The sequence below is a fragment of the Epinephelus fuscoguttatus genome, linkage group LG4 (assembly GCF_011397635.1).
Source record: "Epinephelus fuscoguttatus linkage group LG4, E.fuscoguttatus.final_Chr_v1".
Lineage (NCBI taxonomy): Eukaryota > Metazoa > Chordata > Actinopteri > Perciformes > Serranidae > Epinephelus > Epinephelus fuscoguttatus.
In genome coordinates this window covers 24,765,598-24,837,267 of record NC_064755.1, presented here as the reverse complement: position 1 = coordinate 24,837,267, position 71,670 = coordinate 24,765,598, and the positions used below count along the sequence as shown (strand labels likewise).

The window sequence follows — 71,670 nt, the reverse complement described above, 5'->3', positions numbered from 1 at the left end:
TAGCTAATGTTTTTAGCACAAACCTATGGCATTTTACATTGGATAAATTAGCCTAGCTGCTAGCGGCTAACGTTACAAAGGTAATGTTACAAAATTCGGCTCCATTACAGCTCAGTAGATTCACTGACAAAACAACTGTCTTATAGTAAACAAGTTTTCCAAACAAATACAACATGCTAACGTTATTAGCAAGTCTATGGCATTATACATTGTATAAATTAGCCCAGCAAATAGCGGAACTTTCCTCTGCTCATAAGAAGCCAGAATAACTTTAAATGGTATGTGGAGGCTTAACTGTCTTCACAATTTATTGTTTCTTATTTGTGAAATTAAAGAAAATTAAAGCTTTGTTTCCACTGAGGGAAATGGTTTCAGGCTATGGCGTAGGTTCTACATCAACACAGAGCTTATACCATAGGTACGACATCAATTGGACGCAAAGTAGAAATCCCGCTTTAACCAGGGGGAACCCAGCATCCTGATATCAGAGATAACCACCTTACAAACACAGTGCAGAGTAGTGACGATTAGCTAACCAGTGAGATACCCACACGGGACTTACCTGCACTAACATCCACATACAGCTGGACCATCTTTCATGACAACAAATGACAACAAAAGCTTGAATAACAACACACAGAGAGGTAGCGTGACCTCATTCTCTGCTCAGGATACCATTACTCCACTATATCTTTGTATATCAGATAGTGTTTTGCTGTTATATTAATGTTCTGAATGTCACATACAGCTTCTTTTAAATTTATCCCTGAATTTATTCGGAGGTGGACATGAATGTCTGACGCTGGCATGGCTCAAAACAAACAATTTGTGCTTTTATGGCGAGTTACATGCTTTGACCATTTCTCAATTAATCAGCAGCCAGGTGTAGTCCTCTCATCTAACCCTCTGCAAGAAAGCAAATTGGCACATTTCCCAAAATGTCAAGCTATTCCTTTAATTGGAGTTTGTTCTTCAGAGTGTGATCACTGTGGCCAGGTGCTCATCCTCAGCTCCTGAGCTTTGATTCTGACACCGATTTACTGCCACCATTTCTGAAAATCATTTATGAAGGGATCGTTATGCCATACACTTGAATAATGTGCAAAATACTGCTTACTTGTAGCTCCAGACTATGTTATTTAGATATTGTTGTTGTTGACATGCCGGTGCAGTGCCTCAGGAATAGCACAGATAATAAGAAACGCTGTTAAACTGTGGTTGAACAGGACTTGTGTATTTTGTTAATACTAAATAGTTGTGTTGATTTATTTTTGAGCTGGTCAGGGATGCTTTTTTAAGAATGCTTTTTTTGCAGATCTGTCAAATACAGCCTCCTCTGCCTTCAGGCTGTTATAAAATCCCTCTGTGCAATTTTTGTTGCTGTCCTCACTTCTCTTTCATCACAAGCAGACTCTGCTCGGGATCTTTCCCGCTTTGTTAAAAGCTTAACAGCCACTGCTGGTCAGTGACCAAATTATGCCATTTTTTATGCCCCAGCTAACACTCAGTATTGCGAAGGGGAAGAACTGGGCCATTATTTTTGTAGTTTACAGTCTGTTTGATCAGTGTTTTATGAGGGAAAATAATTCGGCTGAAGTCTTCTTAGGGTTGAATCGCATGTCTTTGTCCTTTTTATGGTGGCATCTGATAAATGCTCCCCCTGACCTTGTCTTTCTCAGTGCGACTGAACTTTAGATCCCCATCACGTGCGACAGAGGACAGAGGATCTGCTCATATTCACTCCAACGTAACGCCATATCGGACAATTTCACTGATAATTAGCCCGTCTCCTGTGCTTGTTAAAATGCAGATCACCTGCTGTAGTGTTTGGTTGGATTGTAAACCTGCCCTGTGGAGTTTGCCCTTCATGGCACATGAACTGCTTTAAATAGTACAACCTCTGCATCTCAACACGACCTTCCACGCTAACCACAGAGTGCAGAGCGCCGTAGGAGGCAGCAGTAGCCTCGAGGCAGGAGAAACAAGCGAGTGACTGGAAAGGAAAATGAAGTCGAGGTGAGCGAACATCCGACCACCTGCCCCCTGAAGCTGCTCCTGAGGGCAGCATGTGGCGTCTCACTGTCACAGGAGCAACTTAAGTAGAGGAATGCAATTGTGCAGTGTAGCGCCGGTGTGTGTTTAACATGCTGTAAAACATATCCACCTGAACAAGTAATTAAAGCAACATTCAGTCTAAAAGATTTATTTTTCCCAAAGAAACATAGAGTAAAAGCTCTGCCTGTCTGGAGAGTAGACAAATAGAAATTATTTGTTTCCTGTGCAGATGGCTGCACTAGATTCAAGATTTTTGAGCCAGGAAATGTGAGGAATAATCTTGTTTTCCTGTGTTTCGAATAGGGCTGTGAGAAACCATTCTTTTTATCGTCAATCTATAAAAATGCAATTTCCCAGAGCCTAAAATGACATAAAGAAATTGCTTATTTTGCCCAATCAACACTGCAAAACCCAAAGATATACACTGAGCGATGATATAAAAGACAGAAAAGCAGCAAATATGAACATATCAGAGGCTGGAGCCAGTAAATGTTTGATGTTTTGCTTGTTAAATGATTTAAACTATATATTTTCTATAAAAAAAATGACCCGCTGCCAAGCATCTGCAGATATATGGACTACCAGAGTAAATAACTTGTTAAGAGGAAGATGTTCTGCAGTGTATCCACTGAACAAATAGAAGAAGAGATGAAAAGGTCACTTATTGATTATCTGTGAGCAGAGAGTCCTTGAATGAGCGGCGTGGTGGTCTGCAGCAGAGAAACATATCCGGCAAGCTCTAAATTTTTTACTGGTGTGACTTGTTAGAATTCAGCTCCACTCTGTGTGCTTCGACATACTGTATATCTGGATTAATATCAAAACCCAGAGGGGAAGAAGGTCTTACTGAAGGAGGTAAGTGTAGCGAACACTGACTTAAGTGTGCTCCCTAGAAAAGAGCTCTGGAAACCTTGAACATATTCTTCCTTTTACTGTGTATTTCTCAGTGACACTTGTCGATTCATTGGCTGCAGCGTATCACATACTTGTCTTTGTCAACAGGTACTGGCTGACCAACAATGTCCACATCAAGCGTCCGACCACAGGGCTCCTCATGTACACGCTGGCCACCCGCTTCTGTGAGGAGATCCACCTTTACGGCTTCTGGCCCTTCCCACTCGACCCACAGGGCAAACCGGTCAAATACCACTACTACGATACTCTAAAGTACGAGTACACGTCCAGCTCCAGCCCTCACACCATGCCTTTGGAGTTCAGGACCCTGAGCGCGTTGCACAGACTGGGGGCACTCCGGCTCCACACCGGGGCCTGCGCTGCGGAGAGGAGACCGCAGAAGGAGCTCAAAAGCAAATAGCTTAAAATGAGCATCTCCATGGAAACCACTTTGAGACTGTGGACGAACATTTTTCTTGTTAACGTACTTTTATGAAACTTGAATTAACTTATTTTCAGTAATTGGAATGAACTTTTTCTATTTCAGGCTCTTGTAGTGACTTCTTTCACTGGCGTGTTTTACCTTTAATGAGATTTCTATGGCAACCTTTAAAATAATGAGACCCTTTTTCTGCTCTTCATGAAGGCCCTGTCATGTCCATCTGTCGGCCCCTTTGTTTTCTTAAAGAGACCATTTTAAAAGTCTGTCCGGGTTTCTAGTACAGTTGTAAGTTACAAATGAAGGTTTCAGAACACCTATTTGTGTTTTCAAAATTGGTCATTAGACGCCACAAATTAATATTCCCAGTTTATGATGTGATAGGGCTCCATTAAAGGTGTTTTGTTATTTACCCAGCACGTCAACATCACAAAGAGCTGCTGAATTAACGGCCCCTGTGAGTCACTATATGGGCCACAAGATGGAAACACTTAATAATCAGGGAGGATGTTGATGAGAGGAAAAAGATGTCGGTCAACTGTTTAAACTTTTGTTTTTATTTTTTTAGTGTGATAAACCAACACGTGAAAACACATTTTCCTCTGACAGAGAACATTTTAAACTTTTTTACCTTCTTATAAAGAACCGTCATTGGTGTTCACAGTCCAACATTTCAAAAGTCCACCCACCCAGAGCTGCCATGTGATAACGTCAGGTTACCTTGAGAGCCAAATAATGAAACGGAAGCACGTTGAATTGTATTCAGCTTCTGTGAGGATAAAGAGGGAGTGTACCAGCTGCTCACATAAGAATGTTTACACAGACTTAGCCAGTGGTAAACTCACTTCTGTTAACTCAAAGAACACCAGCCCTGTCTCTGCACTGGAAATGTAAGTATTGAGGTCAGACTGTAGTGGTGTAGTAGTAAGAGGAGCTTATTTTAAATGAATGTATTGGTGATACTCTTACAAAGGTTGTAAGAAATGAGCCCCATAATGTGCTTTAAATAAATTCCTGGTCACAGTTAGCAACAGCTTAAGTGCACTGAGAGGAGGACGACCTGATAACTTATATGCCTTCATTCATTTTAATAACATGAGTTATACCTATTTAGTGTGTTTGGGTAAACCAATATAGGTTGGTACAGATATTTTTAGATATTGATTGACGTTGCCAGTATTTTGTGCCTGTAATCTATAAATTTGACCATTTAAATGTGGACCATTCACATGCCCAGAAAGAAAGGGTTATTCTTCACAGCAGTGGTTCCCAACTGGTGGAGCATGTAAAAAATACACTTTATTTTGTAGTACAGTGAATTTCCAGTATATAGCTTTTATTTTGAAGTGTCATATCCTGCTGTAGAGTTATTGACTAATGGACAGCTACTTGACAGAGACAGCAAACTAGCTCGACCAAACGTTAGTGTGACGCTGAATATATTAAACAGTGTGGACCTGAAACTAAAGGCTCGAGAAATGTGGACCTCGTTGCTGGACCAGTTGGGAACCACTGTTTTACAGGATGGGAAATATAGAAAAAGTGTTTCAATAGTTTCATTTACTTCTGAAACCCAGATATGAATAAACATGAAAAAAAAACAAGTAAATTTGATGGAGATTTAATAAAGGAACAGTGTGTAAGATTATAGGGGATTTAGTGGCATCTGGTGGTGAGGATTGCACATTACAATCAGCTGAAACTTCTCCTGGTTAGAAATCCTAAAGCGTTCATTGTTCAGGAGGTTTTTATTACGAGCCGAATTATCTGCAGAGATCCCATCCTCTCCAAACCAAACTGACCATCTGATTAAAACCAGTAAAAACACTGAATAAAGCAGTTTCACATTATAAATCAGTGATTCTCTGATGCTGTTTGGTTTATCACAGACGAGCTGTGAGCCCAGCGCCTGCATCTGTGAGCTCACCTTTTTTCTCTGATAACTTAAGAGCCAGACATTCAGGAGGTTTTTTACCAGGATCCAAATTATCTGCAGGGGTCTCTTCCTCTCCAGAACAAATAAACTGCGTGACTAAAACCAGTAAAATCACTGAATACTGAAGTTTCTTGTCACAGTGGGGCTGCCAAATACAGTGGCTGATGTGAAAACCCAAATGGCCCTATCAAGAGCCAGTGTATGGTTTCTCCATTATGGGCTACTGTAGAAACATGGCAGTGCAACACGGCAATATCTGTGGATGAGGATCAGCTCCCTATGTAGATATAAATGGCTCATCCTGAGGAAACAAATTCGATCACCTCATACAGTTGCGTAGTGGCCACTCTCTGGTTCCCCACTGGTTAACACATTTAGCTCTGTCAGCACTGTTGCTGTTGTTAGCAGTAATTATGAAGTTAGCTCTGTTAGCTGTTAGCCTCTGGCTCAGCTGAAAACTGTGTCCAGACTATTCATAGTCTCTGAATTTCTAAATAAAGGATGCTCCTTAATCACCATACAGACAGACAGCAAGCCCTTTTGCCCTTTTAACATTTCAGGTAATTATACTAAAGAAAACATACTTATTATGTTATATTCCATTTGCATCAATATATCCCCCGAAATCCTACACGCTGTACCTTCATGGTAAAGGAAGAAACTTAAATTCTGTGTTCATTTTAAGGGTAGTATCAGACAGATTTGACAAACTCAGTTGGGTTTTATTTCTGTACTTTCAAGTACAAAAATCAGTTAAAGTCTTGAAGTTCAGCATTTGCTATGAGGTGTCTTGATACTGGGCTTTCTGCCAAACGCTTTGGGTATTTTTGTGCAACAAAAATGCCTCCTTTAATAAATATTAAGAGAAGTATTCAAATTATTCCAAGAGCTCCGCTTCAAAAACAAGAGGCCTCTCATGCGCTTCCAGCCATGTGATTTATCCATAATAGTGTTGTTTTGACAGGATGCGCCTGTTGACTTGCATGATGGCCAACGCCGCCAGTTAAGTTAAGAATAGACACGAAAGTTGTACCAGCGACGTGAGCAGTCTGAAGCAATGAAAGGTTTATTTGTGAGAGCTTGTCTGAGCTCGGCATAAATAGAAACGTTCTGTGACCAACACAATTAAGTTAATTAACCCAGAATCTGGAATTTGTCATAGTTACTAGAGATGTGGAGTCTGAGCGGAAAAACTGAGGGGACTGTGCTGTATAGTTTTATCTTCCTTTCTGTCATGTATACTGTATGTTAACGTCTGTTAGATGTTAAAATTTTGCATGTTTGGTCTTGTCTTAAACAACACGAGAGCTTGTCCGAGTATATTTGATTTTTTTTTTTTTTACCTTTGGAAATACTCAGTACGACTCAAGGACAGATAAATTGTGCAGTTATGACAAAGTGAATGTATTTTTCTGTGTCACAAAACACAAAAGATCAGACTGGGGAAAAAAATAACACTTCAAGCCTCTCCCTTAAAACGATTTAACACTTCAAAGGAAGCAATTTTATTTCAGCAGTGTTTCAAAGAAATGGAAACTGGGAAAACAAGATGTGGGTACACACGGGGACTTGTTTTCAATAAACTTTCAAAACAGTTTGTTTAAATGAGGGATTAGGGAAATTAGCTACAGTCTTCAAATAGCTACCACAATGACTTTGATTCATTTTACAACAGGAACTGTCTGTAGCAGATGATTCAATCCTAATAAAAAGTCCAGAATTAGCATCTTTAGATGAGCAGGGTTTTTCCACAATTTCACGCACAACTAAAGACAAAATGAGAGACGCTGCCAGCATGGGAGAGGATAACTGTACACGGGTGACACACTTGCCTGAGACAAACTTAGCAGAGGCACAAAAATGGATCTGCTGTGAAAGACTCTAATAAAACATGACACAATACTGAAATCAAGTGGTCACACAGTCTGATGGAAAAACACAGGGAACAGCCCGCAGTCTGCTCGAGGACATCATATCAAAAATATGGGTGATTCACATGATTCCATTCAAACACACTCCATATTGCTTGTATATCTAACAGTGACAGTAAACGTATCCTGCCTACTCTGAATGTTTCCAACAAAGAAAAATACAGAATGTTCTTTTCTCCTGGAGAGAAAATGTTGAACAAGTTGGGCACATTGCAGTCTTTTCTGTTAACTAGGGATGGAGGTCATTCAGAAGCAGCTGCAGCTGTAGGCCATGGAGCACTATCAAATAACAGTTTGGATTAAAACAGAAGGTCACCTACAACAACAACCACCCACACACATACACACACATTTGCTGCAGAAACCTAATCTAGGTGCACTCTGCAATGTTGTTAGTTTACTGTAATTACATTTAGGGTGCTGGCAGAGACAAGGAAGGTTTGTAAACTCCTCTGTTATTTCTGTCGTGTACTTTACATCAGGATTTTGGTTGATTATTGTGTATTTGGGATTTGAATTAAAGATATAACGGATTTAACAAATCAGTTCTGGTTTTTGTTGTTTTTAATAGTAATTTATACTTAAATAATGGGCCAAACTGTTTTTGTTTAAACCCATGTCAAGCCTTTGCTGCCAACTGAAAAGACAGCAACACCAGAATCTGTATGGCACTGAGAAGGAGCTCTTGCAGGGAGAAAATGTTCCTTTTCACGTTAGACATTACCAGAATGAGTGAGCCATTAATGTAAATTATTTTGGGAGACTTTCCATAATACTTCACTACCTGTTCACCTCTGATCCCAAACAAGAGATCCCAGATTCTCAAATCATTTTTAATTGGTTACTAGACATTATATGGTGACATAATATAATTTTGATTTAGAAAATAAGACACTGTGTGCATGTCGAACATTTTAAATTCTGTTACTGCATCACTGCAAGCTTAACACCTGTTGTTATTACTCAGTGGTTACATGATGAAAGGTCCAGTGTGTAGGATTTTGAAGCATCTACTGACAGAAATTGAAATATTCATAAGTATGTTTTCATTCATTCATTGTCCGTAACCCCTTATTCTGTTGGGGGTCATGGGCGGCAGGAGCCTACCCAGCTGACATTGGGTGAGGTGGGTACACCCTGGACAGGTCACCAGACTATCACAGGACTAGCACATAGAGACAGACAACCATTCACACTCACATTCACACCTACGGCCAATTTAGAGTCACCAATTAACCTGCATGTCTTTGGGCTACGGGAGGAAGCCAGAGTACCCAGAGAAAACCCACGCAAACACAGGGACAACATGCAAACTCTGCACAGAAGAGCTTCTGTGTTGAGTTTTCAATAGTTGTTACCTTAGAATGAGCGGTTTATATCTACACACAGAGCGGGCCCTTTTCCACAGAGTCCGCCATGTTTTTCTACAGTAGCCCAGAATGGACAAACCAAATGCTGGCTCTAGAGTGGGCCGTTAGTGTTTTTGTGTCATTCTCCTCATCATTAGATGCCATTAAACCCTCCCACACACAACATTGTCACATGATTGAACAAGAGATTACAGCATTTACATTCATAGCAGTGTATTCCATAAACATCTTACAAATATACCCTGACAATATTATTTGAGCTTTTAAACAAATCTGAACCTCAAAAACTTAAAACTTGAGCTGAGATAGCAGCAAAACAGGAACGTCTACAACAACACACTGTAAAAAAATATATACGCTTACTCCATACATAAGGACAGACCGCCATCCACAGTATATATGCACAATAAAGTGGTTAGTAGATAGAAACATATTTGGTATGAAAGTTTAATTAAAAATATCAATCACTGTATATCAATAGATTCATCAGTGTGCAAATTTTTACATATGAATAAAGTATATTTGTGGCATGTTACGATTTTACGCACTGATGGTGTTTAGTGTTAATATGGGTGGATCATAGCTTCAAAGCAGGCTCCTACTATAAACTCCTCTGCCCAACATACTCAAGTGCTCAAGTAGCTCAAGTGTAAAAATTAATAACAATGACAGTCAAAAAAAAAAAAAAGAAAAGAAAAAAAAAAGAAAATGTTATTTCCATGTCATGAATTTAGACGATTAAACTCTGAGTGACTTTTGATTTAAAGTCACAACACGAAGCGTTCCGATCTTTAATATTAGGGAGCACTGTGCAGGTAATTCATGCCACATGATAGAAGCGCCAGTGAAACAGCGAACAATGAAATCCATGCGTCTCCACTCCTTTAAACACAGATGAAAGCCATGCACAAGCTGCACATGAAGTCGCTGATCTGATAAGACTTGAACAACGCAAAAATACAGGAAACCACTTGAGTTGTCCGGGGCGAAGCAGGAGTTATCAAATATTGATGTCCATGCTGGGATTCACCTACAAAAAACATGAAAACTCACAGTTAGAATCTGATCTGGCGCTACTGTCCACTTGGTTAGGAGGAAATACTGCTGAGTCTGGTCTGACTTGGAAGTCAAGAACGTCAGGTAAACACAACGTCATATCTTCCTTTGAGGAAGTGGTTGTGTGAAAGAACAATGGAAAGGACGGAAGGGTGAAACCTAATGTCAACATTAAATGAACTAAAACGAGTTTCTTCAAGAGCAGCAAGCAGAATATACACGTTTCAAATGTTTTAATGCGTACTTTGATATTTTGTTAGTGTGGTTTCAGACTGCATTGAATTACTTCATTACTTTTGGTGTGCTGAAGTGCAATAAATGTTAAAGAAAAGCAGTGAGACCCTCCCTTATCTGCTTTATTAGCACAAGCTAACTAACTTTGGTGACACTGTGGTGCCAGCAAGTTTAATAGTCAAAACTGAGTCACGAGGAGCTTTACACAGGGAAATAAGGTTAAAGCACTGTAAGACTACGATGGCAGCAAGTGAGATAATGAGAAGGAGTAAGACAAGTACAATCAGGCAAATTAAAAGCACAAAAACACTGTAGAGAAGTGTAAGGGTTGAGTGGCTTGCGACAGGGTGCAGGGTGGCCCTGCTGACCATTTTCTAAGTCACAATGAAAATAAACTGATTCACACTGGGATTTTTTCATACTAGTACATTAAAAATAAAGTGCCAGAGATCCAGGCTGAGCTCGCATGTCCTCAAACCCTAGAAACACCCCTGCATACACCTGAGCCTGTGCAGGGCTGCTGCAGTTGGATTTGCCTTGCTTATTCCTTTTATTTTACAAAAACTATTACTGTTTGTTTATTACGCTGCTCCTGGCCTGCAGGCATCTTACAAAGGTGGCTCCAGGGCAAAGCAAGTCAAGGAATTCCTGCTGTACTACATTTCTGTGGAAATAAAGGGCTGGAGTTATGGACTGGTTTATCACTCCCTTGTCACACTTCACAGTGGAAAATGCCTACAGTGATACAGCGTCTCTACTGTATCCAAAGACCTAACTTCTCCCGTATTGGTAGAACATTCTCAATGGGATTAGGCATGCAATTGTTCATATTTGGGCAATAGAAAAAGAGGAAAAAATAAAGTTTTCTTATGTCTTTGTGTACCATGAAGTATCTCCAATTTAAATAGAACAAACCTATATTTGACGTCAAAGAGCGTTGAGTCATCCTCATCGTCGTTCTCCTCATTAAGAGGGGCCATCTCCACACGCTCAGCAGGTGTCGTTATAATGTCATACTTCCGTGTTTTTCTGATTCGCCTCCCAGATCTGCGTGGAGGGAAAACGGTGCCAAACATGAGACGAGCACAGCAGATATAATCTCACCATTTTAGGCTGACTGACTAAACCACATGAACAGCTGTAAACCTATTTTTGTGTATCCCAGACGGTGAGGATTTAGTGGTAACATCTTGAGTTCTTACAACCATAATATGGATAAATAGAGCTGGGATGATTATTTGAAAATTGATCATTACTGATTTTTTTGGACTCAACAGTCTCTGGTTGCACCTCTAAAAATTTGTAGATTTTCTGTTTTGTATCTTTGTAAAGCAATTTGTCGACACCAAAGTGGGCTTTGAGAACATGTGATGGGCATTTTTCACAACAAACGAAAATTGTCATTATTGCAGCCCTAATACGACATATGATTACAGCAAACCTGCAATAAATTCAGTTTGATGAATGCAAATATTACAATAATGATCAGAACTGTAAAAAACAAGCAGCAAACCCTACTTCACACATGTCACAGACACATAAGGACACAAGACAGCCTACATGAAGCACCATCAGGCTGCTTCCTCAAGTGCCTCCACACAAGAATTCCCAGTAGGAGCCTTATTAATAGGCCCCAGCCTAACACAACCACATGCTCCTAATCAATTCATTTACCAGGAACACTGGGAGCCACATTTAGATCATACTGTGAATGCATCATCATAAGGCTGCTTATTAAAGGCCTTACAGCTACATGACGGTGTGAGAGAAACAACCTGCCTACCTGACCACTTTGATGACTAGGCATGTGATGAGAGCAGCTGTTAGCACGCAGATGAAAATAACAATGTTTTTCAGAGTTGGAAGATGCGCCATTAGAGATGAAATCGGGGATCCCACGGCTTCTGCATCTGTCACATTATGTGTCAGCTCATCCTTGCTGATGATGGATGATGATGACGATGATGATGTTGAATTCAACTGCGTCGCGGGGGAAGAAGGAGTTTGAGGTTCGCCGCTGACCCGCCACAGAGCCGCGATAATAAAAGTTAGAATAAGATTGTACGTCAGCATGGTGATGGAATATAAAAAAATAAAATGAAAAAAAAAAACAAAAACGCGAGGTTTCAGTAGTCTCTCCCAAACTAGGTGAAATGCGCCAGCAGCTGTCACATTATAGAGGATCGGCTTATCACGCTCAGTGTTTGCTGTTTACACAATCATGTGAAACGCAAACATCCATCTCCGTCCTCGTCCAGGCTTCTCCTAATGGTGGACTTCTAGGTCGATTCTTGCATTTGCTTCCAAAACGTGTTCCCCTGAAGGTGAGTGATAGCAATTCCTTCCTGATTGCATTAGGACTGCGTGTAGAGATGGGGATTATCCGCCTCCGGAAGCGCTCTGCAGGCTGGCCCACTGTTCCCGGTGCTGAAGAGGAGCATTATGAGAGCCTGTGCTGCCTTCAAGGCCGCCTCGGATTTCCCATGATCTTACGCTATGAAGTGACAGGTCTCATGCGCAGGTTTAACAGCGAGTAGATACTTGATGTAAAATGTTGCCTCAGAGGCTTTTCCACCCTGACCAGCATACAGCTCTCTGAATTAACAATGAATACTTACTATATAAAGATATAAACATTGTGCAAAATATTGTCAATCAGCAGCTTCAGACCTATCTAGAACAATATGGGTGGAAACCTGTTGCTCCTAGATTTGTAAATGGTTTGTAAGGCAGGTGATGACTTCACCTGCTTCAACAGCTTCTACTTTAGGGGAAAATTATTTTTTTTTTTAAAAAAATGCACACGTAATGAATGTGAGTAGCAGAGTGACTGAACGCGGAAAACTGAGACATACTGTTGAATTTGCACATATTTTTCTTAGGATATCGCAGGCTGTTCATCACTTACTTTGTACATAAATGAATGTTTTCAGAATCTATACACTAAAAAAAGGGGGAAAAGTCAAAGGGGCAGTTATTTATAGGTTATTATGCTGTGGTTTTACGATGTTGGCAGTGTAGTGGTCAGAGATGAGGTGGGACATGGCTTAGCCTATGTTTGATTTTTCTTTTAAAGAAAACGTTTAATAATAATAGTAGTAGTTTGGGTTGAGCTGAAAACTCGGATGAAATGAGTATCAGATAATGTACTTTGTACAAATACAAGTATCATTCCAGTAAAAAGTGTCATTATCTGTATTCGTACTGATGGAAAATCCTTATTTTTGTAGCTATGTTTCATCTCGTGATAAAAAATGATCTGAAACTCAGTTCTGAGGCTGGTCTGTAAATACTTTTCTCCTAGGTAATAAATATTGCAACTTCTGATCAGTTCATAAAAATTTCAGGCTTAAAATAAGGACTTCTGATTAGGCCCAACCCACTTTCGATTTAACCCCACCCACTTCTGGCATTCCGAGTACATTCATTCATTCATTTTCCATAACCGCTTTTCCTGTGGGTCGAGAGGGGGGCTGGAGCCTATCCCAGCTGACACTGGGCGAGAGGTGGGGTACACCCTGGACAGGTCGCCAGACTGTCTTTGGATTGTGGGAGGAAACCAGAGTACCCATGCTGACACAGGGAGACTCTGCACAGGAGGGCTCCCCCATGCAGGGGTTCGATCCACTCTACCCTGAGTTCAAACCAGGAACCCTCCTACTGTGAGGTGACAATGCTCGCTCATCCCCAGTAGTAGTAATACATTAAGAAATCAAGTAGTAGGCTACACCTACCTGAGGTCACTAACTAACTAAATGGAAAACTAAAACAAGGCACAGTTAGTTCACTGAAATGAAAAGAAAAACTAGACTTTAGAAAAAAAAAACTAACTAAAACAATATCATGTAGGCCGACTCATAAAATAAAATGAAATGGAATGAAATAAAATACAGGAAATGTTTTTAGGTTTAGTCTTTGACAATTTGTTCAAATTTGTCAGTATGTGGAGGCACTGGTGTGTATGTTTATTGAGACATGGATGTCTCCATGACTGTGAATGAAATGCCATAACAAAGTGTTGTGTTTCAATTCTAATACTTATTCTTAAAATATTGCCCCTGACAAATACCCCCCACATTATAATAGTAATCAAAAGATAAACTACTACAAACAAAACAAAAACTTAATATTCTTAAAGAACAAAAAGTAAAGTGAAACGAGCAAACTCACAGTGGAAACATGAAAACAAAACATGAAGGTCTACCAACTGACAGGTAGCTCGTTGATTGGACAGTTTTGGTGTTTGTCATCCTGCATCATCAGGACCCATGTGAGGAAATCAAATTCCAGTGACTGACAGGAGTTTATGCAGCAGCACTTTAATGCTTCTACAGTGTTTATATTTATGATATATGGCTTCACAAAGAGCTCATAGAGAAGTAACTGATTGTAAGCATTATTATGAGGCTATTATTGGACTGCAAATCAATCATGTTATGAATAATGACTAACATAGAGACAGGATGAACAGAAGGCATAATGATTCGGGGCTTCATGCTGTCACACACTTTTTTAGTTGACCTAATGAACAAACAAAGCACGTCGTGTCGGATACAATGACGGCAGTTGTAACAGCTTTTTAATCAGGAAAAATAGCCTCACTGACATGCATATGTGTTACCCTGGTCACATGTACGTATTAACAGAAATAGGTTATGGGATATACATGGCTTTAATCAGGATCAATTATGAGATCGCTGACAGATTTCATGACCAGCAGATGGATTTATTATTGGTTTAGCTGTTGAAATCATGCTATAATCACATATTTGCTATCATAAAATCCTGTGGTTGGTTTGTTTTCTTTCACACCACAAACAAAATGCACCAGAGTCTGTTTGGAAGCACATTTAGATCCAACTTTACAAGCAGTCTTTGTTCGATTGTTTGGTCCGCACCAGGGTTCGATTGACAGCTTTCACAACAGCCAAAATGAACCGTAATAACCACGCAAACTGACCTGAATTAGCTTTTACCGAAACAGGTAAGCTGTGAAAGCACCCTAAGACAGAACACACCTGCCCTTGAAGGTATGTGCATATCTCATCCTATAGACAAATTAAAGAGCTCATGCACTGATATATACATAAGGGTAGGAGGGCAGTGAGATATCTGACTGCACTTAAAATCAAATCAAATCAAATCAACTTTATTTATATGGCACATTTCATACAACACACAAAGTGCCTCACAGAGGTTAAAAAAGCACTTACTTTTGTATAATTGGTTGTTGGCATCTAATTGAGATATGTGTAATTCATTACACCTTTTCAAGGGGGCTTATGTTCTGAGATTACTGCGCTGCGAACATGTTTTTGTTTCATAGTATGTTTATAGGTGTTATTTTTTATGAAGTATCTCTTGTCTGTTTCTTTAGGTAAACAATTACAGCAACCTTAAGCCATGAATATACTCCTGGCCAACAGCATATGAAAAGAAAACTGACATCAGGATCTAAATTCCCTAAGCAGAAATGCAGCCCCCTCAACATGTTTGGAATAACTACCAAAAAAAGACTGTTAATATTTAAATTACTTTAACTTCTTTTCAGATTTTATTTAATTGTTCAGTTATCTTTTCTTTTAAGCTTTCATCACCCAGCATAGTAATCTAAATGCAAATTCCTCATATTGCTAAGAACACAATGCAGGTGAATAAAAACGACATTTTTTCATTTAATTTGGAAAATTAATGATGTTGTTTATGAAAAAAACCCAAAAGTTTCAGAGTTAGTTTTGAAAACACATCATGTCTAACCTGTGTGTCATTATAGCCCCACATTACCAGAAACAATATAGAGGACATAACCTTGGTGTCCTCAGTGGTATGGCTGTGATTAGAGCAGGGGGGCTCAAAGTTTTGATGACTGAGTGCCAATTTAGGGAGCCAGCGTATCACTGAGGGCCTCACAGGTGAGAGAACATGAGATGCTGGCCACTTTCACCAAATAGCCCAAAAAACTCTTGCCATGCTTAGCAGTTTGTGAGCTACCACATGGCTTTCCTGTTACACCCTCACTACGTTTCACAAGATTTGTGAAGACTGACTGTTGGGCTGTAAGTGTTGCTGAAACTGCTCAACCTTTGGGTTCTTCACCCGTGAACTTGTCCTAGGATTTGTGACTGATCTCATTACAACCTTTAACATTAAATTCCTTAAGCACCTGTTTGCAGATCAGTTTATCTGTCCCCCCAGCTCCGATGAAGAAAGAGGTAATCCACCTTAACTCAAACCTCTTTTTCTCCTCACCCACACATCGTTTATTCACATTCAAGTGCCTAGTTGTTCACTGAACTGCTAATTTTAGCTAACACAAGTATTGATGTCCAAACGCAATTCCTGCGACACTCGCAAGGTGCCACTAGTTGCCAAGCAACCAGAAGCTTTCTACATGCTGTCATTCTTAACCTGACAGACACTTGTTAGGGGGGCGCAGTTTGACACAGTAGCTGAGTAGTGTATTAAATGTAAGCTATTGAAAGGAAAAGTATTGAACAGAAAATGTTTCTGAGGGCCCCCACAGGCCTGTGGGCTGCACTTTGAGCAACTGTGGTTTAAAGTGAGTCTTAGATTTCTTGCACAACACTGCATTATTCTTTTTGCTGAAGAGACACAGCTTTACAGAGACATTAGCCAATAGTTTTTCCAATAGATTATAATATGTTCAATGACAAATAATTCAACTTAGTGTTAATTCTGTAGTCTACATAAATTCTAAACACTAAAATGACCTTTACTTTTTTGACACAGTGAGTGCCAGAGCGTTGCCTCTCAACACGTGGGTGTCACAGATCAGTCTTAACATCTCTTACCACTTTGCTGGGGTTGACTGGCGAGTGACACATGTCCGACAGCATCTGAAGGCAGCACTTCCCTGTTTACCCGTGGGCCATAGCAAACACAATTTTCCAAAGGCAGTAGACTCCAGGGTCACGACCACACATTCCAGGCGAAAATCCTGACAAGACAAGAGAGTGATAAGCAGTCCATTGATCAGTGATGGTGATAACCATTCAGCAAATCTATAGGCACAAAGCAAACACAAAATCATCTTTATCTAACTCCCTCAGACATGATTATGATTTATCTCCTTTTATACTTCATTTATAGACTCTGGTTTTATAACCTGCATAGTCCAAGTGAGCAACAGTTAGATTTACCGCTACAAATATTCTCCCTGATGGCTGGTTCAGAACTCCCAGTTAATATGACTTCAAAAAGACATCAGACATCATTTCTCACAGTGTGCAGACTTGTAGGAGCTCCCTTTATCTGCAAACAAAGACAGAAGACAGCATGTGTTGTTCTGTCTGTTCTGATGTCTGGTTTTATTTCTGTACACCTACTACTGTGAGTGCCGGCCCTCCACTGCGCCCCGTGTGAGAGAGCTTTTTGATTTGATCAAAGCCCACCAGATGGCAGCACAAAATAACAACAGGAGCCTGCGTTTTCCTTTAGTGCGCAGGTTGAAATTCAGCTGTGAGTGGTTTGAGTAGGCCTGAAGGATCTGGGGCATTACACAGGTATTAAAGCATATGTAAGCTGCCATATGTTTAAGAATATATTTTTTTGTAATATTATGATTTATGAGGAAAAGAGGACAAGACATACTCTACACTAACATAGTGTACACTAACATGGGCTCAAAACCATAAAGTGCCTGTGCATTAGCTATGCCGTGATTTTGAATGTAGATTTATTGTTCATGGAGGAGATTATCCCTCTGTGAAGGGTGATTTGGTTGCCACAAGGGTAGATACAAATCTTTAACTACAGCAGGTAGTCACACTCAGAGAGGACGGCCTGAACTTTGCACAGAGAGGCAGCTGACTGTAACCACGGTGATCAGGTTACATTGCTTAACTGGCTTACCACAGTTTGGTTTCTCAAGCTTCACTATCAGTTTGCTCCTGCAGCCCAGCCCTGGATAAGCAGATAAAAATTGATGGGTGGGTGAACTATCACTTTAGCTGCAATTTAACGCACATATTTATTTTAAAAATTAGTTAAACAATACAATCATGGAGATTAGTTGTGTTGATTTTGCAACTTGCTGCTCTTGTCTATCCAAACTTCCTGGACATGCTTTTCTATTAATTCTGTTTGCGTAACAACATGACACATCAGTACACAGAATCATTTGTCTTGCTAACTAAGAAAGCAAACAAAAGAGCACATCCTGCCTATCCTTACGTCAACTGTGTCAGGTTATTTGCTGTCTGATGTGATGTTTGGTGTAAATGTGTAATACACACCCATGAATGCGATCCTGCCTGTTGTTGGTGCTATTGAGGCAATCCCTTCTGCCAGACAGTACTTTTCTTTTTACAAAACAATGGCTGCATTTTCACCTTTCCATTCTGATAAAGAAATATATTTTATGTTAAATGCTTATCCTTACAGCAGGTTATCATGAGTCCAGTTTAGTTTAGTTTATTTACAAGAGGACAGTGTGCAATGACATTAATCATTTACAAGAAATGAAAACATGGTTGCACCAGACTTAGCAAAATGCTAATTACTGTAGTCTGTAGTCTTACACATAACAAGTAGATGCAAAAAATAAAAATGAAATTCAAAGTGAAATGCAGGCTACAGTAAATCCATGTGCCTGACATAATAGAAGCAGTAAGTACACACTACACTGTACAGAATACAGTATGAAATGCACAACAGAGTGTGTTTATGTGTCATAGTCAGCGTTAGTGTTGGAATTTCTAACTTTGATACAACTGAAAAACATCAATATCCAATACCATTTTTGATGTCACATTAAGGGCATACAATTTAAAAGTGTTACTAAAAGATAAATATAACAAGGCTATAATGTGACACTAAATGCTTTTCTATTCCTGGTTAGTGGCAGGGAACAGCAGAAGGACTGTAGTAAACATTACACAATAACAGAGTGAGAAAGCGCAGCTGGTACTAGTGTATTGATACTGTACAGAAAACTTGTATTGAAACCATACATATATTCAGATTCAATATAAATCTATAAATCAGTGTTTTTGACATAAGTGGCACCATACTACTGTTAATATGAAGCCGATATAAAAGCTCTCCCTGCTGATTGTAACTGAAGTCTTAATTTCTATAGACAGAAAAAAGGCAACCTATATGTGACATTAATGGCATGTTTGTTTACGGGGATGACAGCAAAGTCCTAAAATGACTGCACTGTAACAAACATAACAGAAAGAAACTATCTGAAATTATCTAGATTGGGTTTTAGGTTCTTTTTCCTTTTGTCTTGCATGCAGCACCAATAGTAACCACCTACCTAAAGTGAAACCAAACTGGTGCTCTGAAGAGACAGATACTAAGCTTTGTGTTGGGTTATGTTTTACACAATCTGACTGCTGCTACTACAGTGCCAGTTTGAGTACATTTTAAACAGTCTCTAAAAGCACAATTTTAGACTGCATCACCCTTTCAGGCAAAACACCATTTAAATTATTTTTCAGATCTTAACAGGTTTGGTTGGTGTTTAAGCACTTTCCCATTCAAACCAGTCTAACCAGTCAGTCAGCATAGTGTGCAGCTGTGTGCACACTTCACTTGTAATGTCTGGATTTGTAATGCACTTGCAGGGGCTCCTCCTGTTGCTAGGCTGAGGATCTTTTTAAAGAAATCTTCCACTGCAAAGAGCATGCGCCTTCCTGCCGAACACCTCATTGGTCAGCGAAGGGGGTGGAGTAGTGCATACCACAGACTCCATAGACTGTCCAAGAAAGGCTGCACTGAGCCTGAGCAGCCAAAGTTTGCTAAATTTGGTTGGCCCCATTAGAGTTTGTGCAAACTTTTTCAGTTGAAATGAGAGATGTGTTCGGTCTCGTTGAGGTTGTTTGGTTGTCACAGGCAGGGCAGACTTCTGTCAAGCACCTGACACTACATTCATGTGTACTTATTCATAGGAAACTTAATGAAACAGCTCACTAGTGTCATTGTAAGAGTAATTGTTTAGGTATGTAATATACAAATAATAAGATGCATGCCATCTTCAAAATGGAGTTCTGCATAGCCCCAATCACTCCTTCATTATGGTGAGGCAATTAGGTTGCCTACATCTCTGTCAAGAACTAAGCCTGATGTCTGAACTATGTTGTACACCACATACCTTGGAATAAGCATGTCATTGATCATTTATTGGAGGCTCTGCATCTTATATACACTGTTTGTTCTTGAGGAAGAGGCTGAAAGAAGGCCTGTGTTTGTAAAGCAAGAAACAGGTGTTAATACACAGCAAATATGCATACCTGTGTAATGAGGAAAGGGTTCCTATATGGCTTTTGAGAGTCTGAAAGCAGTTATTCTGTGCCTTAATAGACATGTACACCTATCAAATTTACAGTAATATAACCTACAATACAACTTACTATGACGAATTAGGGTCACTGTTTTTACAAAAATATAGCTGGTTTCTTTAAATTCGGTTGAGTTCACATCAGTAGGTCACACAGGTTACTTGTTTACAACAACTGTTGACGTAAACTTACTAACGTCGAGTTCTAGCTTGACTTTATTGGTTTACCGTGGCTAATTCTTCATAACAGGAAAAAACAACGTACAAATTGTTATGTTCACGCCATTAACTGTGTTCACAAAAACGTTTCAAATGTATAGCTGTGAGTTTGGGGTAAAGCAAGAAGAGTTTCGGCGGTTTTTGGGGCTCTGTAGGCTGCTGTAGAGCTAGCTCGACGGGGCTGGAGAGGAAGTGGAGTTTGGCTTACGTTGAGAGCAAAGTGGGCAGAGCCGTTGAAGGATATCAGCTCAGGCAGAGGCAGAGAGGAGGACACACACAACAGAGGAGCAAGGCGTCGACAGCAGAGGAGAGGAGGAAGGGCGGAACGATGCAGCCGAAAGACCCACCAAAACGACGAAAATCGCCCCAAAATGCGACACTGGCCCGGGTAGATGACGGCGGATAGACACGGCCCGTGAAAAGGGTAAGAACTTACAAGTTATCAGACGTTTGTAGCCGTTAAATTCGAATCAGGGGTGTATGGCAATATGGTGGCTAGAACGACAGTTAGACGCAGTGTTGTAAAAATGGCCATGGTGTGTTGTCAGCGAAGAATACTGAAAACGACATAGAGAGTGTAAAGTGCATTTAAATGTGTTTTACTTGATGGAATTTGCATGTTTGCTAGCTCTGTGTTGAGTTAACTTTGTTAATATTTCGACAAGTACATTTGTTCTCGACCTGTTTGGAGTTATTTCAACCTACGCATTTAAAATTTGCTTTGTCCTTGAAAGGGCAAATGCCCTTGTCTGATTTTACTCGACAAAAACACCAAGTAAAAGCAAATGTTTAGTTTTTTAAATGTTGTATACACACTGATAGGCATCAATACAACAGGCTGGAGCATATTTTTGTTTCTTTTAAGTATATTCATTTTTGGAGGTTTTTCATCGAATTGTAAAGCACTAAAATATTTTAAAATTGATCATTTTTCCACATTATCTCAGCACAGAGTGTACTGATGTAGTTACATACAAGATTTAAGCAAGTGTTAGATGCTAAATACTTATTAATTAAAAATAGTTTAAATAAATTGTGACAAGTTGTCAAAATGTTCAAAATATGACTATTACTAACAATTCTTACTTTCTAGACATTATACTTAGACTCTACTTGATTTGTTTGCCAAATAAAGGTCCTGTATGTGATAAAAGCTTAGATATACTTCGAAATACAAAATAGGGTGTTGGCTTTTAACCCTTTCACGCACTGAATGGAGAAGTAATTTAAATATGTACATTAATTTTGTTTTTCCATCTTCATTACACCTGTAAGACATGTAAAGACACATTTTTATGTTAGAAAGCCTCAAGACAGGTATTTGAATTTCAGGAAACTCAAAAATACTATTTTAGAATTAAATAAAGAAATAAATTCCTCCTAATATCACGGTCTCACGGACAGGGTTGTGTGGATTTATCCACACACGAAGGCAAATACTACACATATTAAAACAGATTACACACAGTCTTTTATAACAGTTATATCTTAAGATATATTGCAAAATACAGAAGATATTAGTACTACCCTGCACATAACAAAATGTCTTCTCAAAGCTATTCTTAGTAGGATGTTACAGTCGAAGACTACTTATGTTGCATTTTGAGCCACCAAGACACATAAAGATTTAACATTTTCCTAACTAAAGAAGTTGCGACTTATTTATGTTTTTCCTAATATGTTAATGAGCTCTTAAACATTCTCGCAAAATAATCTTTAAAACATCTTAATACAAATTGCTGTTTAATTTCCGTTTTTTATGCCAATGTAAGTTGCGATTTTGTTAATGGTGACGATAATAATGACCACAATCATGTTTTGTATTTTGCAGGGTTCCCCCGATGTTTCACAAATTGCGTCAACGATGAAACGGGATCATCTGACCCAATCAAAATGGTATGTTTTTTGTTTTTATTTTTTTATTTGGTCCAGCCTTTTAAGTGTTTTCAGACTTCCAAGCTTCATTGTCTTTACTGCTTTATACATGTAGCCAGTAGGGTGTGCTATTGTCACATTTCCTCCCTTAACCTGTCCTTTTCTATTTTAAAGGGGTGACATTTAGCCACCATGGAGTCACAAAATGAAGGATTCGGGTGATTCGCAGAGCAACGTGGACTTGTAAGTATAATTTATTAAGGTAGACTTAATGTGTGCAGAAAATTCCTTGTATGTTATCTTCAAATCAAACTTTCAGTTCTTAACTGATCACTCAAACAACTGAATAAAAAGCGGTGAACAGTGTATTTTTTGCACTTCTATGTGTATGTCATTATTAGGAAATACCGCTCAACATTATGTTTTATGTAGTGAATGTGCGTTTGGGCAGTCTCTTTTGATATACTGAAGGTAGGTCTGCCCCCTAGTGTATGATGTGGGAAGTATGTACATTTAAGTAAAACAGGGAAAATGATCAAACACCTGACTTTGGGATAGCTATTTCATAGTTAGCTTAAAATAATTGTTGAAGTATGTAAATGCAGCTCATATAAACTGTAGTTAAACTCTTTAAGTGGTTTTGACATATTGTACGTATAGAGTTTGACAGTTAAAGACCCCCTTCACTCAATGTTTTTCTCATGTTCATGTCTCCTAAAATGTCTGACCATGACTATACTGAAATGTATCTGTGCAACTTTTGTAACTAGAGAGGTGTTTTCACATTCCTCTACTTCAAACATACAACAGGCAAGCTAGCCGTAGTACGTCACAAAGTTAAACGCCAGTTGCTGTCTAATGTTAAAATGCTAGCAAAGAAACTTGAAATGTCCAGTGCAGAGTAGACTTATTATACATAATACATAAATTTCAGCCTGACATAATACATCTTTTTGCAAACTTTGATTAAACTTCTGGTCTATTATTACATACTGACAACGTGACAATGTGAACACACTGTAACATAGTAGCAGATATCATTGTGTTACACAACCACTAACACTTTGTCAGCCACTACCAGTAACAAGCTCACAAACAAAATAAAAAATGCTAACCACACTGACCATTCTGATAAATCTGCTGGTCGCCAATTCTGGTGCACAACAGACTCATCTGAGCCTTGGTCCAACTGAAGGTCAAAAATGTATTGCTACATCTCTCCAAAGTTTTCTAAAGCTAGCCATGTTGATGCGCACTGCTCTTTCAGCAGTCAACCTAGCGCTAGTCTCCCATAGACAGACCTATCTTCACACTTTGGTTTAGCACTGTGCAAGAACTTTCAAAAGCGAAAGCAAAACCTAGCGCAAGCAGTGCGTGGGCGGGGCAGGAGACCAGATCAAATTTCTCAACGAGAGAGAACAAGTAGATTTGTGTCAGCCTGCCACCCCCGCCCATGTTTTTTTTTTTACAGTTTATGTGGGGCACAAAGAACTTCGGAAGAAGAACAAAATATTAATATACTCATAGCAGAGTATCTTTTTGTACGTAAAACACATCTGGAGGGGAATTTAAAGCATACTACTAAAACCGAATTAAAAACATTGGACGCACCAAGAAGTTGTCTTCAGTATCGGCTTCTTTTGGTGAATTTTTTTGTGTGCGTCTTTTTAAGATTTAGTGCTCATAAAGCTAAACATTGAAACATTCCAGGATCTATTCTATTGTATTAAACATTCAGTTGTTTAAAAACAATGTATAGATTTTTAATATGTTTATGGTGGTCTTTCCACTAGCCAGCTAACCTTTGAAGCACTTAAAATCTTCATAGTTATTCTTTTTGTTAAAACACGTTTCATGTAATTAAAACAACTGACAATCATATTGGACTCATAACTGATTTTTAAAACACTCAAATTTTATAATTCTAACTGGGGCTCCAAAACAAGAAATGAGTTTGATGGGTTTTGCGTTCTCAAAAGATGCGTCTGACTCCAAACACACTTCAGTTCCTGTGGTGTGAAGAAATTTGCCATGCGAACTGTAGGTACAGTCTCATTCATTGCTGCTTTTACCAATTTGCCACTTGAGAGCCTAGGGTGTTGCATCCCCTTTGATGAGTTTTATTTAAATTAAAGAGTTGTTCTGAGACTGCTAGTACAAGTCAGTTGGGCAGAATAATGCTTAACATGACTTGTGCCGGCATGTCAGTCAAACATCACAAATTTTAATTATAGTTTTCGATAATGTGAACTGGTGGCATTTTGCAAGGGTGATCAGAAAATAACTTGGCTGATTTGGCTATCCAGTTGCACTATTGCACTAAAAATCTATTTTAATTATGATCTGTAGAGGGCATCATGACAGCAGTCAAATCAATTTTATTCATATGCATTAAATGTAGATTTAATATTGGGTTCCATGGGGTGCATTTGATCTGCGTTGTTCATTATGTCCTCATACCACAGCATTTGGTTTGACACTTGAAAAAAAATCTCAGACAACCCCAAAAGTTCAGTCAAATTAAAGTATATGTGTCTGCCTTTATTGAAAGCTGGAATGTTAATTGCTGACGTAAGTTTGGCAGTGCAAAAACGATCTCAATCCCAATCTCAAAACACAAGAAATGCTTCACCTTGCGACATAACAACAACAAACTTTATACTTGTGGTTAGACATATACCTATATGGAATCTCTGGAAACATAGCTGTAAACTTTAAATACCAAGGCCACTCGTTGTGATCAATATCTAATGCCGGTAATCTGACCATTTTGCACCTTCAGAGCATAAACACTTATTTACAGCTCAGAATGTCTTAAATTGTATGAAGATGGCTCATTGTATATTTTCCATGGCAAAAAAATTACTAAATATAATCTATATAGCGAGTCTAGAAAAGCAATTTTTGGGGGGGCTGCCCTCCTTACATGTATTTTTTTTTTTTTTTTAATTCTTTACTTCCTCTTTCTAAAGTGAAAGTGATAGCTGTAGAAACTGCCAGGAGTCATAACAACACTAAGCCAAAGAAATCCCCACCAAAATAACATAAGGCAAAACCATACTGTTAGCTACAGGAATAGTTTCAGTAGATGATACGAATTTGGTCACTTTTCTCAAAGTTTTTCAAGAAAGGGTTTGCAGTAAGTTGAAAACTCGGCCAGAGCTGCAAAAGTTTCCTTAGGGCACATAAATGCACCACTCAGCGCAAAAACTATCAACCCCACACAGAGTGACGCATGTTTGGTTCATGTCTGCACCTGCCTTAGTTAAAAATGCAGAATGCTTCACAGACCATGTACTTCAGGCAGTGCTATTTCTGTCACACAAAAAAGGCACAGTGTCTGTACTTGGTAGTCAGTTAGTTGCAAAAATCCTTGAAAGACTAATGGATAAGTTGTAATTACTACTGTAATAAGACACATAAGGAGATGGTCAGATTCCAATAGTGAAGCATTGATATGTAAACCTGTTAGCTGTATTTGGCCTCCCATTCATTGCTAACCCCTACAAGATGTATTAACCAGCAAAAACAGGTGGCTGACAACAGGTTTTGTTTGTAACTATGAAAGGGAAGTCATCTTAAGTCAGTTGTAATTAACATTAGAATTAGAAGACCCAAATGCCAGTCCCATTGAGTGCTCCACTTATCTGTTATACCTGTTTGAAAGTGATGTATGGGTATCATATATGACTCTATCTTTTTCCACAGCAGAGACATGGACTGGTGTGAAGATTTCTGAACTTAGAAGCAAAAGAAGACAGCTCTGTAAGTTTTCCTTGTTTTACTTGAGTATTTATTCACATGCTTACTTAGCTCAGTAATATAATTAATATAATTTTGGCTTTCTATCCTGTTTTAATAGGTTGAGGACAGACTTACTTTAACACACCTTACCCTACATTTATTTGGAATATTTATTGCTACCATTCACTTTATTAGTTGTAAAGGCTAGCAACAGACCTAGATGTTAGCAGGTAGAGTTCACAACAAAGGGTAAGTTTGTAAATGGAACTTTATGGTAGCACATGCGTAATAATTTACATCATGTGACTACTTTTATTATTGATAATGATATAAGGTATTTTTACAGTGGCTGTATGTGGGCATTGGCTGTGTTGCCTCCTATTGGTACTACTCAGAAAAGGCCACATTTCTCCAATATTTACTCTACTCTATTTTTGCCAAAATCGATAGGTTTTGGGTCTTAAACTTGAAAACGTGGCCGATACCATGTCACGGTTTTATTTTACTGCCGTATTTTAACATTTATGGAACTACGAGGGACTTCTTTTTCTGATTTTGAGCCATAGAGATGTGAAAATTGTTAATGTTTGAAGGGTTGCCTTAACAGTATTTGGATGCTATTATGTTGCCCATCTGTTGGTGAATCATGTATATGCTTTGATGACTTGGGTAAACATGTTGTCAATTCAGGCAATGGATCTTTAATTTGCTACAGCATTGTTTGCTCACATGCCAGTGTTTTGTTGTTTTGATCATTATTTGTCAGTGTTGTTGTGTAATTGTTAAGTTTCATGCAAAATGCATGTTGTGAATCAGGCTAGCTTAAGACTCATCTTACCCCTGGTGGTCAGTTGATGAATTATTTGCAAATTGTCACAGCATTTAGTCAACTTGGACTTCAATTTTTGGGATTGCTTCGGATTCTCCAAACAATGTATAATTCACAGCCTTACAAAAATTTGACCCATCACACATCAGTATAGCTTGCTGAAGTTGTCACTTCACAAGTTCGTACAAAGAATTCCTATGTGCAAGATTCTGCCGAATCTTTTTACTTGATTGCACATTCATATCCGTGATGCATTAAAAGTTGTGTTGAATGTCTTACTGGAATTTTAACGCATCGTTTGGCTCTAATGTATCAACAGCATTGATCCCAAAATGAACAAGTTATGAGGCTAGATTACAAACATCCCCCAATCTATAGTTAGTGACCTATACATTATGTTGATATAACGACTTTTTATTACAATTTAGAAGAATAGTAGTGTTGTTTGAAAAATTGAACAACTGTGTACTTCCACAAACTAGCCTAATATTTCAGAATAACATGCACTTGCGTAATACTAGCTAACGCAACTGAAGGCTAGCCAAGTATGTTCAGAAATTATCTAAATTTTAGTCTTGCCTAGCATGCCTTCTTTAACTGCTGGACAGTGAATCATTCCTTATTTCAGTTGCACTGTGGGCTTACAACTTTTCCTTCTTTTTTTAAGACGCCATTCAACCGGATATTGCTGAAGTGGAGACAGCGTTGTTTAACGTGAAGATGGCAAAGTGATTTGGCAGTTAGCCAAATTTTTGCAAGATGAAACCTTTTTCTGACTGGACTTTGGCGTTTGGATTTTTATTTTCTTTTTACGACAGCATGGACACTGGAACACCGTTGCTGGCTGCATAGTGGACTTGTTGAAAAATTACACTGTTGTTTTTGGGAAAACAAAAATCAGCCTTTGTACGTTTGATATTCAAATGTTGTTTTTAAATAAAGTGTATGTCATCGTATTTTTTTTCCTGGCTTTGTTTTATAAGGGAATTAACCTCAGAATCCACAAGAGGATATTTGGCGTAACATTTTGATAACGTTGTCCATTAGCTCGGCTGTTGGGTTTTAATATTTAAGCTAATCCGCAGTACAAATTAATTTGGTTAGCACTGACTTTGTGTCACTACTCATGAGGGTTTGCTAATTAATAAGCTAGCATAAGTGCTTACGATAAGCTTCGTACTGGGTTGATGAATCTCCTAAAGTGTAATAATCTCTTTTTCGAGTGTTATTCTACAAAGAAAATTATAATTTGATTGCTCAGATGAAAGGAAAAGGGGTTAAAAAATGAATCAGTCCTATATGTAAATACTAACTTAATCAATTTAAATAATTGAAGAATACACTTCTATTTGTAAAGTACACTGCAAGTAGTTGAAAAGGGTTATGGTCTGAACAGAAATGGTTTCCAAAGGCTCCCTAAAATGGCCTCTGGTCGTCCCTCTTCCTGTCTGAGCAGGAAATGATGCAATTGGTGCATTAAAAAATTATATATACTTTTCAAAACCTCTCAGCATTCTTACCATTTTATGAAGTGGGATGAAAAGATCTCAAATTCAAGCCTGAGAGTGAAAATTAATGTAAGTTCATATAAAAGTAAATTTTAAACATAACAAAAGGGGTGGGACTTAAACATCACCTGAGTGTGGGGTAAATGGAAATAACGTCAATCAAAGGCAAAGCTTTCAGAGCTAGGAAGGAGCTCTAGATGGCGGCTGAGCCTTGGGAAGGGTGCCATGGGCTTTCGTCAGACCGTTTCTCTCGCCCGTTTTTCGACCGAGACCGCTTGATTTTGAGCGAAATTAAAGTGCGGTGACCGTACGAGCGGTGTTTTAACGGAAATTTAGGCGTTTTGAGTGGTTTTTGGGCTGGTTTTTCGAGCCGCACGAGCCGTCTGTGCTGAGGGAGTGCTTGTCGTTGTTTTCCATACTGGGCTCTGGCAGCCATGGCGCGCCTCCATTTTTAGTGTGCTGCTCGCCTCTGTCGCTCTGAGTCTGACAGCAGATGAAGACTTTAGAGGCCTAAAAGCTTTCCGAAACAAAGCTCTTTTTTGTAATTTATTGTTAAGTTATTATTTTTACAGTTTGTTATTTGTATCCGAGTCGGATAAAACCCTGTGTTTGGAGCGAACGTGAATCTAATAGTTCATTTATAGGTTACCACCTTTTCTTCACATTGAATTGGTCTGTTTACATTGTGTGGTGTATAATATTTTACTTTTCTTGTCCTTAAATCTTATTTTTCTCACCCTTCATGTGATGACGCAGTTAGAATTAATTGCATGCGGCTTGATCCGTGGACTATATTGAAAGACACGTTGGATATTTAACGCATTTGTAGCAGCACCTGTCATTTTTCCCAGCTTTATTTTAATTTAGCGATGTAAATAATGACACCCAAAGCTTTCGTTTTCATGCCTTTTTTCTCAACTCGTGTCGCACCGCCTGGGTTTTAACTGCCACCTGAGCAAAGGCAATCTTGTGGGACTTGTATGATAGTTCATGCTCCTCTAACTTTTTTGACAGTAAATACCAGGACAAAAGAGCATCCTTTTGAAAAGATTTTCAGGATACTACCATGATGAAGAATAAAAGTAAAAAGCAGGAGGATGAAGGATCGACTCAGAGCAATGCATCAAGGTATGCTCCTTATACTTGTTTTTACCTTTTTCATATCTGGTGTGATTGTTTACCCTGTCAAGCATGGTTGATCACCTGTGTATACATTTGCGACGTGGTTTTGATGAAGTGCACCACTGTCATGAATGACCTTGCTATTGTTTAATAGCCACACCCTGATTTTCCTACCATTTCTTTTCACTCAATACTGAGGTTTCAGGGCCTGTGTTAACAGATCATTGCCCACAAGATGTATGTGCTAGACCACAGCAAAACTAATTTGTCCTGTATTGTGTTGCTAATGATTTGTCACAAATGTTTGATGTCCTATCGCCATAATGTAATGACCTTGTCTAACTAGTTGGTACTGCATTGCACCATTTTATCAACGTTGTTGCTTGGTTTTTATTTATTTCAGAAACAATGTACTGCTTTAGCGTTACCCATGCTCAGTAGTATATCCAGCTTTTAATATGGGATATATATAACATAATTTGTTATTAGTTCATTGACCTTAAAGCAGTTTGAATGTGGCTTCAATTTGCATATTTATACCTATCTGTAATCTTTTATCTGGACCTGTACTTCAAGTTTTGACCAAGTTACTGAGTCTTAGGAAATCCAAGTTTGCCTGTGCTTACTTATTTCTGCGCATTCAAGCCATTCATCCCAAATATTTTAATGCCTTGTAAATAATTGTCTTGTTTAATGTAGATTGCAAAACTTAAAACTTCTTAACTCATGTGCATTATGAGGTTATGTCAGTCTTCAAATGCTTATGTAACACAGCCTTTTAACCCAGAACTTTATATTTGTTTTAAGGATAGGTTGATTTCACTTTTGTTTTGGGGGCCCTATTGCAATTGACTGTTGCTAATTTAAATATTTCTGTTGACACATAATGGTTGTTTATCACTAGAATAACTGAATGAGAACTTTCACTTTGCAAGCAAAATATTTTATCCATTGATGATCCCCTTTCACGCAAATTTACTGTCATTTCTAAGTCTCAGATAACTTTAAAAGTCACTTTTTTTGTAATAATATTGGCTAAATAAATATTGATGGTGTCACTCAAAGCACCTGTCTTGAACATGTGTAATGTTTGTGAATGTTACAGGGAAAAAAAACAATGTTCTTTTCTACTTGAATCTGGCTTTTTTGTGTATTTCTTGTCAGGTAGAATATATTGAAAAGCCTGCAGCCAAGAGTCTTGACACTAAAATATATTTTTACAATATTGTCTGCTGTTCTTTTTTTTTTTTTTTTATAAAGATGGTAAATAATTTCAAGTGTGTATCATCCTCAGGTATCTGAAGCCTCAAATATCAAAACGAGTGGAAACACTATTCTATTTTCATCAATAAAGATGCTTTTAAAAACTAACATCAGGTGCATTTGCATGGTGTCAGGACAATGCAGTAATTCAGGAACAGCACAAGTGGCTCACCATTATATTAAATAAATGTTTGTATTTACTGCTTAAATTCTGTGGCCCACCGTAAGTTCATAGTGTTAGATTTGCTGCCTTGTTTTCACAACAGTTAATGCAGCTTGACCACATTAGACTGTTGTGTTTTTAGATAAAGACACAGAGAAGTTTGGATACTAAATGCAGGTAATCACCCTCACAGCATTATACTGACTGTACACTGCAGTAGGTTACATCACACTTGTAGTTTTTCTGTGTGATCTTGTGGCAGCCATTTTAGTATTTTCAGCTATGTGTGAAATAGTCCTCTGCTACTGATGACAGCCTAACTTTTTCCAACCTGATAGATGAGCACTGTGGGCACGCAGAGAAGCAGAAAGAGCAACAAAAAAATCTGGTGACTCAATACAACATTATATCTTTGCTAAGGTAATATATACATGCTCTCCTGAGTCACAAAATGGCCCTTGCTTTGTGTGCCCAGCTTGCTCACTTATCTGTATTAAAACTCAGCACAGAACTACATGGAGGAGGAACAGGAAGAGTTCAGACCTTGGGAAGCCTGCACACTGCGCTGCTATTGGCTATACTTCCACCTAGTAACACAGCGACCAATGATAATTCGAGATTGTGCTCAGGCCCCGCCCACTCTTGACCTCACTTAAAGCAGAAGGAGACATGTACTTCCGAGTTTGATCATTGAACAGACTGAAATGTAGTAAACCAGTCCTAAATTGACACTAAAAAGCAGTTATATTGTAATAATTTAGTTTTAACAAATTGATAAGTCTTCATCTTTAGTATTATTGCCATAGTTTATAGAAATGTCTGAATACAAATAATTTTTGACAGTTTATAACACAAATACTGCTTAAATCATTTGTTCCTAAAACATCCACCTAATAGATGAAGTTACGATGAACCCTGTATACTTATTTAAATCTTTATAAGACACAAAACCATGTATTTTCAAAGCAGTCCATGCAAGGCAGTGAGTCCCATAAACTTTTCTCATTGAGTACAGCGCCCCCATGTGTCCAGACGCGGTACTGCATGTAGAGAAACCCAGACTGAAGAGGTCACTACACAAAGATGTTTTATTCACTCATGACCCCATCATTGTAATATACTGTCATCTCAAAATATTAGCTAAGGTCTGTTGTAGTTATTTTGTACCTAATTTTAACCAATTTAAATTTAACTGCGTCTACATGTGCCCCTTATGATTTATCATTTTGTTTTCAAAGTGGTCACAAAACGTTTGGAGCTCCTTGTGTGCAGTGACAAGGACACCCAAGATGAATCTGAGGGTTCAGAAGTCAATTAATATTTTTTAAAGAAACATTTCTAATAGAAAGAATTGTGTTTAATTTTATTTTCTTGAGAAATATCGAATACTATTAACTCTTCAGACCTCTAAATATCCTTCAAATGAAACAATCTGAGAAGACAAAATGTTATTAAACTGCTTAAACTCATGTTAAACTAAAGCCATAACCTCTGATGAGGGGTCACAAGTACACACTGCTTTAATTTAAGCTAATTTAATCTAAGTCACAAGCTAAGAGAGTTAAGAACCAGTCTCTAATGAAATATAAGATTCTTATTCCTCCACAAAAAGTATCAAGTTCAGTGAGGATATGAGTTGGGCTCATACTGTGTTTACTGATTTATTCATTTATTTTAAAGCTTTGTTCCACTTGGTTATATTACAGCTACATGTATATTTCACAAGTAATTGCAGGTTAGCAGAGAGGAACAATTTTAATACCAAGTACCCATTCAAAGAAATGATGCCTTGTTAAATTACAGTTTAGCTCTTGTTATTTTAGGGGCGAAAGCGCTTCTTAGTCTTTTCAGAATGACTCTAAGAGGATTTGTGTGCCTTAGAGAGAATGAGGTTATTATAAGACTGTTAGCTGAGTAAGGAACACGCTGCATGATGTAATTAGGTTTCTGTTTCCTCTCGGCTGACAGTCACTCATGCCATCAAGCTCTTGCAGTTTCCTCATGTCCTAGTGAGAGTGTGTATACTTTGAGTTTGAATTTTAAGACATTTTTAAGTTGCTGCCTCAACTCTACTCACATTTTGTGCCATGTTGTTGTTGTTGTTGTTGGGTGTACAGAATTATGTTAACAATAGCTCAGCATTTGAGCTGCGAAATCGAAAGAATGAACATGTTTTTGTTCCTGTAGCAATTCAGCCTCAGAGGAATCCAACCGCTCTGCGTCGGAGTCGGGAAGTCAGTCAGAGAGCGAGCATGGCAGTGAGAGGAGGAGATCCCACAACTCTGAATCCAACAGCTCCTCAGAGTCAGAGAGTCACTCAGAGTCAGAGAGCGAGTCTGCCGAGTCCAAATCACAGCAAACCGCGGCAGAAGTGAAAGACAAGCCAGTTAGAAAGAAGGAGCGTCTGGCGGATGTGAAGAAGGTAAAGGTGACTGAACTTTTTGAGAGGTATCAAAATCTTCTGTGGTGACATACTGTTTGTTCAGCAGATTAAGGTTCCAGTCCTCTAATAATGGAGACTGAGTTAACTTTGTTAGTGTAATTAGGATCTTAATGTGATCATGAAAGTTTGGCATGCAGCCCTAGCTGTGTCCCACTTCCATACTACATTCTTATTCTAAGCAGGTTTTGAGTACGTATGTGTGTGAACAATGTAAAAACGCAAAAAAAGTATACTCAAAATAATATAAAAAGTCTAAAATAAAAATGGCAAGACACGAGAAATAGGATTTTATGAATTGTTTTTCAAATTTCAAAATAATTGGAAACATCTATTGGAAACAAAATGATCAAATGCCTCTTGCATTAACATTCATCAGATCCGGTTAGTGGAACCAACAACACGTATATTTCATTTCCAGCTGGGATGCTCAGAGCAGAGGATGCACTGTACCCTGGATGACACAGGGTTTTGTAAATTTAAAGAGAATTGGCCATTGAACCAGGATTTTGTAGCATGGCTGAAAACACTGTAAAAATACAAAAACAGGTCCACACACCAGAAACTACTCCTTTTGGAAAATTTAATTGTATCACCAAATGTGACGTTTCGGGCACCAGCTGGTGTCTGGTGTGTATGGACTTATTTTTGTATTTGTTCTTCTGTCCAATACCCAATATTAATTGTTTTTGGATGTGCGTGCTGTTTTTTTGAGTCTTCATTTTGAAAACAGTGCCTCTGTGTATCTTATGCAAAAAGGTTATCAAACAGTGCGTGATGAGAATCAAGCTGCAGTAAGAAACACAAAATCACCCCCAAAAACTTCCCAACAAAAGGCAGGTTCCTAGTTATGTATATGCATTTCCTGGTTATGTTCTACTCTTGTTTCAGCCACAGGATAAAAAAAAAGGTCATGTTTTATATAACAATAAACATTTTGGCCAAATGGTCCTTAACCCTACACTATTGATGTTGGTTCATGGATTTGTTTTCTTCCATTAGTTATCTAAAAGTGGTCTTAAATTTCATTTCGATTGGCATTAAAAAAGTCTTAAATCTAACTTGCCTTTAGTTGTAGGAACCTTTGGCATTGTATCTTAACAAAAATACATGCTTTGGCCCAACAAAATTGCAGTTTTGATTGACGTCATCAACACATATTCCATAACTACAAACTGTAAAGAATGTTAATTTGATAATACTTGAAGCAAAAACAGTATAGAAGGACAGTTGATACCCAGAAAAAAATAAATTAGCAACTATTTTGACAATCGATTACTAATTTGATTGTCCTTTTTCAAGCAATAATGTCCAAAATCCCTAATTACAGCCGCTAAACATGCAGCTTTTCTCCATTTTATACATTTCTAAACTGAATATTTGGGGGGTTTGGACTGTTGATTAGACAAAGTGACATTTGAAGAAGCCACCCTGGACTCTTGGAAACTGATTTGGGCATTTGTCACCATTAGCTAGTATTTTATAGACTACAATTAATCGTTCAGTTGAGCCAATAATCTGATATTGAAAATAATAATAATAATTCGCAGCCTGATAGTACCTACTTAGAAACTAGAATGCAGTATGGAATTGGGAGGTGTCATGTTTTCATAGCGATGCAGAAAGTAAGCAGCTCTCTTATGGCAGTTTCTCTCTGTTTACAGATGTGGGACGAACATCCAGATGTGTATGGAGTCAGGAGGTCGAATCGCAGCAGACAGGAGCCGGCCCGTTTAAACATCGGAGCTGGGGTGAGCACATGAGAACAAAAGCTTGATATGGACAATGGAACAAAGACAAAAGATACTCATATGCAGCGTGGCCTGCCTCTGCACTGTTATTTCTATTGGTGTCATCGATCCACTTGTGCCACCTAGTGGCTGTTATGAGGAAGTGCTGTTACATCACATGGAAACAAAGCCCTTACTGACATGAGCATCGTTGTGTTCACAGGGCAGCAGCGACTCTGAGAGTGAGAGTCCCAAGAGAAAAACACCCCGAGCTAAGAAAAAAGAGTAAGTGTGAAAACTGTGAGCATTTTTGGTGATTTGTATTATTGTTGTTTTATTATTTTTTTAATTTATTTGATAGCACAGCGCCATATTCTTTCAGTTCTGCCTTGTTGAGACACGTTTATTGAACTCTATAACACCTGATCCATACAGTAGTTCGGCACAGTCCATGTGTGTTTTTGTCATCGTGTTGTCAGCCTGTGTCCATATTGTGATTCTTATCATTTTACGCTTGTTTGTGAATGGGTATCTGTTTGTTCCAAATGGGCTCCGTTAGTTTCAGTCAGCCAGGTGATTTTCTGCAATCAGATTTGATTGGTCAGATCAGCGGCTTACCCCTGATCAAATCGGTGTGTGGTGAAACGCCCTATGGCCAGTCTTTATGAAATTTAAAATCTGGATATATAGCCGTGATGGGCCTTGAGGGTGAACTTGTGGCATTTCTTTGTTGTAAGAAATATCTGGAAAGATGATGACTCAAATGATGATGAAGAGGAGGAGGAGGAGGAGGAGGAGGAGGCTTCCGACAGTGCAGACAGTGAGCAGGAAGAGAAAAAAGTTAGATCCAGACGACTTCCTGCTAGAAGGTAAGAGTGTAGCGAAGCCTGGCCATCAGACAGCTACCCACTGGTCATCTCCAAATCATTCCATATTGTGTGAGCACTTTTTCCCCTTTGATTTGGTGTGACGTTAAAAGCAGCCTGATTCACTCTAAAATACAACATCTGAAATTTGGTTTAATCATAAAACATGATACAAATATTTGTGGCTACACTAGCTGTAGCCTGCAGTTTGTCAATCAACCAAAAGATACCAGAATCACTGACGACGATCCAGGTGTTTGGTTCCTTTATCTCTAAGTGCTTTGTGTGTGTGTCTGTGCTTAACTGTGTGTGTTACAGACCTCAGACCAAATCATCAACAGCCAAAAAGCAGCTATCTCAAAAAGCCAGGAAGTCCAGGAAACAGGACTCGTCTGGCGAAGAAGACGACGATGATGATGACGACGATGACGATGATGACGACGATGAGGAAGACACTCCCAAGAGGCAGACTCGGAGACGGGGTGCGACTAAAGTCAAAAGGTGCCTCCCCAGTTAGATTTTCAGACTGTTTCCCTGACGACAGGTATTAACAGGTTGATTTAAGTGCTGTCACAGTTTTCATAGTGATCATCACCTGTAGCCACGTGATGCTTAAACCCTCTGCTCTGTTGTGTCGCAGTTACAAAGAGGACCAACATGACTTCGAAACAGACTCTGATGACCTGATTGAGATGACAGGGGATGTAGGCGAGGAGCAGCAGGATGACGACAGTGAGACCATCGAGAAGGTCATGGACACCAGGACAGGCAAAAAAGGAGGTGATGCATTTGCACTTGACACAGAGAAGATGAGCGTGACCCCTGCGACAACCACATTTCTCATCAAAATTAGTTTCTCCACATGTACACAATCTAGAAGTTATTTATCTTTGCTCTTCCAGTTACCGGGGCTTCCACTACTGTGTATGCTGTGGAGGAAAACGGGGACCCGGGTGAGGGCTTCGACCCCGAGAACGATGAAGGGGAGACTCACTATCTGATCAAGTGGAAGGGCTGGTCCTACATCCACAACACGTGGGAGAGCATGGACTCTCTGACGCAGCAAAAAGTCAAGGGACTGAAGAAACTGGACAACTACAAGAAGAAACAAGATGAGCTCAATTCATGGTGAAAATCTTTGTCCTTACTTGTATAGCTCATTTTTAAATCAACATCTTTTTAGAGAAGTCTCACTGTTATTTTGTCCTTGTTCGCAGGTTGAGGAGGGCGTCTCCTGAGGATGTAGAGTTTCATAACTGCCAACAGGAGCTCGTAGCTGACTTGAACAAGCAGTTTCAGATCGTGGAGCGAATCATCTGTAAGAATTTATTATCAGATGCATTTGATTTTGTCTGTTAGTTTTTTTTTTGTTGCACTTAAATTGTACTAAAAAGGACTTTTATTATCAACAGCAATAAAAACAGGAAAGACACAAGGATCCTCTGACTTCCCCTGTAAGTCCCTTATGTAACGTTTCACCATCACATTCTGTTGCCTTCCTTTTTTATCCTCTCCTGTTATGTACATTTTTGTGACTTCTTGTCACAATACTTAATTTGTCTGCCTTTTAAACAGCTCATAGTCATAAGACGCCATCCTCAAATGAGCCCGAGTATCTATGCAAGTGGATGGGCTTACCCTATTCAGAGTGCAGCTGGGAAGACGGAGCTTTGGTGAGCAAGAAGTTTCAGCACTGCATCGACAGCTTCACGAACCGAAACTCCAGCAAAACCGTCCCCTCCAAAGACTGCAAGGTGAGAGTCAAAACTGAATGACACCAAATTGTCTTGTCTCCATGTTTTATTGTTATTTTTATTTCTCCATGCCGGCAATGGCGTTGACAGGAGGCATTATGGTATATGGACTGCACTTATGTAGCTCCTTTCTAGTCATCCGACTGCTCAAAGCGCTTTTTACACCCATTCACACATGGTGCCACCTGCTACAGTTTTTAACACAGCCATGAGGACAAATTTGGGGGTCAGCTCAAGGATACTTCGATATGCAGACTGGAGAGGACGGGGATCGAACCGATTAGTGGATGACCCGCTCTACCTCCTGAGCCACAGCCACCCATGTTTACGGGGTCATCAGTCCTTCCTATACTGTGAACGTGATATCTCAAGAATGCCTTCAGGGAATTTCTTCAAATTTGGCACAAATGTCTGCATGAACTCAAGGATGAACTGATTGGCTTTTGGTGGTCATAGGTGAAAGGTGAAGGTCACTGTGACCGTGCTTGTCTCATTCTTGTAAATGTGATGAACTGATTCGATTTTTGTGGTCAGGTCAAGGTCACTATGACCTTGCATCCAGCTCATTCTCGTGAACACAATATCTCAAGAGGGCCTTGAAGGAGTTTCCTCAAACGTGGCCCAAACGTCCACATGGACTCAAGAATTAACTGATTAGATTTTAATGGTCAAAGGTAAAGATCACTGTGACCTCACAAAACATGTTTTTAGCCATAATCCGTGAATTCATATGCTACTATGACAAAATTTCACCAATATCTTATAGGATAGATGATGAAGTAATGACATTTTGTATCTGAAAGTCAAAGGTCAGCTTCACTGTGGCATCATCAGTGTTATGCATGAACACTTTTCTGGCCAGTAATTAACACCATGACTTGGATGAGGAGGGGAGACATTTGGACAGATGAAGAGGTGACACAAATCTGTGATGATTGTGTAGATCTGTGCTGAGGTGTTGAAGATGTGTGAAGCATCCATTTTTCACCAGAAAATGTAGTCAACACTTTTTATTACATTCCTTTAATTATGTGAGTCTGGAGAGACATGGATGCAACTGAGCTGCAAGTGACTGGTTGGCGGAGGCGTACTCCTACTGCCTGACAGTAGTTCTATTTCACCTCATAATCAGATAAATTTGTTTGTATCATTTCAGGTGTTAAAGCAGAGACCAAGGTTTGTCGCACTGAAGAAGCAGCCGTCATATATCGGAGATGAAAACCTTCAGTTGAGAGATTATCAGCTGGATGGGTTGAACTGGTTGGCTCACTCCTGGTGCAGGTACCCTGTAAATAAATATAATAAATTGTGTTGGTGTTGATGATCTCATTTGAAAAATAAGATATTAAAATGGTTCGTTTTCTTGTTCTTCGTGCTCAGGTGCAATAGCGTCATCCTTGCTGATGAGATGGGGCTCGGAAAGACCATCCAGACCATCTCCTTCCTGTCGTACCTCTTTCACCAGCATCAGCTGTATGGACCCTTCTTAGTGGTGGTGCCTCTGTCCACGCTCACCTCCTGGCAGAGGGAGTTTGACACCTGGGCCCCGGACATGAACGTGGTGGTCTACCTCGGTGACGTCATGAGCAGGAAAACAGTGCGTTAAAACCTCCAGTTGTTACGTTGTTGGTATAGAGAGAATTTGAAGTGTGGGATTAATGAAGACTATTTTCTCTTTCTGTTTTGTGTAGATCCGTGACTATGAGTGGGTGAACCATTCAACGAAAAGAATCCGTTTCAATGCACTATTAACCACTTATGAAATTCTACTTAAAGACAAGGTAAAGATCAGAATTTCTTTGTGTTTATATTTTTATTTATGCAGTCTGTGTGCATGAAGAGTGTTGGTCACTTTGGTTTACAAGGACACATTTGTCTCCAGGGGGTGCTTGGGAACATAAACTGGGCGTTTCTGGGTGTGGATGAAGCTCACAGGCTGAAGAATGACGACTCCCTGCTGTACAAAACATTGATGGAGTTCAGGTCCAACCACAGGCTCCTCATTACTGGCACTCCGCTGCAGAACTCCCTCAAAGAGCTCTGGTCACTGCTACACTTCCTCATGCCAGACAAGTACGTCCCAGTTTAGACGTTTAATGTGATACTGAAGAAGAGCAGGGCGAGATGAGTGACGTGTGCTATCTGTGTCTGCCACTGCAGGTTTGATTCCTGGGAGGATTTTGAGGATGAGCACGGGAAAGGAAGGGATAACGGTTATCAGAGTCTTCACAAAGTCCTCGAGCCCTTCCTCCTGCGACGTGTCAAGAAAGATGTGGAGAAATCTCTCCCTGCCAAGGTGGAACAGATCCTCCGTGTAGACATGACTGCACAGCAGAAACAATTCTACAAGTATGATTCTTACTTGTCTTTTGCAACCTTTTTACTATATCTGCAATCCCAAACTGCTCGCGCAGTACGCGCATTTCTCCTCCCCATTAACTTAATTTGTTCCTCAATATTTCCAGGTGGATTTTAACGAGGAATTACAAAGCTCTTTCCAAAGGCACCCGAGGCAGCTCCTCTGGCTTCCTGAACATCGTTATGGAGCTCAAAAAGTGCTGCAACCACAGTTTCCTCATTAAACAGCCTGAGGACGTGGAGACTGAAACACAACAGGAACACCTGCAGGTTTGTCTCTTTCTGAATCCTCTATAGCTCCCAGCAACACCTCAGGATATCTCTGCTCTGCAAAGAGAGCGAGTTGTGACATAACAGAGATGAAAAGACGACAGTCCCAGCAGGAGGCTCAGTGCTACATAAATTTACTTAATAACCCTTTTGCCTTTTCAGAATCTAGTGAGGGGCAGCGGGAAGCTGGTGCTGCTGGACAAGCTGCTGACCCGACTCAGGGAAAGAGGCAATCGAGTCCTGATCTTCTCCCAGATGGTCAGGATGTTGGATATTCTGGCTGAATACCTCGCCAAGAATCGCTACCCTTTCCAGGTACGATTTGCACATTCTCAGGCCTGCATTCTTCATTTCTAATGCTGGACAGGCTGCTGATGGCTTTGTAGCTAAAACGTGTCCATATCTGTTTAATCCACTTAATACTACACAGGACCTAAATTCATGTACTGTGTCAGAACAACATGCAGGTCCACTTTATGGCACTGTAGTCAGTCTGAGCAATGCTGTAATTGGCATCAACATAGTAATATAATATTTTCACTCTGCCAGCGTTAATGATAATTATAATAGGTCCTTCCTAAGTCCTGACCAGTGATACGGGTAATATAGACATTTACGTAAGTCACGTAAAGTGTTACCATCCAAATTAAACTGTTGTTTTAATTTTTCCTTCATTCACACTGATCTACATCGCTACACTTTCCCCAGTGTGCCACCAGAAAAATTAACCTGAGGGTTATTGTGTCTTGTCATGTCATTGCAGACAAAATTATAGAAGGGTACCCGTGATGGGCACATCTGGGTGATGCCTTACTGTGTTTTATCATGTTCAGTGTGTTTCCATCATTATACCTGCAACGTCTCCAACATATCCTGCTCTACTTTTTCGTACTAAGACTGCTAGAAAGTAGCTGGGATAAAGAGCTGGCCTCTGGTTTGTTTTGTCGACACGTCTAGCCTGGGTAATGTTAGTGTATGTTGGATGTGTTTCCATTCACATCCCCGACAACTGCAGAGCAACACCGTCCCATTCGTGCACACCGGGAACCGCCAGGTAGTTCTTCAAGCTCCGTACTATTAATTTGCGCTCATCACACTGACTGACTCGCACACCATTCTGTTTGTTGTGCTAATCTCAACGTTAGTTTACTGTGTTTCATATCATAGGACCACAATTATCTATCCATATCTCATATTTATTAGACTTTGATCTTCAGCCTGATCCTCTGTGCGTCCTAGGCTATTCATTTATTTCAAAACATCTAGGTTCATCATGCAATTATTAATAAAAGCAGGAGATTTTAATACAAAGTGGTACCCACTGTATGTGGCTGCATGAATGGGTCAGACCTGTGCAGCTCTGGATTTTAAATGAACTGAAATAAACTGAAGCTTCTATGTTTTGATTACCTGCGGTGAAACAACATGACCCTCATCCATTTAAAATGCCTTGCTGTTCTTCTGAGGTCATTTTAGTGAAAGCAATGCAACATTTATGTAATAAGTAACTCATTACTCCACACAGACAGTAATATTGTAAAATAAATAACAGTGATAAAATTACATTTTGAGAATAACTTGCCCAACACTGGTCCTGACCCTTTTTGCTCTGTGCTCCAGTAACAGTTGAGCAGGCTTGCTATGTGCTCGGCTCATCTATGTTGAAAAGAACAGAAGGGGCAGATAGGGTGGTTGCTAATGTATTGCTTTGTTTATATTATCTTTGCAAGACTACGTGCTGCCTGTAAGGAACTTTCCATAGCACAGAGGGACTAATGATAGGTCAACACCATGGACTGTAGTCAGTAATGAATACACAGAGTACTTTACTGATCCCCACAAGGGGAAAAGGGGACACATACCCGGCACTGCAGGAGAGATGTTGACTGATAATCCTTTCATCCTTGGTATCTAATGTTACGGCTCCCATTTTTGTGGAGAGGGGATTAGTTAATAACAGTTAACATTGCGGGTATGTCCTTCATCACATACTGTAGACCTTGCTGTTATTGCCTGATGCCCAAAAACTACCTAATAAACACTGCAGCACCCGACAAAACTGAACCAGCGTGGCCATGCTCTTTTCAAGCTTGTCCGACCTAGCAACAGTAACCAAGGGTGACAGGATTTATAAAGGGTCAATTCCAAAAAAAAAAAGAAGTTGCATCACCAGTATCTCCAGAAACCAACTGTTGTCTTCACTGGTGTTTACAGCGCAGGGGGCTGTAAGGGAGGTTGTGTTCGGTGGGTTAAACTCGGGTGAGGATCGGATGTCAGTGTTGTTGCGCACACACACTCTGCCCATCTGGGAGATCATGTGGTTATTTATACCAACAAGTTATTTCCAGTTGAACTTGTGCAAGTCACTCGACTCAGGATGTTTTTGCTGACTTGATTTCGCTGTAGACTGTTGTGGTCAGTCTCATTATATAGGCTGGTTACGATGGCATGTAAAGCGAAGGGATGCCAAGGTTAATGCACATAGCTGCATGCTCGGGGAAATCTTCAAAGGTTAATTCCCTCTGTTTGCCTTTCTCCTCCTCAGCGGCTGGACGGATCCATAAAGGGAGAAATCCGAAAGCAAGCACTTGACCACTTTAATGCAGAAGGCTCAGAGGTATGTCTGATAATAATTTAATGTCACTGTGAGAGCTTTAGGAAGAAAGTAATACATTTATTCTCAAATGTCCACCAAAGCAGTCTTATATTTTTGGGTTGATGACTGATTTAAACAAACATTGGGTACATTTTTGCTTTTTTTGGGGGGGGGGGGGGGCCTTGAAGGATATATTGAAGAAATCATGTAGAAATGATCAAATATACTTCATAATTTGAAAGAAAGTCTGCAGACGACAGCTGTATTGACAGTTTCATGTGTTTCCCAGGACTTCTGCTTCCTGTTATCCACCCGAGCTGGAGGTTTAGGGATAAATTTGGCCTCAGCAGACACCGTAGTCATCTTCGATTCTGACTGGAATCCTCAAAATGACCTGCAGGCACAAGCCAGAGCTCACAGGATCGGCCAGAAGAAACAGGTAATTCTTGGCTCAGATTGATTTGTTTTCACTGTAGATATGCCACAGAACCGGTAAGATTATTTTGCAGTAAATAATAAAATTACATCTGTGCTTTCCTTTCATAGGTGAATATTTATCGGCTTGTTACCAAAGGGACGGTTGAGGAGGACATCATTGAGAGGGCGAAGAAGAAGATGGTTTTGGACCATCTTGTCATTCAGAGAATGGACACCACCGGTCGCACCGTGCTGGACAGCAACTCGGGAACCACAAAGTAAGATGTCTGAAATCATCTTGTTTATATACGCAGATACTGAAGCTCTCTGTGTGTTTAACATTCTTTTTTTTTTTTTTTTAACAGTTCAAACCCCTTCAATAAAGAAGAACTTACTGCAATCCTCAAGTTTGGAGCAGAGGAGCTTTTTAAAGAGGCAGAAGGAGAGGAGTCTGAACCACAGGTACTAAAACGACTAATTATTTTTTGTGCTTTATATATAAATGTGCTTTTATAACTGTAAAATTAAGCCAGAGCTTCTTTGTGTCTGCAGGAGATGGATATTGATGAGATCCTGCGGTTGGCTGAGACAAGAGAAAGCGACCAGGGCTCAAGTGCTACAGATGAACTTCTCTCTCAGTTCAAGGTGACTGCAAGTTGTAACTGTTTTGTACTGTTACATTATGGTAAAGTATCTCAAGATTCCTCTCTTCAACGTCTTATTCTCCTTTGTTTCTCCTCTCTGTGTCGCTGCAGGTGGCCAATTTCTCCAGCATGGAGGAGAGCACTCAAGATTTCGAGGACAAGCCCCGGCGGGAATGGGATGATATCATCCCTGAAGATCAACGGCGCAAAGTTGAGGAGGAGGAGAAGCAGCGGGAGATGGAGGACATCTTCATGCTGCCCAGAAGCAGGAGCTCAAACAAGAGGGTAAGAGTAAGTTTGCAGATTTATTTGGGTAAAGATTTTTTGTACATTAAACTGAAATGATAACTATCATCCAGCAGCTTAATTGAGTCGTGTCTGAACGTGTTGCTCTGGTTCCTCTGTGTTTCAGGCTCAGGCTAACGATAGTGACAGTGATGTGGGCTCCAAGCTGAAGCACCGCTCCTCAGGCTCTGACAGTGAGACTGATGATAGTGATGACGACAAGAAGCCAAAGAAGAGAGGCCGACCCAGAGCCCGCAAAAACAACGTGGAGGGTTTCACTGATGCAGAGATCCGCAGGTGAAGTATTTATTGAGCATTTTTATTATTTGTTGTTACATTCACGTTTTCTTTCATGAACACAATTAAAATGTATTAAAATATCATGAACAGGTTCATCAAGGCATACAAGAAATTTGGATCTCCACTAGAGAGGTGAGCATCTTTAAATGATATTAATAATGAATGTGAGGCTTCATCATTTCACAGCATGGTTTGTCAGACAATTTATTTGCTCATACTTAAACAGTCAAGTGCTCCTTTTTGAATCCAGGTTGGAGGCCATCGCCCGAGACTCGGAGCTGGTCGACAAATCCATAGCAGACCTGAAAAGACTTGGTGAACTGATTCACACAAGTTGTGTGGCTGCAGTGCAGGAGCACGAGGAACACCTTAAAGAGAACCCAGTTGAAGGTATGTTGGGTTTACTTGTTAATAGGTCTTTGATATTACAGCATTTTTTAGGCCCAAACCTTATATGTGTCATTATTACTCCAGCCAAAGGTCCTGGGAAACGGCGAGGAATTAACATCAAGATCTCGGGAGTGCAGGTCAACGCCAAGTCCATCATCCAGCACGAGGAGGAGTTTGAGCCCCTGCACAAAGCAGTGCCTGTCGATCCTGCTGAGAGAAATAAGTAAGAGATCACTGCAGATATAAGGAGCAGCACAGGCTTTATATTACAGGATAAGGATAAGATGTTGTGAAAGGTGCGTCTGTTGACACGTCTCTGTTTTCCACAGGTTCAAGCTGACATGCAGAGTCAAGGTAGCTCATTTTGATGTAGAGTGGGATCTGCAGGATGACATTCAGCTGTTGCTTGGCACCTATGAGCACGGCTTTGGAAACTGGGATCTGATCAAGACGGACCCTGACCTTAAACTCGCTGATAAGGTAAATCTGATTTCTACTTTCATCACTAAGTTGATGGGAGGGAAATGAAAATCTATATTTGAAATATACTGTTTTAAAAGTCAAGATCTGGTCAGGAAGTTGAGATTGCAGTAACATTTCTCCGTTTAACCTCATTAGCACTTACCCTATAATCAGCAGCAGCTCTTTTAATCATGTCTAACATTTACTCCCCTCTGCACAGATTCTCCCAGATGATCCGAGCAAGAAGCCTCAGGCCAAGCAGTTGCAGGCGAGAGCAGAGTATCTTCTCAAGCTGCTGAAAAAAGAGCAAGACAATGCAGACCTGTCTAAAACAGGGGAGGAGGTACGTTGCCATTAATCACAGAGTAGCTCATCCGTACTGTTTTTCATCACGTGAAGTTTGCCTTTGACCTACCACCCCCACAACTCATCCATTCTCCTCTACTCCAAAGGTCAAAGTGAGGAAGAGGAAGCCTCGGGTGAAAAAGGAGAACAAGATTCTCAAGGACGAGCAGGGCAACGACATCTCCTCTCCCCGCCTGTCCGACAACCCGTCAGAGGAGGGCGAGGTCAAGGTCAGTGTCAACCACGAGTCCATAGGGTGTGGGCTGAGTTATGCTTCTTTGCCGAGGGTGTGTACTGACTACATTACACCAATCTCTTTCCATGATGTTGTGGTGGCAACATTTCAATCCAGCCAATCCCGATGCATTCTGCACGACCTTGCAGTTTTATTTAAACACCGCAACTTTGCTGCAAATTGATTTTTAAAACAGGTTAAATCTCATTTCATTGAACTGCACACAGTGTATTGATTCACTCAGCACCTCCTTGCCCCACTGTCTCTCTGTTTATTATGAGACTATTGCTGCACAAGTGTGTGCTCTGCGCCTGGGACAGAGTCACACGCATACAGCGTCAGGGCTAACTGTTAGCATCACACAGCTAACGTTACCCAAAGGTTATTAACGGGTTTGACAAAAGAGTCGAGCTGCTTCGGTGTCGGTGTGAGATTGTTGGGACTGTTTAACGCCTTGGTGCTGGATGTCAGCCGCTGCTGCTGTTTTAGCTTGTGCTAACCGGGCAGAGAGAGCAAGAGGAGAGCGGTTCAGCATCAGCGACAGTAATGATCCTTCTGCAGGCTCACCATGGAAACCCTTGTCATGACTTTTACTTCGCCTTGCGCCCATAACAAATAGATTATAATTCTGTGGGAAACACTGAATGCTCAGACAGCAATGCAATTATTTTTCCACTTTTATTGCAGAAAATGTCAATAATTATTGCAACATGCATCACAATTTTTAGAAAAGCTGCTGTGAAATCAGACATTTCAGGCCGCAGCAATCCCAAATACGTCTCGCCAAATCCTGGAGAGACTGATCTATGTGCAGGGTGTTGTTGTAGCTGATGTGCTTCTTCTAAAAGTTACTACAGTTCGTAGCTGCGCTTTGTACACGTTCTCCCATCTTTAGAAGTGTAGAGTTTGTTGACAGTAAAAGCAAATAATTTTCTTCTCTTCACTAAGAAGTAAAACATTTTTTATTTTTAGATAAGTAGAGTTATGGTAAATTAGTTAAGGTAAATCCAGCTGAATTCTTGTCCTTTGTCTCTTTTATGACCTTTTGTTATATTGTTTAACATGTTGTATTGTCTTGTGTTTGAGCAGGATGATGGAGCAGAGAAGTCCCCCGCCAAGAAAAGACAAAAGAAAAAGGATAACAAAGAGAACAAAGAGAAACAGGGAACTCCTAAAAAAGAGAAGGATGGGGACAAAGAGAAAAAGGGTACCAAGCCCAGAAAAGAAAAGGTATTTCAGCAGACTGTTCATGACCCTATCGTGTGTGCTTTGCTCACACTGTTTCAGATTTACATGGACATAAGGTTAATGGAAAACTGACTTACATTGTAGTGTTAATATGCAACAGGCAGTCCTGTGATCAATCTATTGAAGGTATGAATGGCTGATGTCTGATGTTTTTGCACTCCAGGCTAAAGGAGCCAAAGGGAAGAAGACTCAGGGTCCAGTTCACATCACAGCTGGGTCAGACCCCATTCCCATTGAAGGAAAGGAGGATGATGAACTCGACCAGGAGACTTTCAGTATTGTGAGTTTCTCCTTTAGTTGTTGTGCAAAGATTAACCCAGTAGAGTTATTTCTGAGCAGTGCATTACAATCATATCGGCAATCTGTGCCCGTGACTAGTGTAAGGAACGCATGAGGCCGGTGAAGAAGGCTCTGAAGCAGCTGGATAAACCAGACGAGGGTCTGTCCGACCAGGAGCAGCTCCAGCACACTCGCACATGCCTACTGAAGATTGGAGACCGAATCACAGAGTGCCTTAAAGCCTACAGTGACCCCGAACATGTTAAAATATGGCGGAGGTAAGATGATTATATATTATCTTTGTGAAATCAGTCATGATGCTTTCCTGTGTGACTCTGCTAATGGTTGTTTTGTTCTGTTTTTGGCAGAAACCTCTGGATATTTGTGTCCAAGTTTACAGAGTTTGGTGCAAGGAAGCTTCACAAGCTTTACAAAATGGCACAGAAGAAGCGATCACACGAGGAAGAGGCAAGTGGTTCCTGTTTTTTAATTGTTGACGCTCCGGTTTATCAAAAGTTAGGAAGTGAACTTGTTGTTTCTGGACAAAACCAACACTAAAAATATCCTGTGCCATCTTCAGAAGGAGCAGAAGAAGAAGGAGGATCCTGCAGGGAAGGGGAAAAACTTCAGACCGGAGCCCTCTGGATCCAGTCGAGACTCCTCGAGTACTCAGTCGTCCTCCAAACCTGTCCCTCACTCGTCTCAGCCAGGCCCCCACGGGCACCACAGAGAGTCGTACAACACGGCTAACAAGCGGCACTTTGGAAATGATGGTATGTATGGATAAAATATTTAAGTTTAAGTCACAGTAGGCGCTGGACAAATTGAATTATGGAGGTGCTGGCAGGTAGATTTTATTAACGCTGGACAGGCTAGCAGTTTCTTCCTGTTTCATGAACCTGAAAATGAGCATTATGGGTCCTCTTTAAAGGTACTCATTAAGCTTTCACAAATATTTCATTACAGATAGAGGCGAATGGCAGAGGGATCGTAAATACAACTACCCAGGTAACAGCAACCAGTCATGGCAGGGAGACCGACATCATCCATATGATCGCTACAAGGATCACTATGGCGATCGGCGTCCACACGGAGACTCGTACCGCAGCTCAGGAGGTTACCGCAACAACAGCTCCCCTCGGAAAAGGCCGTATGAGCAGTACAGCAACGACCGGGACCACAGGGGTCACAGACCCTATTATGACAGGTGAGAGTTACTCTGATTACTTGTTTTAGTTTAGTTTTTTGTTTGAATATCAGGGAACCAGTGGTGTAACAAGTACTCTGATCTTTTATTGAAGTAAAAGAACTAATACCACGCAGTGAAAACACTCCACTGTGAGTAAAAGTCCTGCATTTACAACTTGAGTTCAGTAAAAGTATGTAAATATTCTGTGTGATCAGGGCCTGAAGGTGCATAAAATCAAGTACTTGTGTAAATGGTTTCAGTTACATTATATCACCGCAGGGAGCTGTGATGTCATACCTCTGAATCTGAAAACATGCTATTAACATTTCAGGCATTCAGACCCCAAAAGAAGACGTCCTGATGAATTCCGTCCCAACTACCACCAGGGAAGAGATGGCCCCCTTCAGGACTTCAGGAGGATGCCAGAGCACAGGCCATCAGGTCCACCTGGGCCGGAGCACTATAACAGGCCCTTCCACCCTGACAAACCTCCTCCGCTGCTGGACCCTCGCTCCCCGCAGGCTCAGAAGTCTCCCCAGGACTCGCGCTCCCCACCGGAGCGGCCCATAGATCCAAATATCGTGGCAGACCCTAACTGGAACAACAGGAAAACATAAAAGTACGCCAGCACTGGCTGAGAAACTGATCTGGGCGTTTCTGTCCAGGGTCAAAGCCACATACATGCTGCTGATGGACAAGTCTCGACTCGCCAATCATAAGCTCACAGTTGGAAAGGGAATCAACACGTACCCTCTTTACCAGCAAAACTATCTTTGCTCTTTTTCTCCCAGTGACTGTGGCTGTGAATGATTTGTACCCTGACGGAAGAAGTGTGTGTTCCTCCTGTCATCTTCTCGATGAAAAACTTAAGCATCTTTATTTAAATGAACTGACTCAAATCAGTCGACCGCGGTGAGACTGAGCGGAGTGCTTATGGATGCTTAGTCCCATGGACTATTTTCTAAGCAGAATTTAGGATAACTGAACTGATGACTGATCTCAAAAATCCTAAAAGTGCCTGAAGGCTTTGGCCTTTCTGAACGGTTAATGTATGGGATTATTCCCAAAAGGAAGCATGACACGGACATTATTATTTTTTTGTGTTTAGCTTTAAGTCTTGCTGATGATGTCATTAGAAGATTTCACCTTGAGAAGAATGTGTAATGTGTTATCATCCGCACCTTCGAAATGTTTATCTTGAACATGTAGCTGAACTGAATCACCATGTGGGGTTAAAACGGTGGTGTCGGTGGCACGGCCTAATAACTCTTAGGAAATTTGAATGATCAATGAAGCCAGTATATTTCCTCTAAACACTCTACAGAAAGTTTTAGCAAACTCATATTGCTCATGTGTACAAATAATCATTATTTCTGTAACTGTGTAGCTCTATAAATCATGGCAATCCTCTTGCTTTGTTCACTTTAACCACTTTCCCTCGTAGTAGGCCCAATGAAATGGAAGCTTTCTAAGCAGTATTTATTACAACAACTTGTGCAAAGGCTCATAACACTATGACTAGAACAATCCTTTATTTTGCCTTTCAGTATTACGACGGTTAAGAATGGTACTCCAGTGTAGTTTCATGAATTCACCTAGAATGGAAGTACTCGATTACGTCTGAAAATACTACAAGATAAAACTTTTTTTTTTTCCTTATCAATGGTTTGGCGATGCTGTCGGTGTTAGGTTGCTTAAGGATTATCAGGAAGTCGCAGATGACATTTCATCATGTTTATTACCTTTGGTCACTTTTCTCCCTGTGCCAAACCTGCAACCTGCGCTGGCCCCCAAATGTTCTTTTTTTTTTATTTTATTTTATTTTTTTAAGCTTCTCCATTTGTGCCTTATTTATGTGTGTATTATCATACTGTATGTTTTTCATGGACAGTACCGGGGCCTGACACAGGCAGGATGTAGTATTACAGTCTCATTTTAAAGAAATGGCTCTGAATGAACTGGTGAAGGGACCATGTATTCTGGTAATCATCATGTGGTTCTGGGGTTTCCAAAAGAGTTGATGATTTGAGGGGAGGAAAAAAACAACATAAATATAAAGAAATCGTGTGTGTGTGTGTGTCTGTGTGTGTGTGTGTGTGTGTGTGTGTGTGTGTGTGTTTTCGTCCGGGGCACTTAGCCGACCTGTTACAGTGAACAGCCAGCGCATCTTTTCTTCCACGTTAAGCAAGCTACAGTTCCTGTATCATATGTTCTTTAAGAAAGTCTAGATAATTTATATTTGTGACAAAAACCACTCTTCATGAGAAATGTGCTGTACATATGTTTGGACATATGTAATAAACTTTGTTACACAATGAAAACATGTCTACTTTTATTTCCCTCATTCGAATTGACCTGATAAATGCATTTAGTTATCATACTGTCTCTTCCATAAAGGTGGGTTGTATGTCGATTCTGAATGGACCACAAGTGTCTCATGTCAAACTTGTAAAAAAAACCTTTATTTTAAGTACAGTGATTTTCTGAAACAGAGCTTTTATTTTGAAATGCCGTTTCCTGCTGTAGAGTGAGTGACCAGTGGAAAGCTCCTTGACAGAGACAGCAAACTAACGGGACAACATGTCCAAACACAAGTATGACACTGAATGTATTAAACTGTGTGGACCTTGAACTAATGACTAAGGAGAAATCTGGACCCCAGGGCTGGAACAGTTGGGAACCACTGAAGGATAAAAAACTAAGCATTGTCTTTGAACACTTACTAGTTTTGTAAAAGAAAAAAAAAAAAGATGACCTCATATTGGGACAATGGGTTTATTTTTAATAGTCACAAGTGTGTAATAAAGTACAAAACAGTTTATTTCAGAAACAAAATTACGAACAATGCAACATCTGTTCAGTGTCTCTTGCCTCAGAGTTGGGTCACTGTTGAAGACTAAAACTATTAAAAGCTGTTAATATAAATGAAAATGGCTGTGCAAATACAAAATTACAAATGATGTAACATATCTAAAAGCATTGTGATTTGTTCATTTGGTAACAATATGCATTTTCTCTGCTCCTTATTCAAAGCTACAAATGTCTTCTTTGTCTGTAGGAAGAGTCTGTCAAAATGAATTGGCCTTTTTGAAATGCTGTAGTAATACAATAATAAAATCCTAATGTGCTCAAACCAGCATTTCCTAATTAACAGTATGTTTGCTTGTGACTATTGTTAAAATTGGTCAGATTTGTATGCCATATGAAAGCACAATTATTGATGTACAAGTGAGCAAGTTTCAACCATAAAATCTAATCAGATCTTGTATCTTTTTCACTTTTGTTTCCTGGCTGTCATGGACACGAGATGCACACTTTCTTCTGCGCAGTGTTACAGTTGGTGAGAGTAGGTCAGTTGAAAGAAAACTGGTTTCAGTTCTCCAATATCACCAATAGATGCCACTAAATCCTACACACTGGACCTTTAAATGTGACAAAATTATAAGAATGATGTAATTTTGCTCCTGTTTTTACAATTAAGAGTGGCATTTATAATTTAGATAAAATGTTCAGACTGGGTCTCAACTCCTGATTTATTTAGAGATATCCGGATGTCTCCTAAGTCAGTAAAGAGTAAACAGAAGAGGCAGCAACTAGACTTTTTCCATATTTTGGAAACGTTTGATAAGTTGATATGAGGTAAAAGGCCTGTCCCAATACTCAAACTGCAATACAACATGAAAAAGCTAATGACATAATGAATTTAACACGATCAAATACGATCACATTTTCACAGGTCTTCCTGATTTCCACATTTGCCACGTGTATATATATATATATATATATATATATATATATATATTCATTCTAAAAATGTTCAACAGTCTTATTAGCTGAGCTGTAAAATACAGGAATTCAGGTGTGTTTGAAGGACAATGAATAACAAACTATGTCAAAATGTAGAAACTTAGCCAGTAACGTTATTACGGCAATGTTTCATTTTTAGGTCGATCTCTGAGCCCAAACATTTTATGGGGCCATTTTATGAAGATTTTATGAATCATATCCCAAATACAATATCTTCATTACATAACTGTGGGGGAATTATCTTATTTATAAGCTTTGCTCCTGTACTTGCAATTTACTGATGCATATATTGTCTTGGATACGTCTTTATTATGACACTGTGCATAAAGCAGACACCTTTGGAGGTCTGCTGTTGGCTGGTTCAGTGCTTGAGCTGGGCCATTGTAGTTTATTAGCTCTGAAATGTAACTAAGTACTTTTACGAAGTACTTTTTTTAAGCACAATTTTGAGGTACTTTATCTAAGCATATCCAGTTTATATTACTTAATAATTCTGCTCCTTTTCACTCCACTGTGTTTGACTGCTATGGTTACCAGATACTTTAACATACAAAACATATGATCAGTTTATTAAATAGAGTATGTTGATATAGATTAAAGCTCCTGACAGTGTTTTTGTTTGAAGGTTTGATTTATTGAGGGCCTCAAAATTGTTTTTTTGCCTGACCTAATGCTGTGGTATGATTATCTAACCACTGCCAGCTGTGTGACTGTGATTTGCTCAGCCTAATGGTGTAGCATGATCACCTGATCATCATCAGCTGTGTGACAAGGGTGTGGTCCATATAACAGATCAGTGTACCTGTATCTCAGTATTTTTGTTGATCTCCAAAGTAAAAGAAATGCATATGGAGCCAGAATGTGCAACACTTGTTTTCTACAATCATAGCTTAAAGGCCCCACATAGCCTCACAGGTGTTTTCTGTTGATTACATCTTGTCAGGTTGGAGTTGGGCAAAGCTCTGCTAGGATCTACATGAGGTCATGTGCTAATAAGAAGGTGTAAATTGCCTCACAATGAAACAGGAGAGCCCCAGAAGTCAGGAAAAATGTATTTTTTAAATCTTGCTGCACATGATAATAACTTGTGTGAACAACATATTATCCTGTGTGTATAAAAAATTTTTTTAAAAAATCTTTCAGGATCCTGGAAACCTCAATATTCTACTGAAACTGAAAGGGGACATTTTGCATGGTGAGTACTTTTACTTTTGATACTTTAAAGGTCCAGTGTGAAGGATGTATTGGCATCTAATAGTGAGGTTGCAGAACTGAAACTTCCCTCATGTGCCAAGCGTGTGGAGCTACAGTGGCTGACGCAAAAACGCAAATGGCCCTATCTAGAGCCAGTGTTTTGTTTGTTCTAGGCTACTGTAGAAACAACATGGCAGTCTCCGTGGAAGTGGAACTGCTCCGTATGGAGATATAAACCTCTCATTCTAAGGTAATGAAAATACAATTCTTACTTTCAGGTGATTACACACCAACGAAAACCTAGTTGTTAATATTTTGTGTGTTGTTTCTGCCAAATAGATGCCCCTGAATCCTACACACTGGACCTTTAAATACATGCTGCTGATTATGCAGTTTTACTCAAGTAAAATTTCAAATTGAGGACTTTTACTTGTAACAGAGTATTTTTAAACTGTTGGATTGCTACTTTTATGTAAGAAAAAGATCTGAATACTTCTTCCGACACTGATTGTGGTCTTTCAACACTTGAATTTTGCTAAAATAACTTTCAGCTTATTCAAACAAAACTTTTAAGACTGACTTTTTACCAAGAAATTGTAGTTTTGAGCTCATAAGGATCATCTTGAGACGTCTTCCCACTACCATCTGCTCACATTCACCACTACATCTGTACAGCAGGGGGCAGTCAAATACTGCAGACGGCTGCAACACAACACATGGTTGAATTTCAAAAAATGCTCCCACACCAACAGAGACAAGAAGGCACCTTGATAACAAGACATTTTCTTTAATTCAATAAATAATTTACATTATAAACAGCTGGCGTGTGGCACCACATTTGCTTTACATACAAACACAGTTTGATCTTTCTGGCATTTCCCATTCAGCTATTTATTTAAATTCTTTTCTACCATTACAAGTCTGACACAGAATCTCAAACAAAATAAGAGCTAAATGGAAACAAAAGAAAACATAAAGTGCTTTAAACTGAAAAACATGAACACCCCAGAACATGTTCCTACATTCCCTTTCTAGATGAGGTGGATGACAACCATCATTTTATCCTTTCTAGGTGAACATACTGTAAATCGTAAAGAATATTTAGTTCTGTGGTGTTCACGCTTTTGCAAAAATCCCTTTTCGAATAATAATAAAAAAAAAAGGTTCACATTCACCGAAACATCTGATGTACAAAAACAGGAGTGATAAATTCAGAACACAACTGGTAATATACAAATTTAAACTCACAAAACATATGTACAATCTCACATTTCACATGTAGAACCATTTACTGTAAAACTCACAACACAAATTACATCTATTAACACAAGATTCAACATTACAATCATCTGTTTGTACGATTTTCTTTTTTTTGTAGTTGTCAAACTGCACCGATACATGTTCCAAATAGCAGTAGTAAGGCCTGCCGAATACTTCAGTGTAAAGGAGAAATGACCGTAAGACTGTGCCCGAGCAGTAGCAGTATCTACAGGGATGACTTACACGTTACCAGATACTGCAGCCAAAGTTCAAATGGAAAGTGTTATCATGAAACACAACAAAAGCAAAGGTGAGAGTGCTAAAACGGAAACTGACGCTGCATTTACAGTGTGTTACTGTACTGCGAATTCACCCACAGACACAAGTTATATACAGTTAAGATTCCTCTCCAAATCCACCCACCCACCCGCCCGCCTACCCACCCGCCTACCCACCCCAATGTGAACTGTTTAAGACTGAAAGCTGGAAATTCAGTTGTAAGGGAAGAGTTGGCACAAGGGCTTGTTCTTTGGCAATGACTTAAGCCATGAAATCACGTCTACAGACATATGCTTATCATTTACGCACTAAGCCACAGTCAGGTCAGCACACTGGTAGTCTATAAAACGCCGAGCTGACTCGAGGTGACGTTGTTACAGCTAGCACTAACAGTATCTACACCGCTGAGACTTGAAATGGAGAGTTCGCTTTACAAAACGCTATCAAAGAGGTGTCATATTTTGATTGGTTGATCTACATTCTGTAAACGCTATGAGTGCCCTTAGCTTAGTTTGTTCTTTTGCTTGTCTCGTCAGCTACATTCACATTACGGATACAAAACACGGTGTGATCAGCACATCGGCTCAAACAATGGAGTGAAAGTCTTTATGACACTGGAAATGAAAGCAGATTATTTTTATCAGTTCTCTTTTGGGACTTGCTACTTGGCTGATAAGAGCCATTTTGACAGACCGTGGAGCGCCTCAGCTTTTCTATTTCTGAAAGATTTTGGGTGCAATGGAAAGACATGGAAAAGGTTTCTCCCACTGGAGGTTTTGTTATCTCATTTCTGAGAACTCCTGCACCCACAAACACACAAAATTAACCACAGACGCTGAATTCTGCACATATGTTGTACTAATGTGCACACACACACACACACACACACACATGCACACATAACCTAACAATATGACCCATTAATCTCCACGGCAGACAACTGGAGACGCTGCTCTGACATCCTTTTGGCTGAGTGCTTCCTCCAAAAGGCTCAGGCTTTTCCAAAGCTGGAAACTAATCAAACATAGAGCTGCTTCTGGCCTTAGGTTAACAAAAGCCCCTGTCAGGTCCTCTCGCTTCGCCACATGAGCCACGGAGAGCTTCACTGGCTTGGCACCAATGAGTGGATCAGGGGGGAGGGAGGATCAGCAAACTCTTCTTTCTGCAAAAGATCATCTTGTCCGGCTTCCCATAGGCATGCAGGCCTGATGAGAATGTGGGATTTAATCCCAGGTGGATATCCTGAGCTCTGGAGTAGCTGAGGCTCTCTCACCGCTGCTCTCATCAAAGCCCAGTCCTATGAAGCAGCTAAACGCACGTGATGATAGGTGGGGAGCACGGTGACTTCGCCTCGTCATTAGACTAAAGTCAAGACATGACAATACTACTAAAATGAGACTCAGGGCAGCGACAGCGCTGCTGGCAAGCCACCGGTCACATCACAGAGCCAGAGCAGAAGAGAGGAGCCGATGTACGACACAGCGATGATACTCTAACACTCACTGACAGATACACCACAAGGATACTGTTGTAAAGGGACTATAGATGAACTGTGCAACACTCAATCCACAATAAGACAGCGAGGAGGTTGAGGAAGAGGAGTGAAAGAAAATCTTTGCCCGTCTGTGCTGCGTTTCTCATGAAAGCATCCTTTTCAAAGATGTGATACCTCTTGCTGTTTGAGTGGAGCATTTTTACATCCTCAAAGGCGTAGTAGGCTGCCATGGTGAAGTTAATGTCTCCAGAGGAGAGGAGGTCAAACACGCAGGACTGAAAGTACAGGTCCTCCACTGGGAGCCGCTCTTTGCACTTGGCCTTGGCGGACTGGTAGGTGAAGCCATGTGCCGCAGTGCCGCTCCTGCTCCTGCCCGCGCTGTGGGCCTCCGCCGCTCGGGCCTTGAAGTTCCTGAAGTCGATGCGCTGGTTGGCGGGACAGCCGTGAAGACACAGGTACAAGTCCTGGTTGTCGCCTTCCTCCACCGAGTTCACGACTTCCTCCGGCATCCGCACGGCAAAGGTCAGGTAGCGGCCTACCTGCCGCACCACTATGGTTGTTCCGATGTACCTGGCCTGAATCTCCACATGCTGCCCAGGAACCTTCTCCACCACGCGTAGGGTGTTCGCTCCGTGCCGATCCCCTCCATTCTTGGAGCCATCTGCAAACGCAGCCGGCAGCTCGTCTGTCTCTGCGTGGTACATCTTCTGATCCACACATTCCTGGAAGTTCTTGAAGATGATTGTCAGCTGCAGGAGGACAGAAAAAGAAATCTTATTAACGTTAATTATAAATGATCATATGTGTTAAGACCCTCACAAATCCAAGTACACAGTCATTAGTGTGTTTTTCTGGTCATTTAGAAACTCCTTGTTAACGGCAGTAAATGTTTAACATCAGATTTAAGAGGGAAGTGCTTCTACTTTAGCATTAAGAACAAGTTTATGCAATATGTGCCATCTACCCCACCACCCCACTTAAGTGTCACATTTCAGCACTGGCTCAACATGGGGGAGGCCAAGGTAAACGCCCTCAAAAAACACGAGTCTCGGCCACGTAAAAATCAGGCCTCAGTTTGCAGACACAAAGACGATCCATTCATAGCGCTGAAAAACCTGCCTGTGAACCCCAGAACTATGCTCCAGGGAGTGGCGTCGGGCCAGGACAGAGCGATATACTCTGCAGCTAATTAAGTGAGACTGGTCAGGACTCCGCAAGCTTGGTTTCATCAGGACACCAATGCGCCATTGTCAGAGCGGCGATACCGGGACAGTAGAGGGACTCTGATGTCCACTCGCTTGGGACCAGAGGACAGGAGGGGGAAGTCTACAGAATACTATATTAGCTTGACAATTCATCTGTTGCACCAGCTCCGTCTCAATTCCTCCTACCCCTCGGGTAACATTTCCCACCTACATTAGCTTCTGTTTTCTTCCCCTGGATCATTTCTAAAGCTTTTAATGAAAACAAACAAAAGAAAAATGCCTCTGTTATCCCTGCATCAGAATGAAGATGGAAATAACCAGACAGTTTTATTTGCTGTAGCGGGAGCAATGCGGCAACACAGAGCTCTGCTAATGCAGATCTTTTTACCAGAGGGGCCTTGTTTGCACAGGTGGCATTGGCTGCTGCCTTGTTTTCCCTTTGTCCAGAATCAAGATCTTAAAAAAAAAGCTGTCTCATTTCCTTCCAAGAACAGCAGTGTAAAAAAAACGCCATTACTTTAAAAGCTAAAATCCCCACAAATGCTTAATAGTATCATTAGGAAACCTTGATTGCAGTAAATTATACTTTCTACCAACGTGATTACGGACAAAGTCCTCTTATACCCTGCAAAGTGGCTGAGGTCCACAATCACTGCTGTGGAAACTCTGCCAAATCTGGACCAACCCTAAGTGAATTCACCAACGACAAATACTCCTGCTTCTTTGTGTTTGACCTCAGGTTTTACCGAAAGCCATTTCAGGGACAGCCCGTCCAAACTAACCAGTGCACCATTAAACAAAACAACAATAATGAGGAATGCGCTGCTGATAAAGCTTTGAAAGAAAATATCTCATAATGTAGAGAAAATATCTACAGCTCAGTGCAGACACAACATTTCTCTCCACGTAATGTGCTCGGTGTGGACTCGGCTCTAAGTAGGCCAAACATCAGCCCGAGCTGTCCGCTGTGAAAAGTGAAAATGGAGCCTCGTGTTAACATTTGATGCAGCACTGCTGTTATAATACTAACATATCATTTATAAAGCTTATCAAGATCTTTGCAATTGAGCTGCTTTTGGCTTCTTTATCTGTCATTATGGACCTCATCCAAACACTAACCAGAGTCCACAGTTTTGACAGAGAAGCAGCTCTCACAAGCAGACCACATGAAAGAAGAGACGAATAAAAATATGAACAGCGAGCTGTTTTGATGTATCACTGACAAAAGGTCACCAACAGCTAACATGAAAAATCAACGCAACATGGTGCAACTAAAGATCATCTTAATTATGGATGAACATGTGGGGTTTTTTTGTTTTTTTATTTAGCCTGGAAAATGTCAGGAAATACTAAAAAGGCTTTTTGTTGTCTGACCAACAGTCCAAAACCCACATGTATTCAGTATGAAATGATAAAAAACTTTTGATTAGTTAAGCAAAAATGCCACAAATGTCCTTCTTAAATGTGAGAATTTGCTGCCTTTTTTTGCCTTATGAGAAAGTAAACTGAATATTTTGAGGTTTAAGAATATGACATGAGGATGTCACCATGGAAACTGTGTATTTAATGGAGAAAATAATCAGCAGATGAGTCGATAAATCAAAATAATAGCTGCAGCCCTAGTTCATAGCCTATTAGATTAATAAAGCCTTTGTGTCTAACCAAGTAGACCCTATTAACGTGCATACTGAATGAAGAGAAAGGATCCCCACCTTGCTTGTGGCTGTGGCCAAAGACCCCGGCACCACAGGAGTGTTGGTCACCTGTACAGACAGGTATTTGTTGTGGATAAGCGGCCAGGCTCCTTCCACCTTACACGTCTGGAAGTCGTCCCCAAATGTTCGCAGGTGTGGGTCTCCAAAGAAGCCACAGTGGGTGTAGTTGGGTGGCGCCGTGTTGCGCGGAAGACTGCGCTCATAGTGGCACACTTCCGGGCCATCTGAGCGTTCCTGGCTGTCGGGGAGGAGTGGCGGGGGTGGAGGAGGAAGTGGGGTGCGGGCACGTGGTTGAGATGTCGGCCCCTCCTTGGAGCAGTTATGCTGGCTCATTAGATCCTCTATGCCATGTTGGGCGGAGTGGTACGCCAAGTCCCCCCTGCAGGTACGTGCAGTTCGGCGTACACAGCTGTTGTACGCACGCAGCGCCGTGCAAAACTCCTCCTCCGGTCCAGAGTTCGAGGTGGAGGCCCAAAATTCGGAGTTACACTTGAGGATCTTGCACTGCAGAGTCACTGTCAGGAGGAGGGAACAAAATACGAGTTGAACAAAAGAAACCAGAGGCCAGAGAAACATGATAGTGACACAGAAAGCTATAAATACACTTTGGCTGTTATCGAGGGTAGTTTAAAAACCACAGATTTACATAATCCTGAATCTAAATATCTAACGCCAATGCAGCCATTGTTGTTGGGGAACAGTGCCACACACTTTGTTTGACTACAGAACAGAAAGGGAAAGCACCTTGGTACTGTTGTTGCTATGAGTTTTGTTTAGGCACCATGAAAACTGACAAACATCGACACCTATAAATTTATACAGCATGAAACTTTGTATTTTTGAGCAAACAGTGCACAAACCCTCACAGGGGAAAGCAAAAAGCCGGTCTGAACCTCCCTCAGGTCAACCTGGATATAAGATAACACTGCTGTTTATCGCAGAATACTTCCATTTCACACCCAGTGGCTTGTGGTTTATGTCAAAGTAAAAAGGCCATTTGGGATCCTAATCTGTACCTTTCGTGATAATAAACGCCGCTCAACTGTAGATTGTTGTCTCCAGCTGTATTGCCACATCCGGCCAACTCTTTGCACAAATGTTCTTCAAACATTTCTCAGGATGCCCTGTTGCCACACCGTGTTTGTCCAGTATTACCTCTGACTAATAAACTATTTGAATGGGCTGTGAGAAGTTTCACCCAGTGTCTCAAGGGAGGGGAAACCATATCAACACTTTGAAGTCACACTTTAAACAATATCCCTCCTGAAAGCTTCACCGCAGCTCTCTCCAACCCCCACACTGCCTCTCCGTTTACCACACGTTTGGTAGATGGCAATAAACCAATCTTGATCTCGGCTATCAGTGCATTATCACTCTGTTGTTTGATGGTAAGTGACTTAAGAGGAAAACTGATAAGGGTTCTGCAAACGTGCAAGGTGAGCTGGAAGAGGTGTCTTCACTGCATAAAGTGACCTGCTGCAATTATCCCATTGTCATTACATGGATATTAAGTCACTTTGAATGCAAAAAAAGGGGGTGTCTAATATAACATTACACTGCTACTGCTACAGCTCACTTGACCTTTTGAAAGTCTTCTCAAAAATAGCTGTTTCAGTGGACTCTTAATATATCAACTGGCGAATTCAAACCATAATCACACTACAATCTCTACCAAAAAAATGTCTTTATGTTTCAAGGGCAACAATGAAAACATTTCAAAATGCAATGCCAACTTGAAGTCTGAAAAATGCAGCTACTTTCAAGGAGCTGAAGTGAAATACTGAGGCATGCACCATCCCCCAAACAAAACAAGGGTTGAGGGCTGCAGCAGCTCCAAAATGACCTCTCACTTTGTTTTGTCTTCTTCTAATGAAATAAAATAAAACAAAATAAACACTGACTACTTAAAGTTGTCAAATTTTGCCTTGTAATGGCATGGCTGTTCACTTTCGAGCCTGTTGTAATATTTTCCAAACATCCAACCTTTTCCAGACGCCTGCACGTAAGCACTTGGCCCCAATATCTGTGTGATCTAGTAGAATTGGGTAATTTTTGTATTGGGTTTGGTTGGATTCCAATTGATTGGCTGCGGCGAATTGTACAATTTTTCGCTATTTTTGTATAAATTGCTGACTTAATCAAAAACCGCAACATTTTTAGGGAAAGTAAGTAACTGAAATTCAAATACAATGTCTGTTAAGTATTTCGGCTAATAAATTAGGACCCAACCTGGCGACTTTGCTTGACAAAGTGAAAAAGTAGTTAGTTAACGCAATGGTTAATAAAGTTAAACACAACGTTAGGTAACGCGTCAGTGAGAGCATGCCAGTTGGTTGCCACTCTTTTAACTTATTTTAAATGTTTTACTTTTCAATTTAAAAATAAGAAGTAGCATCTTACCGGAGGGGAAGAGTGAGAGAAACACCGCGAGGACTCTGCACACGTCAAGCGCCGAGGGTCTTCCTCTTTTCCCCATAACCATCCATCCAGCTCGGGGTCGCACTTCACTCCTCTCCCTGGTCAAACCGGATGAAGGAAGGACAGAGGAGAAGAGTTAGAGCCGCCGAGTCCTCGTTGAGAAACTCCACAAAAAGTCCATAAAAGAGTTTTGAAGTCGGTCCCGTCTTCTCATCACTATCTGGTAAGAAGTTGCTGCTTTTTATAACTCTCTTTTGTACGAGTTAATTCAGCGGCTACAGCCGAGTTAGCTAGCTAACAGTCAGTGCGGGACAAACGGCTGAAAGCAGCCAGCCAATCTATCTTCCTTTTAGGGAGTGTCGAGAAGGTGCAGCCTCTGTGGGCCAGCGGACACACTGAACCAATCACGGCTGCCTGCTCTGCCCTTAAACCCCCTCTCCGAGTTTCAAATTACAAGTCAATGTGTAGACTTGTTCGACGACGACCGAGTCTCCGCGACCCACAAAGTGGTAGTCCACAACGCCATATAAGAGAGGTCTGATTTGCGGCTGAGAGGAGCACAACAATAACCTCAGTGTGGAGGGGAAACCTGGAAAGGAAAACAGTGTCATCTCCTCACAGGGCATGTGTGCTGAGGTTTGAACAGAGGAGAGAGGAGGAAAACAACCAGCAATACAAACAAACATCACGTTTACTCACAAAAACATGCAAATAATGTTTTTACCCTTCATATCAGTCCTCACTGCCATGTTTAAACCTACTGTTTCATATGGCTATCACTTAAAACGGTGGCTACAAACCAAGTTAACCTTTTCAACCCCATAAACCCATTGGCATGTCAATTAAACTTACCTGAACAGCAAAAATCCATTTAACTTTGTTTTTTATTCTAGTGGAGAACCCTTCAGGTTTCTGAAGATACCAACTTTCTCCAATTAAATGTTGGATAAATGTCAACAAAATGATGCAAAAAAACAGCAAGAATACATTGAAAGAAATAGTGAAGCCATGATAAACCGGAGTCTTGGCATCATATCATTGAAACAAGCTGTTAGAATACACATAATTAGGCCTTCACCTTACAGTTAAGTCCATTATAGATTAATATTTGTCTATAAACAGTAATATAATGGTGAATTTTGCCCATTACAGTTTCATAAAGCCAAAGATGACATTATAATATTATAAGTGGTTGTTTTATCCAACCAACACTTCACAAGCGAAAGATATTCGTACATGACAAAGAAAAGCATCAAATCCTTATGTTTGACAAGGCAGACTAGGCAATATTGGCACTTAAATGATTAACCAATCATCAAAATTGTTTTTAATTAATTTTCCGTTGCTTGACAAATTTATATATCATCTGATAGTTTCAATTCTATGTAATACTAACCAACTGTCAGGCATATTGTTAGCGCAATACGGGGTACATATAAAAAGGAAGTGCTTGATTTTAAAGGGTTAAAAGGGAATTTAATCTCCTAACAATCAAATCAAACCAAGGACATATAGATTTTGTTTAAATATTGGGGAGGACACATATCGAATGGGGTGTATAGGGTCATCTGCCAAGTGTTTGAGTGTCAACCAGTTAATTTGCCCTATTCTGGTCATCTTTGTGCACCAAACTGTGCCTTGTCCGCATCAATTTCTGGTGTAACTGTCTTTAATTTTATCAAAGTAAATGTCCTACGTGATACTGACTGTCAGGCATGTTGTTAGCATGGTAGGGGTAAATATAAAAAGGTAAATAGAGCTTGATTTTTAAGGGTTGTAAGGGAATGTAAAATCCAAGACAATCAAATCAAACCAAGACTAGAGGCTTTGTTTCAATACTGGGTAGACACATATGAAACACATATGTATGGGGTCCTCTGCCAGAAAATTTTGAGCATCAAACACTTAATTTTTTTCTTTTCTGGTGACTTTTTTATGCACCAAACTGTGCCTTTTCTGCCTCAATTTCTGGTGTAAATGTCTATAATTTCATTCAAGTAAATGTCCTCTGTTGCTTTAATGTTTCTATCTGCAGGGGACAGATGCAAATGTTCTAAATATCGAGGGGGGCCGTGTCTCCTGCGCCCCCCCCCCCCCGAAATCTACGCCTGTGAATCAAACTGAACATCACAGGGAGCAGAGCAGAGAGAGCACATTTAGAATCGGTGTTTAAACCCCCACTTTGTGTGACATGCCTGTAATTACGTGATATAAACTCGTCCTCAGGTTGTTAAATGACCAAAATTCCCCAGGAAAAGTACTGAGCTGTGTGTTCTGTGCTGGATGGAAGCATTGTAGTTTTCACCGAGGGTTACACAGCATGTAGCAGTTTAACTCGCAAAACAAACCATGATGCCTTGCTTGAGTTTGAATCACAAAACAGTACAGGAAATAGGCCAATCAAAGCTGAAACTACAGGACATGAATCCAGGTTAGCATATCCACAATGTGACAGGGACCAAAAGGAGTCCTTTAACATTTGATTCACAAGTACATTGAGTAAAAATTAGGAATTCAGGACTTGTAGTCGAGTATTTTTTGCATATTGTTTAAAGGACTCGAGTACATTTCCACCACTGATCAGAAGGCGTTGATCCCCTCCTCTAAAAGCCATAACACCACCTCTTTTGATTGTCTTTTACAAACGACACATTACTGCCGTCTTTACTGCCGTTTAAATCAAAATACAAGCAGACAGATGGCTGCACACTCAGGTTGTGGCTGGCTGTACAGTATTTTTCCATAGTGCGGTGAACGTCTTTGTGAACGCTGTCCCTCTGGTGGATGATGGATACATTCGTGTACAATGAGGTCTGAGCCTACACATGTTTTCAACAAGGGTGGCCCTGTGCAGGCTGATTTCCAGCTCTAATATACCATTCATTCCCATCTGAAGTGAATGACTGCAGCTGAAAGGTAAAAGCTGCTCGCTGATGTGTTTTGATGGATTGTGGAACATTTTTTTTGGCACTTTAGCGGGGACACTGTGGGTATAGAGACAAACACAGGAAGGAAAATGTCCTATGATGCAAATATCTTTACGTGTTAGCCGACTGCTGGTTAAAAAAATACCTCAGACTCCTTGTTTTTGAGTCACATCCAGAAAATAGATGGTGCAGATTGAACATTTGAAACCTGCTGCAGACGAAGATGCAACATGTTTGTACATTATTTACAGTCTAGGTGTTAATATGGTATGCTTTGCCCCTGCTCATATAATTAGTCAGTGGATTGGTTGTTAATGCCTTGGCTGAGATCTTTAGTCGATTACTCGTTTTTTTAAATTGTCTTTGTCATTAAAAGATTTCCAGCATTATTCTCAAATAAGCTTTGGTCTTTACTAATACATATTTAGAAATACTTGCGGATGACTGCATCCATTTGCAAAGTGACGATTAAGACCGCAACTAACAATTATTTTCATTATTGATTCATCGGTAGCTGATTTTCACAACTAAGTGATTAATCGTTTAGTCCATAAAATGTCCAAAATTGTGAAAAATTTCTGTCACAGTCCCCCAGAGTGCAAAGAGACGTCTTCAAAGACGTCTTCGTTTACTATCATAAATGACAAAGAAAAGCAGCAATTCTCGCATCTGACGTTGTTTGCTTGAAAAATGACTGAAACAATTAATAGATTTTCAAAATGGTTGTCGATTAATTTTCTTATGATCGATTAATCGACTAATCGTTGCAGCTTTGGTGACAATGATACTGTAGAAAGGAATTATATTGCAAATTTTTTATAAATATCAATGGATAACCACTTATTTTGTAGTCCACGATCAAGTTCTTCAGTTAGGAGTGATTTCTTATTCGGAATAAGAAATATCAGATTATTCAAATTATTGTGTGAATGATTAGTCGATTAATCGATCAGTCATTTGACAGAAAAATTGTTCAAAAAGCATTTTAATAACCAGTATAATCAGTTAAGTCATATGTTCAGCAAATATGCCAAATATTCTCATGGTTTCAGCTTCTCAAATCTGTCTTCTATCACTGTAAAACAATGGCTTTTGGGGCTGTCTGTTGGACAAAAGAAGCAATTTGAAGACCTCATCTTGAGCTCTGCCAAATTGTGAGCAATTTTCGACTATTTTCTGACACTTAACAGCGTTAACAATCAATCAATAGTGAACATAATGATCACCTGCAGCACTAATTCTCATCACAAAGGCTAATTTTATCAGTTTGACTACGCCACCAATCAAAACCAGGTTAGGGACCCTTTTCTCAGTAGCTATTTCTCATCAAGCGTTTGCCATCGGCTGTATTTTGGCCTTTGGATGACAGCTTTAGTGACCGATCAATTGACACATTGATTGACTGACTGATTTTAACCTGTGGGTTTAAATAACATTTCCATGCAGAGAAAAGACAAACCATGTGTAAATGAGTAAATATCTCCACAGAGAGGCAGATCATGTGCCCCACATGCTGTGACAGGTAAAGGTGACATAATAGAACAATAAAACATCTCCATAAATCCAGCAGGTATAATCCAATCACGTTTGATGATGTGCTGCTTTAAATCTCTGCTTATCACTTGACACAGTTTTGACATTTCCACACACTAAATACGGTGTCATGTAAGCAACACTGGGGAGCTGCTACATCTCCTGTTCAGTGTTAAATTGTGTGCACTAGCCTACATTTTTTCTCTGGGCATGTGTCTTGTGACGGCCACAGCGGACTGATCCTCTTTTCCAACAGATGGCGCTTGTCATGAGCTCTGATATGAAACCTCAAATCATGACACAAACGCACATGGCATTATGAGGACAACCAAACCTGTCATTAAATTTGATCTTTATGGACAGCTCGGTTATTGGCCTAATTACATGCTGTCATGCAATTAGGATTTAAAAGGTGTAAATCTGCAGCCAGCAGGCGCATTCTGAATTGTTGCACAGCTCTGAAGATCATCCTCTTTTTTATTCTGCATGTCAAGTAGCCTCAGCGGTATATGTGGTTGGGAGCAGCTGTAATAAATGCAGACAATATGATAAATAAAACAGCTCTGCGTGCTTTAATATTTAAAAAGGGCACGTGTCATGTGAGTATAGTTTTTAATGCGCATTTCTTGAGTGACACCAGCAAAATGGATCAAGTTCTTAATATTGCAGAAAAGCAGCTCTCCTGCACAGATGGGTGTAAAATAGACATATTTTAGGACACGCAGATGCAGTTTGAACCCACAGCAAGCAAAGCAACAACTGGCAAGACTCCTGCGTAAAACAAACTTACACAATGTTGGTTAAAATCTAACCAAGAGGAACCAACCTTGGCGACTGCATGGGCTCTCCGCGACTCAGGGAGTCCTGCAGGACACAGCGAACAGGAGCGAGAGGAAGCAGACTCCTTAAAAAATCTCCCCCTTTCTTTTAAAAAAAAAAACTCGTCCTGTGTGTCACTGTAATCCGAAATCAAACGCACCCAGCGGCTTTCTGAGTGTTAAATCCGCAAATGTGCGCATGGTGTCCACCGATCTGCGTCTCGGTGAAATGAAAGTGCTTTTTTTTAAGCTCTCTTGTTAGTTGGGATTCATTTAAACAGCCACTTCTCGCACCCAAAGGAGGGGGCACTCAGATCTCTGCAGCCATTGCCTTAACTTATCTGACTATCGGTCGATCGGAAAGGAGACATTATGATAGATTAAGTCCAGTAATTGCCCTCATCCGCGCGCTGGGTCCAAATTGTTAGTTATGGTCGACGACTGGGAAGAAAAAAGCCCTGAGGGCAAAGCTGCTGCTGTTACTGCCTGTGCTGCTGCTGCTGCTGCGTACGGCCCGATCCGCTGTCTGGATGTTGTGAAATGGCTAGTTAGAAAGTGTGAGAGAGACAATGATCGGCTCCGCATGACGCCGCTGGGAGCCCCAAATCTCAGCTGTGAGCCCCCCTCCCCCCCTTTCTGTAGTTGCTCACTCTTTGGGAGATAGGAGTCCTAAAAGAGTGAGTTGTACAGTGTTATTTTCTGAAACTAAACCCATGTATTGTCAGCTTTCACTTAAATCACATGCCATTCTTTTAATAGTGACATATGCCTTATATTTTGTGTCTTATTTCAGAATGATGTCAGTCTGCAGGATTTGGATAGTAGCTTCTGCACATTTTGCAACAAAAATAAGAGTTTAAAACTGACTTGAGCTTGTGACATCCAGTAAAATGCCCCCACCCTCACCAGATAACCTTTAGCACCCCCCTCATCTCTTCAAATCACAGGTTGGGAAAAAGACAAATCCATAATAATCAGGATTTAATGGAGGATCAGATGGACAAACACTTTGCAGCAGGGAGGTAGAAAGGGGGGGTTGGGTATGCTCAAAGGCAGAGAGGGCTGCATGGAGGCTGCACCTGTGTTTTAGGATCAGACTGCATGCAGGAGAATACCACAACAGCCCCCCTTCCTCCTCCTCCTCCTCCTCCTCCTCCTCCTCCTCTTTTCCTCTCCAGCGTTTCGAGCCTCCACTCTGTACAACATAACAGGTTCTCTCTGCTCCAGTTTCCCTCTGATCAGGAAAATCCATCACACCAAGGGAGGCCAGAGACTTAACAGTGTCTAACCGAAGCAGCAGACTGACCAGTCGAGTGTTGTCAGTGTCTACAGTCCAGTAGAAACGCAGAGCTAATCGTTGAACCCCCTGTGATTTCACCTTCTGTTAATGCTGATGCAGTAGACGTTATTAGCATGCAGCCACCGGACAGGGCTGTCACATTACATCATCCCTTTGTGCATCCAGCAAAAAACTGACCCCTGTAATCCACTCGTTTGCTATCACGGCCCAGACCTGCCCTCCCCAGATGGCCACTGAGAGGCAGCATATTTTACATTGATGTAACATAAGAACATGAAAGAGTGACACCCCGGTGTGAAAAGAATGGTTTTAGACGTGCCGGATGCTGGCCCCATCTCAAACACAGCTGCGGACTCGCTGCCTTGCTGAGGTATTATGGTGAGTTAACACAACAGATCTGCTTTACATATCGCCGGATTAATAAAACACTTTTGTGTTGCAGTTTAGTGTCCGCTTCATTTTTACAGAACAAATCAGCGACAGTCAGCCATGTAACTATTACAGGCTCCGAATGAAAGAAGAGTTCAGTAATGCCTACCCTTGGGGCTGACTGTGATTTCCTTTGGTAGCCTGTGATTTAGTCCATTATAAAAATCTGTTAAGCTTAGTCTGTCTCAGCAAATAAAACAGAAAGTATATAGAGGTAGAGACAGAAGAGAAATCTGCCAGAGAGGAGAAAATTCCAGTGAGACCAATGTAAAAAAGATTACAAGCTCCTTGATCCTGGCAGAGACATTTATTTTTCAAACCTTGTGATATAGAGTGAATATATATCCAGAAAAGACCAGCTTACTGATTGATTTTATACGAACTTTCCTCACACAGAGTTATGGGAAGTTGCTGCAAGATTTCTGCAACATGATGAATCATAAACAGCAAACTGTGAGTTTGAGGAACACATGTAAATCTTGCTTCATTTCTAAAGATCATCACCCATCACCCCCCACTGTAGGTTCAAAAGTTCATTGTTGTCTTCCTCTTAAAGGACCATCATCAAATCCAACTCACTGACGACAGACTCAGTTTCACCACCTGTTTGTATCTCAGTCCAGATCAGGATCTTCGTGTGCAAATATAATGTGATTGTGATTAAATTATTATAAGGAGTGTCCCTTAACAGCTGACCACATGTTGGGAGTGGACGACATTATAAAAGACATGCGGGAAACCAGTCAGCGATGGCAGTATTTCTGAGTCAGACATGGATTAGTAAACATTGTGTGCTCTTGCTGACCTTCCGGTAGCCTTTTCAACTCCCGCAGCATAACAATTAGCTCATCTTTCCTCCAAGGTGTCACACTGCATGCCCATGCGACGCCCATGAAAGATTTGTCAGGGGCCCTTAAAGATTATACAGACACATCCTCCTGTGATTAGAGTGTCACCTGAATGAAACATGTTATTTTTCTGTTAATTGTGCACCATTTTAGAGATATTATTCCTTGTCACGTGGAGTTGATTAAAGATTCATGAACCCAACCTGTAATAGAGCTTTGAAAAGATTAGAGGTGGTAATTGATTATGGTAATTATTTTGATAATCAATTAAGCGTTTAAATCATTTCCATCTTCTCAGTTGGGAGGATTTGCTGCTTTTCTTTGCTGATTCTGATAATAAGCTGTGTATCTTTGGGTTTTGGGTTTTTGGTTGGACAAAAAAAGACATCTGATGACATCATAGACCAAACAGTGAATCCATTAATTGAGAAAATAATTGATATTGAGAGCCCTAATTTGTTATAATAACAGCTGATTACATTTGAAATACAAGGGACCACATCTAAATTAGTTTTCTTTAAAATGAAGGCATAAAAAGACAAAATAAGTGATTTAGCTTTAAAGGGATATTTCACATTTTCAACCAAACTGTTAACTGTTTAAATTGTCTTTGTATATGCTGCCAACCCAATGAGGTTAAACAATTCTTAAATCAATAAATACACACAATATATGCCAGTAAGATATAGTATAACTGTATAACTGTCATAACATACTGCAGCTTACGTATGACAGAGTATTAGGGCCACACTGAGCAAAACAAAATTGGAGATTTCAAAAGTGAAGTCATAATATTACGAGAACAATGTCATTATTAAATGGGAGTAAAGTCATGCTATTATTTAAAAAGTTGTACCATTACGTTTTAAAAGTCGTAACTTAATAAAAAAAAATTATGTAAATAAACTTGTAAAGTTTACATAATATTTCATGTTGTGTCTTTTTTCTTATTGAATTACAACTTTTTCACATAGTATTCCAATTTTTTTCTCATTAAATTACATATTTATTCATATAATATTCAGATTTTTTTTTCTTGAAATTCTGACTTTATTTTTTAGACCTTTTTAGACGTTTTAGATTTTTTTTCTTCGCACTCATGTACAGCTTGGATTTATGCCATGTTGACTAAAACCAGAATTGCTAACAACTGCAGCTAATGTTAATGTCTGTCTGCTCCTTTAAATGATACAGGCCGAGAAATACCACGTTAAATTTATGAGTTTATTTACGTAAAAATACAACTTTTTTTTCCCAAATTACGACTTTATAATGTTACAAGAACAAAGTGAGTAATGAGAATAAAGTCATTCTATTTAAAGAAAAAAAAAGTGGTAATATTATAAAATTGTAATTCAATGGGAAAAAAGTTGTATGTCTACGTAAATAAACTCATAAATTTAATGTAGTATTTCTCGTTAAGTCTTTTTTCTCATTAAATTACACATTTCTTCACTTAATATTCAATTTTTTTTTCAAAAAATTACATATTTATTTTATAATATTATGACTGTCTTGTCCTTGAAATTGTGACTGTATCTTTGAAATCTCAGATTTTTTTTCTTCGCACTCATGTACGAAACAGTTCTGCCACGTTGACTTAAAACAGGATTGCTAACAACTGTAACAAATGTTAATGCGGATTTTAAAGGTCCAATAAGAACAAGGTTGAATTGAGTCGGTCGGGTCT

At 40.1% G+C, this 71,670-nt stretch overlaps 4 protein-coding genes across 9 annotated transcripts in view; 2 read left to right on the top strand and 2 right to left on the bottom strand.

Annotated features, from left to right (window-relative positions):
• st8sia2 (ST8 alpha-N-acetyl-neuraminide alpha-2,8-sialyltransferase 2) overlaps positions 1-6,097 on the top strand; it is a 16,827-nt gene extending 10,730 nt beyond the window's left edge. Inside the window, exon 6 of the mRNA XM_049574742.1 lies at positions 3,058-6,097. Within this exon, the coding sequence (XP_049430699.1) occupies positions 3,058-3,370 (313 nt within the window). The 3' untranslated portion in view covers positions 3,371-6,097. The remainder of the gene's footprint in view (positions 1-3,057) is intronic.
• A 2,724-nt stretch (positions 6,098-8,821) lies between these two features.
• Positions 8,822-12,353, bottom strand: fam174b (family with sequence similarity 174 member B). Its single transcript, XM_049574745.1, has 3 exons — positions 11,699-12,353; positions 10,831-10,962; positions 8,822-9,655 (listed from the first exon to the last, which is right to left on the bottom strand). Exons 1-3 carry the CDS (start codon positions 11,986-11,988, stop codon positions 9,652-9,654), a joined length of 426 nt encoding a protein of 141 aa, XP_049430702.1. The 5' UTR covers positions 11,989-12,353; the 3' UTR covers positions 8,822-9,651.
• Positions 12,354-20,302: 7,949 nt separating this feature from the next.
• Positions 20,303-51,073, top strand: chd2 (chromodomain helicase DNA binding protein 2). Of its 6 annotated transcripts, XM_049574737.1 has the most exons (43): positions 20,308-20,864; positions 22,272-22,336; positions 22,490-22,558; positions 26,024-26,080; positions 27,556-29,524; positions 31,087-31,121; positions 33,132-33,366; positions 35,049-35,135; positions 35,338-35,399; positions 35,852-35,983; positions 36,299-36,481; positions 36,621-36,760; positions 36,883-37,108; positions 37,198-37,298; positions 37,393-37,434; positions 37,556-37,734; positions 38,891-39,015; positions 39,115-39,331; positions 39,426-39,515; positions 39,617-39,807; positions 39,895-40,083; positions 40,200-40,362; positions 40,525-40,677; positions 42,908-42,979; positions 43,248-43,397; positions 43,505-43,653; positions 43,741-43,837; positions 43,928-44,020; positions 44,131-44,310; positions 44,432-44,601; positions 44,695-44,736; positions 44,855-44,994; positions 45,079-45,217; positions 45,324-45,474; positions 45,677-45,799; positions 45,909-46,031; positions 47,126-47,266; positions 47,448-47,564; positions 47,663-47,841; positions 47,932-48,031; positions 48,144-48,336; positions 48,530-48,770; positions 49,084-51,073. In XM_049574737.1, exons 8-43 carry the CDS (start codon positions 35,049-35,051, stop codon positions 49,367-49,369), a joined length of 5,166 nt encoding a protein of 1,721 aa, XP_049430694.1. In that variant the 5' UTR covers positions 20,308-20,864; positions 22,272-22,336; positions 22,490-22,558; positions 26,024-26,080; positions 27,556-29,524; positions 31,087-31,121; positions 33,132-33,366; the 3' UTR covers positions 49,370-51,073. The 6 variants fall into 6 exon arrangements, with proteins under 6 accessions (XP_049430690.1, XP_049430694.1, XP_049430691.1 ...); XM_049574733.1 differs by lacking the exon at positions 31,087-31,121 and having other exon boundaries at positions 20,303-20,864; positions 26,027-26,080; positions 44,131-44,304; XM_049574734.1 differs by lacking the exon at positions 31,087-31,121 and having other exon boundaries at positions 20,311-20,864; positions 33,132-33,372.
• Positions 51,074-55,448: 4,375 nt separating this feature from the next.
• Positions 55,449-68,001, bottom strand: rgma (repulsive guidance molecule BMP co-receptor a). The gene is made up of 4 exons (XM_049574741.1): positions 67,412-68,001; positions 62,108-62,223; positions 59,705-60,222; positions 55,449-57,536 (listed from the first exon to the last, which is right to left on the bottom strand). Exons 1-4 carry the CDS (start codon positions 67,423-67,425, stop codon positions 56,832-56,834), a joined length of 1,353 nt encoding a protein of 450 aa, XP_049430698.1. The 5' UTR covers positions 67,426-68,001; the 3' UTR covers positions 55,449-56,831.
• Positions 68,002-71,670: the final 3,669 nt, after the last annotated feature.

Coding starts and splice junctions, on each gene's coding strand:
- fam174b (XM_049574745.1), bottom strand. CDS start 11,988: ATGCTGACGTACAATCTTATTCTAACTTTTATTATCGCGGCTCTGTGG. Junction 10,963..11,698: donor CTAGTCATCAAAGTGGTCAG/GTAGGCAGGTTG, acceptor CCCTCCACGCAG/ATCTGGGAGGCGAATCAGAA.
- chd2 (XM_049574734.1), top strand. CDS start 29,463: ATGATGAAGAATAAAAGTAAAAAGCAGGAGGATGAAGGATCGACTCAG. Junction 37,735..38,890: donor TCCCCTCCAAAGACTGCAAG/GTGAGAGTCAAA, acceptor GTATCATTTCAG/GTGTTAAAGCAGAGACCAAG. Junction 48,771..49,083: donor CACAGACCCTATTATGACAG/GTGAGAGTTACT, acceptor TTAACATTTCAG/GCATTCAGACCCCAAAAGAA.
- rgma (XM_049574741.1), bottom strand. Junction 60,223..62,107: donor TCTCTCACTCTTCCCCTCCG/GTAAGATGCTAC, acceptor TCCTCCTGACAG/TGACTCTGCAGTGCAAGATC. Junction 57,537..59,704: donor TGGCCACAGCCACAAGCAAG/GTGGGGATCCTT, acceptor GTCCTCCTGCAG/CTGACAATCATCTTCAAGAA.